This window comes from Zootermopsis nevadensis, unplaced genomic scaffold (assembly GCF_977971745.1).
Source record: "Zootermopsis nevadensis isolate Lab colony 2312 unplaced genomic scaffold, Znev_1.0 Znev_ptg000020l, whole genome shotgun sequence".
Taxonomy (NCBI): Eukaryota; Metazoa; Arthropoda; class Insecta; order Blattodea; family Termopsidae; genus Zootermopsis; species Zootermopsis nevadensis.
In genome coordinates this window covers 4,432,831-4,493,778 of record NW_028259152.1, presented here as the reverse complement: position 1 = coordinate 4,493,778, position 60,948 = coordinate 4,432,831, and the positions used below count along the sequence as shown (strand labels likewise).

The 60,948-nt window shown below is 38.5% G+C and overlaps 1 protein-coding gene across 1 annotated transcript; it reads left to right on the top strand.

Annotated features, from left to right (window-relative positions):
• The first annotated feature begins 1,612 nt into the window (after positions 1–1,612).
• Positions 1,613–26,426, top strand: bap (NK3 homeobox bagpipe). The gene is made up of 3 exons (XM_022084587.2): positions 1,613–1,810; positions 3,619–4,074; positions 20,879–26,426. Exons 2-3 carry the CDS (start codon positions 3,912–3,914, stop codon positions 21,568–21,570), a joined length of 855 nt encoding a protein of 284 aa, XP_021940279.1. The 5' UTR covers positions 1,613–1,810; positions 3,619–3,911; the 3' UTR covers positions 21,571–26,426.
• The last annotated feature ends 34,522 nt before the right edge of the window (positions 26,427–60,948 follow it).

Below are 60,948 nucleotides of genomic sequence, written 5' to 3'. Positions count from 1 at the left end.
AAAGATGACAGCGCGAGATATGTAGGCCTGGCTTGGACTGAGACGTGAGAAACAGAGAATGACATGGACATTTTAGTTGGGAAACCAGAAAGGAAGAGACACCTTCAAAGACACACTCGTAGATGGAAGGATATTATTAAAGTGGATCTTAAAGTAATGAAGCTTTGGATTGCATTAAAGCCGCCCAGAATTGGGTCCAGCTAAAGTGTCTTGTAAATAAGGTAATTAACAATTTTGTTCAATGAAAGACAGGTTTTTATAAATTTACTGAAAAACCTTTAGCTTCTGAAGAATAACTGCTGTATTGAGTTAGTTAGACTAATTTCATTCTACTGATTCTTATGATTTAGAACAGAAGTTTTCATAAATGTAAAAACCTTGTTAAATGTTAACTATTAATTCTTGATAAATCTAGTAAGTATCCTACTATGACGTTCGTAATTCTAGAATGTTCTGCAGTACGTGCTCTCCTTCAGGTATTCATTCTTTGCGTTGCGCCAAATCTTTATAATTCGAGCAGAGTTTATAATGCCGTTAGGTATTTTTATTCGCCATTTTGTGAACGATATAAGTTAATCATTTTTGAGAAAAGAATTAAGCCTGCTACTCTTGTTTTTGAAACGCTTTTTTTTCCAGCTGTACGAAACAGTATTAATCTATAAAGTAAACAATTGCCAGGACAGCGACCCTGTGGATCTGCTAGTCGGTCAGCTACTCAGCAGTTGACAATTTTGTCCACAAGATCTTGCCTTTGGAGCCAGTCCTGAACCAACTGAATCAATTATACTACTCAAAACTATTTATCCAAGATTAATTTTAATATTATCCTATTTACGCCTTGGTACTCCAAGTAGTCTCTTTTCTTCAGGTTTTCCTAGTAAAATTGTACAAATATTTTTGTCTCCTATATATTTCATTATATCCAATCTCCAGCTACTTTTCTCTTTTAGGTCCAAATTTTAAAAAAGTATCTTTCTTTCATATCTGTTTCCCATTACCACTAATCTATTGCCTATCAGTTTTTTTTTCCATTTTCCTTTATCAAATACTCAAATTACAATTTACGTTTGGCGTGTCGTACTTTACGGTTAAAGCTTATATTTCAACTGGTGATGTATATTTAAATGTATACACTAAGAAATTAATATAAAAATAAAGGAATAAGATATTTAGGTATTTTCCAGATATTCTTCCATTATTCTGTTAGAAGCCTGATTAGTTTTATACAGGTTCTAATATGGAGTAAATGTGGGACAATTTTCATTCGCATAAATCTCTAATTTCAAATCCGATCTTTTATTTTCAAAGATGACTCAGCAGACATCCGATCTGTGGAAAAGAAATTTGGAGAGAGCAATATGTGCCAGTGACTACTTGGGGTTCCACTGGCTGACCTTTATTTGTGAGGGGGGTGGGGGGGGGGGGGTGAGGACTCACTCCCACGGTTTGAGCTCCATCTGTTCTTATGTCATTCTTGCACTTGCCGGAGGAAGCGAAGTAGCGTGCTGGGACGAGCGAGTGGGAGTGAATGAAAGAACATCGGCTCCTCCCACTTAACTAATTCTTGAGCCGCTAACTTGCCTGAAAAGATCATTTTAGTTTCACCAGAAGACAGGGTTAGTTTATCCGACTTCGTGAGAGTGCAGTGAACTGTCTACATTCAGGTGTTGCGATTTATTTAACGGCGCAGCAATGTTAAAGTGTTTAACCGAATGAAAGACACATCGAACGAAAATTATTTTGTTACCATCAACAAACCTACAATTCATCCGTGATTAAATGTCAGCATCTTCAAATGTGAAGTGAATAGGTAGGATATTACATGAATTTTTTAATGATACGCTATCGTACAAACATGTGGATTTTAATTGTGAATGAAATAAAAATTCTATTGGTGCATCTTTAACTTATATATATATATATCGTGTGTCCGATCTAAGAATGTTTTATTTCTGTATATTTACTATTTTATCGACGATTTCTCACCCGCGAACATAATAATTATAATGTCGAACGAGAGAGGTAAACAATAATTTATGGTGAATAGTTAAGGATCTGTGAGAAGACGATCGTGATTTACTTCAAGATGCCCGTACTTAGAAAGCACTCATCTTAATAAGCAGATGAAAACCATAATGAACTGTCATTGTAATCGGTAAGCCGATCGAGATTTGAACGTGGCTATTCTGTGAAAGCTTTCTGCACTAACTGCTCTGTTGTCGTCTTCCCCCACTTATTTGATCTACTACGAATATTTGAAAATGGGTTTCCACCGAGCCAGCCATTCGATTATCAGCTACAATTTCTGCTTAGTCATTTATTTGTTGTCTTGTACGAAACTCAGTTTCGTAGTGAGAAACACCAATCAAAAATTTCCTTTCAGGCCTCTTCTTAAAATGAAGCAAATTAGCCTAAATTAGAACAAAAACAGACTAAGACTAACACGGTGGTGCATTATTTGAAGTTTCTAATTCGTATTCGGGAGTTGCCAGTTCAAATCTCGGCTTGTAGATCAACTATCGGAACTGAGGTTATTCGTCATTTTCCTAAGTTTCCTAAGATAAATAATCAGACTATACATTACAATAGGCCACGACCGCTGTATTTCAACTCCTTTTCAAATCATCACTCGATTATTCTGCCATACGCCGAGTCATTTATCAGGTGCAATGGATCGCAAAGTTTAGGACTATACATGCAACTAGCAGTGTCCAGGTCTCAGGGGTATACATAACAGCTGTTAAGTAAGAGGAGTGCGAAGCTCGTGGAAAGTAATGCCATGCATTAGATATCATGATTAATTTTAACTCAAGAAGACAACATTTTAAATTACATGTTAATGCATTAATAATATTATGTTTAAAGACTTGATAAAAGTGTATTCTCTTATGGAGAAATTGCTACACGTGTTTTTCGAATGTGTCTTTGAAATTTTGTAAACGTCACTCACCTTGATTATCAAACATCAATTACAAAAAAACAAAACAAGTCAAGTGTGGAACTACACGTAACTGCACACGTGGTGTTTTAATGCAGACAGGAATCAAATCCGCAGTTAAGAGGATATACGGTTTAGCTGAGATGTCTAACACTGAAATATTCTTAGCTTAATATTATGATTGCTTTCAACACTTCAGTCGGAAAATCTGAAAGATCGATATCACTTGGTATACCTAGGCTAAGATATGAGGACGCAGGCTGGATTAAACTGGCTCAGGACAGAATATAGTGACAAGCTCTTGGGAATACAGTATTCCAAAATTGCAGGAAACAGCTGAGATACTAACAGATTAAGAAGATGGACTTTGGTTCCATGAAGTAAGTTATAGGCTGCAACATATAAAGCGTCTTTTTCACTGAATATGGGTGTTTTTTTGGGTTGTTGAGCCGTGTAGACTGGTAGAAGTTCACAGATGTTTGATAATATAACCAGCAATCACCTCTGAAACGTCGGTAAACTTCTATCGGACTATGGAACAACCCAGCAGACAGTCGCCTTCACGATCGCCTCCGAGAGAACCTAAAATGTTACGTCCATTTAATTATTCGCAACTGTAGCGTCATATAATTCAAGAGTGTTTGTATCCTATTATAGTTTATGTTTAATTTTTGTTTCAGATTTCTACGCGAAGCGGTGATTGAAAAAATCGACTGGGTTTTCAGATATAATATGGAGCACAAAGATTCAAGTGCAAGACTGATATGAAATGACTGCATTGTTGCGAGTAGTGAATGAAATATTGCAATAAAACAATGAACTGTAGGAAACGGTAAGGGTGTCTGATGGAAGACAGAGAACAGATATACACGACGAGGACTGGAATTGTCCTAAGCTCCGAAACATAAATTCAATATTTTGTGGTGAAATTCTGTGTGAAAACATAAATTAATCAGCAATTTATACATCGGAAATGGAACAGTTGGTAAGAATACCGTGCAGCAGTTCTTTGGCCTCTGTGACGCCATTTTCAATAGCGGACATTTTGATGACCCGGGGGCAGGATGTCCTTGACAGGGCGCAAACGCAGGATCAAGCTCTGGACATGACTCGCAAACCGGCCGGCAAGTTACATGGTAAGTAATATGTTTGTGTTATGTACGGTAATGTCTGACAATGAATGGTAACTAACTCCCTGATAGTAGAACCCGCAGGTTCAACACCGACAACACCAGCGCCCGTCACCGGCCACGAATTGGATGGTGTACAGCGGCGTTTTATTTAAAGAGTTTGAACATGCTAATATCTAGAATGGGGGTTAGACTAAATTTGAGATTCTCACAGCGGTGGGTTGTGGCGCCGTGAAGACCTGATAATGGAGGCAGAAGATACCTCTGAATTGTTGGTAAATTTCTATCTGACTACACGGCGCTACAACCCGAAATAAAACCATCTTCTGGCTATTAGATGTCTAGGTTGAGTCTGTCCTAGAACAAAGCACAAGGAGAATATTTAGAAGTAAGAGAGAATAACAAAATAGGCAAAGCTGCGTAATTAATTTATTACCTCTGAAATGCCAATCCATTTCTATCAGTAACCAAGAGTCAGTTATCTTCATCGCTAGTACAGTCTGCAAATGCGTAACTGAGCAATCTCGTAGTAGTTGTAGAATAGGACATAATAATTATAATTCACAGTGAGTCCATTTATAAACTCTACTAAAGGACTGGGACGAATTTTCCATTCATAGTTCATCAAAAGTCTACATTGCTATCAAAGGCCAACGCCAATCGATATCCTTGCGACCTCCGACCTGTTCTCTGTATACAAATGTTTTTTGTACCGTAACTAACTCCACAGATCAGAATTCTTAAGATGCTAATCATTAGTCCCGATGAAGACACATAATGACCGTCGTGTAGCTATCTGCATGGTCTAGCCTAATTTTTATACAAATGTCGTCTGCAATTTCTACAACATTTTAGAACAGACTGTAGTGATTTCAAGATCTGAATACCATACATAATAACAAGAAATGGAGCTACTGTAAAAACATACAATGCAATAATGTATATAAGCATTCTTATATATTAAAATCGAAACGTGTTTTTGGCGTGTATGTTGTAGTAAAATAAATATATTCGCTTACGAATAAAGTTGTTTTGTCGAAAGAAAATACTTCAAAAGGATATCCCAGTATTGGAAAATTTTTCGACAAGATGAGCGACTACCAGTTTATTTGACTTAGTTCTTATATTTTCATTTACAACATTAATGTTTACTTCGGTACCTTTAGTACGGAAATTTTAGTAACCATGTATTTTCATTGACTCTTCATACACAAGGACAACGCATGCGCATAGAATCTTGTTTGATGTGAACCTGAAGGTTCCTGCAACAGATGTTTAGTTGATTCAAAATTTCGTTTTAAGCCAATGTAAATAATCTTCTTGCTTACAGGGGAAGAGAGAGTAGTAGATAGATACAAGATTTTTCTCAAATGTTCTTGCCGAATGAAAGCACCAGATATTTACATTAAATGTTCAGCTCAATACCGTAAGGTGGGTTCGTATTTTCAGAGCAGGCTATCTTCGTTATAATTGTTATGCATTGGACATTCCTCGCATACAAATTATGTTGAATGCTACAGATAATTAACAGACTATTCAGTGACGCTCTACCAACACTACAGGTTGTGTAATATGTATTATTTTAATATAGAAATGGGCAAATATTTTCTAGGTAAGATTTCAGGTTCTAGGGGCTACTTGTGTGGAGATGGCTGTCTTATAGAATGTTGCGCCCTGATGATAGAGGCAGTAATCTGCACTGACTAGGCTACACGATAGACCATACCAGAAGACAGCCATCTTAAGTTACCTTCTAGTTCGGACGAGGAGAGTACCGTGTGAAAAGCTTTGTGGTTATCCATTTTTAACAGCTATAAACTTTTAGCAGTTGTTTTATACCGAAATACATAGGAACAGTTTTATTATGAACAAATTTGGCAAGATATTGGAACATGTGATTGGTGTTCTCAAGCCGTTGATATAAATATTAAATCATTATGGAGTAGGCTGTATTTGTAGGCAAAGTGAATGAATATAGTAAGTACGTTCAGAGAGACCAAACCCCAAAACCTGAATTTCTATCAAAATCTGTTTGTTTCATGGCAACTGGGCTTAAAATACATAATAAAATAAAAGCTAATAAAGGATAGTATCACAATATTAATATCTGTTTGTCTCAGTGGACCGAAATGAATTTTTAGCAGGCCACAGCTTTATACCCATACTGTAGTAATCTGTATTATAGGTTTCCTTTTCCTCGGTGCTACAGCCCGGGGTGGGCTTTGGCCTCCCTCGTATTTTAGCTTTATTCTACATTAAGTAAGCGTCGTGCTACAATGACATGGTAAGTCTTATGGCTCTATGAAAACGGCCTGCAGACACGCAGGATAGTTGCAAATGAACAGAGTATATTCGCGAGCAGGTAGAATGGGATTGTCACCAATTTTTGGGTTAGGGATGGATATAAAAACTCTTACCCTAAAAGAGATCTACAACACGGAAATTAAAAAAGGCTTAGAGTGATATGAAATTCGGGATTTTTAAAGACAAGTGAATTAGAAATTGGATGAAGATTTCTGTCTTCTGGATTGTTGCGCTGTGTAGTCTGATAAATCGCCCTGATGACCTCTGAAACGTTGGTAAACATCTACCAGAATACACAGCGCAACAACCCAGATGACAGAAATCTTCATACTCACCACTGTGAAAACCTCAAATCTTACATAGAACCTGGATCGTTGAAGCTTTCAAAGTCAGAGATGCTTTGGGGTCACTAGGCACAGACATAGTGTGAAACGTACAGTAGGTTTAATATTGCGCGGGAAGAACATTGTAAGAACTAAGATCTGAGGAAATCGATTGGATCTAAGAGAAATACTAAAGACTTTTATATTATATTGCATAACGAGAAAGTTCCTGATTTATACAGTCGCCTAAAAATGTTTGTGTTTATAGCAAAATCAGTGTTACTGTGGGACATGTAAACGCGACACGGGGAAACCACTTCGAAAGCGGGCGCTCTGAAAATGGAACTAAGATCAGAGGTGGATAAAGCTAGTTCAGTATTGTACACGCATCGGGCTTTGACATTAGCGGCAATAAACCAGAATAACAAGGCTATTATCTGGCTAAGATAGCTATATGTCTGTGAAATTTTAGGTTCACACGGCGGTAAAGATGTTGATATTTTTCTTGGCAGCGTCACAACGCAGAAGTACATCGACGGCTGCATTTTAATATACCTAATAACCAACGACCTTTCTAAGCAGCACACTAACACCGGTACGATGTGCACATTGAAAAGATGACAGTAATTTGTCTGATTAAGAAATCTGTTACATTCATGCAATCTAGATTGCCAATTCTCTTGCCCCAATCTACCCAGAAGAACTAAGCCTCTTCCTGGAAGATAATTTCTAGTACACTGCTTGTCAAGTGCTTTTTTTCCTTGAGTCTTTAAGCATAAATTCTATATACTTATCACCCTACATTTTGTTCAAACGTCAAACTTTCGCCAGATTTATAAAATTTTTATTCTGTACTTCACGTACTTTATAGGCAGCATATAACTGTGTCTGTCCCTTCTACTGCCTTCTGATTCAACTGATTAACGAAAGGTCAAATGAACATCATGCATCGACCTACCATTAATAACACCAGCACAGTGGTCTTGCGAGCACTGCCTCTAGTGCAAATGCAAGCACAGGGTCCTGAAATTTTTTGCGGTAATAGATTATCAAAGAAAAAGCATAATTAAGGTACCATATAATCTTCCAGAAACATGCATTTGACATTTTGTAAGCAGATAGATCATAAATTATAAATGGCTTTTTAAATATGTTTGTATTATTAACAAATTTAAGTATGACGACGGTGAATGTAATTTGAATAGCAGACAAATTTAGCTTAGTCGGAAATTGTATCCTACAAGTGGATATTACAGGTATCAATAGATCACTACATTTCAAAGCTGCTATTCCTATCACAAAGACTGAAGAATCTGAAGAAGAAATTGAGTCGCAAGTTTCCGAATTCCTTAAGTTTCTTAAGACTACAGTGTCAAAGATTTATTATAGGGGCGTGCATTTCGACAGAAGTCCAACACTCTCTTGAGTTTAGGCCCATCAGTGTGTAAGCGTAGTATTAGCAGGGATCTCAATTTTGGCGATCTAAATGTAAACGAAATGTCGTTGTTGAAGTCTGCACTTAAAGAATATTTACAGAGTAATTAGTCGTTAGAACATGGCTGTGAAGTGGTATGTTGTTTCTCGCAGGGTTTTAACCATGGACCAACTTCAACGTTATTTTCACTCGCGAGCGATCGTGTTCATAGGTAACAGACAACGCGCCAGGCCGGTTATAAGTCAGGTCCGGAGACAAGAGGCCTCGGCTAGATGTTCCAACTAGAGCCCGGCCCAGAAAGAAAGTCACCAATTCGCCAGTTCCAGTTGCATTCACGTCACTGGCGCAAAGAGATAATGCAATTAGGAAGATGGTTGTCTTTTTAGATTTTCCAATGTTTAGTCTGGTAGATATTGACTGACGTTTCTAAAGAGCTTACTGCCTTCATCACTCTGATAGTGGAGAGATTGTGTTCGTCTGAAACGACGGTATGGACCAAACTACACGGTATAACACGTCAAAAGACAATCATTTTAACACGAATATCCCCGAGGCTGTTCTCGTTTTCGTCTTCTTTTCAGGAATAATAAAACTGTAATTTTTAACATTGATGGTTCATTGATCGATTGAGTAACTGAATTGATAAAAAGGTGATCATAATTTTATGGCCAGGGGAAATCTAGTGAAATATAGAAGAGTTGGTAGTTAAGTATGTCGATAACTATATAATCAAGAGAAAAATTTAGATATGTGTGGAGGATATCAACGAAAGGCGGACGAGTGATATTTAGGACGTTCGCTCTGTTCGGCCATCGACTATAATGAGTTAATATTAAGGGGCTAATCGATCAACGTTCCCAGGAAAACCGAAGGATCAGCAATCGAGTTTAAGTAGGTATTGGACAGTCAAAGACCTTACGCAACAATAACTTCATGCCCCAGGCCCAATAGAAAATATTTTATTCTGGTGAAATCTTGAACCAAGTGTTTTGAAAAGCAGACAAATGAGACTTTGTTCTCAAATGTAAGATTTGAGGTTTTCACAGCGGTGAGTATGAAGATTTCTGTCTTCTGGGTTGTTGCGCTGTGTAGTCTGGTCGATGTTAACCAACGTTTCAGAGGGCATACTGCAATGAATCGCCCTGATGACTGAGGCAGTATGACCTTTAAAACGTTGGTAAACATCAACCAGACTACACAGCGCAACAACCCAGAAGACAGGAATCTTTGTTCTCGTACTTTGTAATTAATAAAATTGACTTCAAAATTTTATTGAAATATCTTCGTGTAATTATGAAATTCAGAAGTAAGCTAATTTAGGAAACAAACTAAACATTATAAACAATTTATTCATATTAGACCCAGGTACTGAAAGGTGTAGGGGACGGTTAGGCTACTTTCAGGGAAGGGGTGCTATTTGTGGAGGAAATTTTTGAGTTGGGCGGTGAAATAAATTGGGAAAGAAAAGCTGTATTTAGGATATGCAATGACACAAAATAAAAAAACATATTGAACGAATCTGGCTTCTTAGTGTGGCTACACATCTGGACGACTAGCCGAGTACTGTAGACTGCTTCAATCTGTCACGAATTAAAATACACAAATTCACTCTGTTATATACCGTTCTGAGAAATGACCAGACCCTTGTGCTATTGCTGTATGCCCTATGCAATAATATGCTTATTTTTCTTGTCTCAGTTCGTTCCTGTCAAAATTGTTTTCCTATGAAATAGGCTGAATGTGCAGTTGGCTATTTGATCGACCATTTGGTCCCTATCCAGGATTGTCACAACCGAATGAGTGACTTAAGTCAGATCTGTAAGCACTTACTTCCAATGTCCAGGGTTTTCTTCAGTCAGCGTCAGAAATGGATAATGTTTTCTTTCATATCCAAATGCTTGTAGACATTCAGTAGAGGACATCTTACGCTGTCCACCACGGTGGCACTGTCGGAGCTAGACCGGCTGGCACCACTTGCAGTTGGCAAATCACTTCGTACGTGAATTTGGTAGTAGGCAGAGTAATGGCTGTCCATTGGCTCCAACAGAGTTTCTTCGCATTATTTATTCTCTTCAATTTCCGAACAGAATTCTTGTGTCAAAAGTAATATCGCAGGAAGGAAAATATGTTGCATGATTTTACTGCATAGTTCAGCCTTCATTTTTCAAACCAATTTCAAAACGGGAGGGACCAATAAAGAATGCTGAATGATATTTACGTTTCTCACTGAGGCAAGTCATGAGATAGCTGTCTTCTGGGTTGTAGCGCCGTGTATGAATTTTCCGAAGTTTTAGATTTGCTTGCCGCCTGTATCATCAGGACGATGAGTCCTGTTCACAAACATTTGTTCTTTCTGTAAAGCAGACAACCACATTTCATGCCGAAACAAATAACCAGCCTTCAGGATTAACGTTCTATAGGCCTATATCGTGATCTTAGCGTCTAGCAAAGCAGACGGTGCGACAGTCTTTTCCGAACTGAATAAGAGCCTAACAGTATTTTCAGAATTTATTCTTTTCCTTATTTTATCATGAAACTATTCCTGTTTTTTACTACTAATTTAAGATTATTATATTTGAAATAATTATCAGGTGTTTTATTATTACTTTGATGCTAATTTCGGTGTCATATCACGTTTATAGATCTAATTATGTCCATACTTACTTTCTAACTAATTTTTTTTACCGACCTATTGGAGTATTTCTGCATTCCTCCTTAAGATACTCCTGCATTACTCCCAAAAAATGGATAAGTTATTAAGTGTGAAGATGTGGTTGGAATCTTGAATTAAATTAATAAGAGGAATTACTTCAGACAACTCTGTTCCCGTTTTGCAAACAGAAATAATAAAGTTGTTCCAATTGCTCTAAAAATTCTTTATTCCGAGTGAAAATTATGTGTTCGTATCTTTGAGTGCAGTGTCCTTCCGCAGACTGAGTGGATTATTCCACCTTCTATTAAACCAGTATCTAGATGTTCATAAAGTTTCGGTATCTTAAAGACAATTTCAATTGCGTTAGAACTGTTCCAGGAAAAAAAGTGAAACTGTACGCATTTCAAGCTGTCTAAATTAATCAGCTGCACGAACGTTCTATACGTATAGAGTAACATTTTCATTAATCTGTAATACCATCTATTGACATCCTCGTTCTTCAGTAAAAGTATTTCAAGCTGGTACCCCTTACATTATTAGAATAATTTATACATTTATTCAAAGAGTGAAATGTTTATGTTGCTTTTAATTTCAACTTTGTAGAAAGATCAGCCAAATTTGACGGAAATGAACCTTTTATGCGTTGGACAGTAACGCAATGTATTCGTGCACTGCCCTCGAAAATTGCATTGAAAGTACGAAATTTATAATATTTCTCTTTAAACTTAATTATTTATAAATCAGAAGGCAGCGCGGACAGAATGAGAGATTGCGAGTTCATGTCCAGGATGAACCAACAGAAAATGAACCTGAAGCATATTTTATAATTAATATTATTATTAATAATAATTTCATATGATAAAATTCATAAGCGTGGTCAAATAAGGGAGGACGAAACAGACGGGATAATTGCATTTACAAGAAAGATGAACGTGAGTATCGGCGCACAATACACAATTTTAGTATAAAAGAAATACGGATGAGTGTACATGGGAGATCTAGGCGAAGTATGCTAATATTAAAATGAATTCTAAAGAGATAGGACACGAAGTTGTGGACTGGATTCAATAGGTTCAGGACTGCGTCCAATGACGGTCGTTTTGGCAACAGCTGAGCTGGTAAATTCCTTGCAAGAAGCCGTTTTAAGGTTTAATATATAACGGAACTCCACCATCATTTCTGAGGAAGGACGACAACCTGAGAATGGCAGGTCAAGAGGAGAAAAGCCAACTGCAACGTAGTTCTTGCTTGTATCATGCGTTACCGAGTATCGGGCACATATCGCCTTCTTGCACTGAGAAGGCAAGACAGCCCCACACTTCATCCGAACACTTTAAACATCAAGCAAGTGCACACCTTGTAAAGCGGAGTTCATCAGAGGCAAATGCTCTTAAAACACATACATGGCTTGACTGACATGTTGATCACACATCCAGACACGAGTACGCGATCATCCAAAAGTACACCAGTCCGTGTGAGCATAGAAAAACACACACAGGAACTGTGAAGCTGAATTTCCGGTGTGCCTGTCCGAGAAAAGTCTTGTGAAGTGAGGATCGCCACGGCCTGACGATAAAAATAAGACTATTGGCTTTTCAGACAACAGAGTTACAATGTGCAAAGGAATATTTTCGTGCGACACCAATCATCGCGATCCACAAGTAACACTACATCTCAACAACCTTCACAAAGTACTTGACTCTGGTCCCAAGGATTTTGGCAACAAAGTTACGCCGTTTCTTTCAACAGCATAACAATACAGGCCTAACCAAAAGAAAAAGTAGGCATAATATATTATTATTAAAGAAGAATTACACTACAACACTTGTCCTAGCCAGTAAATTATTGTAGATTACTTTATTCTGGAACGTTCTGCTATACAGTTTGCTTTAATTTAACCGAAATGTGAGATTAAGTTAGGTTACGTAATGTGTTGAAAATATTTGTTACGTTTCGACACTCATGGCGACATCTCGTCACGCCTAGTCACGCTATGTCACGTTTGGTCACGATTTGTAAATCCTCACGATTCGACACTTACGGTGATCCCTTGTCACAATCTCAAATCAGATCAAAAATAATCACTCTTTGTCACGCTTGGGGACGCGTGGTCACTAAGTCAAGCTTCTGCACGCTTACGTTAGGTTACGTAAGGCTCGGTTAATTTTGCCACTTTGCAGTACGTTAGATTAAGTTACGACAGGTTGGGTTAGATTAGGAAAAGTTGAGTTAGGTTAGGTTAGGTTAGGTTAGGCTGGGTTTGGTTGGGTTATGTTAGGTTAAGTTATTTAGTGGATTTTGTTAGGTTAGGTAACGTTTTGAAAATTTTTGTGACGTTTTGACACTTATGGCCAAAATTCGTCACGCCCTTACAATACGTCACGCCTAGTCACGCTTTGTCACGCTTGGTCACGTTTGGTCACGCTTTGTAAATAATCGTCAAGTTTCAACAATTATGGCAACATCTCGTCATGCCGTTACAGTAAGTCACGCCTAGTCACGCCTAGTCACGCTTTGTCCCGCATTGTCACGCTTAGACACACTTTTCAAATCTTCGTCGCATTTTAACACTTATGGTGACTTCTCGTCACGTCTTTATAGCAGGTCACGCCTAGTCACGCGTTGTCACGCTTGGTCACGTTTGGTCACGCTTTGGAAATATTCTTCACGTTTCGACACATTTTGTGATCACTTGTCAGGACGTGAACGCAGGTCACGCTTAGTCACGCTATGTCACGCTTGGGCACGCGTCGTCACTAAGTCATGTATCGGCACGCTTACGTAATGTTACATACGATTCGGTTAATTTTTTCTACTTTGCAATACGTTAGATGACGTTACCACAGGTTAGGTTAGGTTATAATAGGTTGGGTTAGAATAGGATGGGTTAGTTTAGGTTTAGTTTTTCAGTTGATTTTGTTAGGTTGGGTGAGGTTTTGAAAATTTTTGTGACGTTTTGACACTTATGGTCACAATTTGTCACGCCCTTACAGTACGTCACGCCTAGTCACGCTTGTCACGTTTGGTCACGCTTTGTAAATATTCGTCACGTTTTGACACTTCTGGCCACATCTTGTTATGCCCTTACAGTAAGTCACGTCTAGTCATCCTTTGTCACGCTTGGTCACGCTTAGACACTTCAAATCTTCGTCGTATTTTAATTCTTATAGTGACCTCTTGTTACAACTTTACAATAGGTCACTCCTAGTCACGCTCGGTCACGTTCGGTCACGCTATGTATATCTTCGTCACGTTTTGGCACATGGTGGTCCCTTTTCACGAGGTCAAAGCAGGTCACGCCTGGTCATGCTTTGTCGCGCTTTTTCATTCGTGGTCACTAAGTCGGGCTTCGGCTCGCATACGTTATGTTACGTAAGGCTCGGTTAATTTTGACTACTTTGGAATACATTAGATTAAGTTCCGACATGTTGGGCTAGGTTAGAAATGTTCGCTTACATCATGTTAAGTTATGATAGGTTGAGTTAGATTAGGTTGGGTTAGGTTAGGTTATGTTACGTTACGTTAGGTTGATTTAGATTAGTTAACGTTTTGAATATCTTCGTCACGTTTCGATACTTATGGCAGCATCTCGTCACGCCGTTATATTACGTCACGCCTAGTCACGCTTTGTCACGATTGTTCACGCTTTTTAAATATTCCTCACGTTTCGATACTTATGGTGATCCCTTTTCAGGACGTTATAGCACGTCACGCCTATACACGCTTTGTCACGCTTGGACAATCGTGGTCACTAAGTCACGTTTCGGTACCTTTACGTTATGTTACGTAAAGCTCGGTTAATTTTTACTAATTTGCAGTTCGTTAGATGAAGTTATGACAGGGTAGGTTTGGTTAGGTTATGTTAAGTTAGTTTAGTTTAGGTTAGGTTAATTTAGTTTGTTACATTAGGTAACGTTTTGAAAATATTCGTCACGTTTCGGCACTTATGGCCATATGTCGTCACGCCGTTAGAGTACGTCGCGCGTAGTCACGCTTTGTCAGGCTTGGTCACGCTTTTTAAATCTTGGTAATATTTTAACACTTATGGCTTCCTCTCGTCACGCTTTCAAAAGGTCACGCCTAGTCACTAACATACATATGTAATTGGAGATAATGGAGTGGACAGCGGAGGTTGAAGGATTGAAAGAGGGCCGAAGAGATGTGAAGAAGATAAAATTATCTAATACTCTCTGCAGTGTTAATTTTCTAGTGATGTGTAGTGTAGTGAAATCGACTTTCCTGTTTTACATACAGTGGTGATATTTTATTTGGAGTGTACTGTACGCTGTCTGCTGCTATCCCTTCCAGCAAACTTCTGGTAAGTGACTCGCTCCGAGATTCCAATTCACAAAGTTCAGCGTCCAAAATCGCTGAAACGCAGTATACCCAAAAGACTACATAGCATCACAACCCAGACCACAATCGAAACACGTTGAGCTCAGTTACAGAAATACAGACGAACTGAAGGAGTCCAAATTTGACTGGCAGTATTAAGTGTGTAAATACAGGCAGGAAAACAAATATGCCCTGAAATGTTTATTAGCATACCATAAGTTTGAGGACAACCATATTCATAAAGATGAGTTATTTGTAGCGATAAGCAAACGGCTCAGTTAACAGGGAACCCAGATGCAAGTAGTAGGCGCTCAGAGCAACTTCCTTTAAATTTCTGTTGTACGATTACAATCAGATTTGCTCTTCACATGACATTCTTAGTGGGTACATATAGACTTACAAGTCATTCCAACACACAGACAAGACCTGATGCGAACTTGATCACTGCCCTTAAGCACAACCTGCAGAGAAACGAACACAACTGTCTTCCGAGATGTTGCGCACCTACGAATAGTCGGTAAACTTCTACAAGACTACGATGAAGCAATAACACAGAAGACAGTCAACTTCATACTTGCAGCCGTGAGAATCTCAAACCTCACCAATTGAACGAACAGAACTTGTATTTTTCAACAATTAAATAGAACGCATCACTGGATGACACAACCGAATATGGAGGATGAGAATTTGTTTTGTAAGCAATGTTTCATATTGACAAGCCCCTGCTGCAATGCAGTACCCATAATGTCGTCCGAGTCACTCAAGACATTCCTGGGTCTCCCTAGACAAATGCTGTGATAAAATGCGTTGAAATGTATCACAACCATTTCCTTCTACGTCATTTTTAACGTATCATGTGTCATTATTGTGAACTTATGTAGCTGAGATAGTGTTGTTAATTAAAGTAAGAAACAAACACGACTCCCATGAGTGTTACCAATATTTACATTCGACCGGTTAACACAGAGGTCGTATGTCTGTCTCGCAACTGAGAAGTACTCATCTCGACTTCATTTCAAGCATATGCGACTATCTTCCATGTGCCAATCACCCCCCTCCCCCAAGGCTGGTGTTGATAAAGTTAGCGTTAAAGCATTAGACACTGTGTAAGCTTTGCTGTTCACATAGCATCGTAAAATGACCACATAAACGGATCCCTTAACATTTTCGATATAGCGTACAGGCTGAAGTTCTATTCTGTTTCTTTGATTTCTGCTAACCAATTACGGAGCATTGGCCTTCAACTTACCACGAACGCTGACACCTTCCAAGTCCTTTATCTGCTCAGTATTTATGTAGCTGAGTGATTGTCTTTGGGCTGGACGACCAGAGTTAAGTTCCCAACAGAGAAACCTATCTGTAGACCGGATCTTGGGAACGCAGTAAGCTATCCATTGGGATTCTTCCGCGTGGTGTACAGGACGGAGCGGTAAGCTGTAGAAAACAGTATCGTAACTAAGAAACAAATGTTAATTCGATGATGCCGGCTGGCACACTGATTCACTATGAATGTAGGCCGCACCCCCTAGCGGCAGTAGCTCGTACTACATCCGGTTCGCCCTCTATTGACACAGTCTTGAAACTTTCCGATCGCACCTCGCAGCGCTAATTTTAACCAAAATCACGCTTTACCTTCTGTACTACCGCACTTTTTTATGGTTTGGTGTTCCGGAGCAAGTAATACATCTTAATATTAAGAAACGTTAGTTGAAAATCGAATTTTGAAGCTGCCCTGCAAAATGATTAAAAGTATTTGAAATTACATATCTGATTTAAACAGTCGATAAAAAGTGAAAAAAGAATTATCCCGACATTCTTCGTCCTGAACAGACACCGATCGGGTTGATACGTCTATTCGACGGATGTGTGTAGGAGGACCCTCGAAATAGTCAAATCTCCTCTACTTCTACTTCTCCCTCTCCTTCCATTCAAATTCCATCCCTGTCATCCTGTCACAAATAGTTTGTCTCTTCATCAATTTAACAGTTACTCGTCGCAAAATATGACTAATCTTGTTAAATTTACTAATTTTGCAGAGGGAAAAAGCGATATCGTGAAATAAGATAGTATTGTTTAATCTTTGGCTTGGCAAATTGCAATAAGACACCCAACTCAAATACATAAAACGGAAGCCATCAGGATGAAACAACCATTTATGAACCATCACGAGGGTGCCGGGTGAAAGAAAGAGGGAGACAGTGACTGACGATAATGGCCATATCAAGTGACTTTCAAGTGAAAAGAGCGATGAATATAGACAGACCTATCCTCGCTATACAAATATACACACACACAGAACTCGTTATACACATATGCTCTGATCTGTAGATACAGTCACTTCCAACAGTCTGAAAGACAATGGAATTATCAACAGAAGCGCCTGACGATCCACTGTTTTTATATAAAGACACGTATGCAGTGAAAGAGAGCGTGTTGTGGGTTGGGACGATGGAATTTGCCCCCTAGCTGCTGTCCTAAATACAAACTCTTCATTCCAGCAGGAATAAAGATATAGCGAAACAGTATACAACACTAAGACATTTCAATATGTAAGACAATTCACGATTCAAGAATTTGGCTCGTCATTTGAATGAATGTGACGCTATCCGAATGCTTAAAGCAACTGGCCTGCTAACTAGTCTACATTTCTTTCTGGCTAAACCAACTAATAATTTGTACAACTATCCGTTTAATTAACAAATTATAGAAGTGGTCACCTAACATGTTAACTAGATGATTAACGACCAACAACAAAATGAATAACCAGTCATATAACTTCATACGTATCTGTCTTGTAGATATTTAACTCGCTAATAATATAATTCCACGGTCAATACAAACATAAAAGCACGTTTCGTCACTGAATACAATCCAGTATCAATAAAATCTAGTTCATATGCTCATTATTTAAGAGAGATTTCATATTCTCGGGAGGGTGAGTATGAAGATGACCATCTTCTGGGATGTTGCGCTGTATAGTCTGATAGGAGTTTACCGACGTTTCAGAGTATCTTTCTGTTTCCATTGTCGTCCTGATGATGACGGCAGTAAGTAAACTAGAAGAGACTTGTCTCTCGCTTTCAAAACATTCACCTATAATTCACCTGTATTACCGCCCAATCGCCCCCAACTATACGCCATATAAAATGTTTGAACACCGAAATTTATTACGATTTTTTTGTTTCATTTATTGTTCTACAGTCTACAATATAGGAATCTCCTTAATATACTTCCATGCCAATGTTAAACGCGTTAAATACGACAGTGACTAAATGGAGAGTATTTAATTGTGGTCATTTTAAGAAACCAAGACATCTTAATCACAGGCCTAACATAATTTTTAAAACTTTCTGTAATGTAAATTCCTTGGCAAACTTTCACATTGGCTACAATTTTGAATCTCGAAGTTTCTTTCGATGTCTGATAAATTTCTTTCTGTGCGTCTTCACTTTGTTGTTCACGTTTACTAATTCTAGACTAATATGAGGCTCTACACCAACTGCCGATTATATTTCAATCAAACTTCGCTTTATAGAAAAGGAAACAAATATGAATCAACTTTCAAAAGAAGGAAACAGGTTAACGCGATTCTTTCACTAGGACGTTAGAATAAAAAAACAGTCCTAAACTCATTAATGTCATAAATGGACGGGGAACAAAAAGGTGACACGTGACTGCAGGTAGTATTGTTGCCTTAAAATATCAGGGAACAGTGTCAATGGCAAAGGAGGCTTTAGAGGATATTACTTAAAACGAAAGCTTTTAGCCCAGTACCACGCAGTACTAGGGGACCGATTATTGGAACACGCATGAATTTGTTTAATGTATCCTTCAATTTCTTAATGGCTACTCGTTGAATTTGTGTATAATAGAAATAAGAGGTTGCCAGAGTAGCATTATCCTAGTACAGGGGTGAGCAAACTAAGGACTAGATTTCATATAAGACCCACGATAAAAATAAATTCATATCACGGACATGTTGGATTTACTAATAGCACAAAAATAGGCCTAATGGAATCAGTAATGGGAGATTATAAACGTAGTTAATTATTAAAATCAGTTTACGTTTCATTAGTGACGAAATATACATGTAAATTGTTCATTTTATACAGAAGCATAGATTATTTATTTAAAGATTTTGTATATTATATTCACTGGTCCTACCAAGTGTATGATTTCAAGTATAAATAGATTGTTCCAAACACAGGCAACTCTTCCTTCACTACTGTTAGCTACAGGATAACGTAATAAAAAGTAGGAAGTCTATAAAGGATATTTTCGATAAAAATTAATTTGTGTTTTGACAGTGACGAATATCATTGCAAATATGCACAGAGTCAAATTAGGCGACTTTTCGCTATATTTTGTTTGATATTCACCATACAACAAAGTTCATTTTGATTTTCATATAGAGTGAGGGTTACATTTGATAAATTCCAATTAAAATGTTATGTCTGTTCTCACGTCAAATTTTAGTGTAAATTCTCGATATTAAATTTAACTGAAATTCGTTCAGTATAATATAAGGACAGACAGACTGATGTAAAACATCATATAAGTAATTAACACGCTTCTTGTAACTATAAAATACACACTTCGGTAAAGCGTAGTATTATTATTAACATCAATGGTTACATCACTATGAGTCGGACTGATTTCGTTTAACGGATCACATGTTGCCAACCACAGTATTACGTAAAAATCTTGGATTATTGTCTATATATTGTTATTTAAATTTCTGTGGCCTTCTGTGTTCTTTCTCTTGAACCTTGATATCTCAATTAGTGAAACAAATGCCACTAAAGAGAGATAATGATATAGAACGGCAGAATTTGTTTGAAAATGTAAGACAAAAGAGGTAATTAATATTTTATTGTGATATGAAACTTGAGTGGAGTGAGGAAGGATACAGTCTGCTGTAAAATAAATGGCAGAAAGGTGTTAGCATGGCCCAAGGATTGACGCAGATTTAATAAACACAGGGAAAAAATAAACAAATTTAAATGTGACTGGGGACTATAATTAGTAGCACGTACCTGAAAGTTAGGAAGGCTGTTATGATTAGAGTTATAAGAAAAAGTTTTGTGCAACTTTAGTGGAATGCAAACTTCGATGTTAAGCAGACGCAGTATTTCGTTAACATAATTAATAATAATTGCTTTCATTTGATATTGAACAAAGTGGTGTTGTTACGTACTGCAGGAATTTAAACACCATCTGAGGGCTTGCAATCATTCTCATTATCAACTTAGGGATGTCTGAGAACACAACCTGAGGGGAACATTTGAACGAAAGAGAGAGGGAGTGGTAGGTGGATAGAGACAATTGCACTACCAACATCTTCATAATTGCACTCTTCACAAAACAAGCCTAATATTATGGCGATAAAATTAAGAGGACGATACACTGGGAGGTTACAAATAGATAACAATTTTAGTAGGAACACCTGAAAGGGAGAAGCTGCTTGGAATATCTGAACACGAGCTACGTGGGAGGAGATAAAATATGTGTTCTTAAATAAAGAGGATATGAGGCTGTGGGCTGGATTCAAGTGGCTTGGCATGAGACAGAATTGCAGACTCTAGTGAACAGGGCAATGAAATTTCAGGTTTTATAAAGACTGGAAAATTTATTGACCAGCTGAGAGACTCAGCTTTTGAAACATTTCCATGGAGTCAGTCGGTAAAATATTTCTCTATAAATCTATATCTATAAAGCGATAATGGTAAATAATGTTTCTCCGCATCTTGTTGCCAACAGATGACGCCATGTCCGATAATGGGATTCTGTCCGGAGACTCTTCCTCGCCACCAAGCGTCTTATTCACCAGATCACCGCCACCCAGCGTTGGATCACACCATCTCCATTTGAGCCATCATCCGCAGATCGGCAAGCCGAGCTTCTTATCATCAAATCACCACCACCAACCACAACAGCAGCAGCAGCAGCAACGCAAGAAGCGATCAAGAGCCGCGTTCTCTCACGCTCAGGTGTACGAGCTGGAGAGGAGATTCAACCAACAGCGGTACTTGTCCGGGCCAGAACGCGCGGATCTGGCTCACGCGTTAAAACTAACAGAGACACAGGTGAAAATCTGGTTCCAAAACCGGAGGTACAAAACCAAGCGAAAACAGTTGCAGCTTCAGGAACAGAACACGACGGCATCAGTACTGACATCTGGCGGATCGAATTCGTCTTCGGCCAAAAGAGTAGCTGTCAAGGTTTTGGTGCGTGACGACCAGCCGGTGCTAGCTGGAGGATTTAGTGCTGCCAACACCAAGTCTAGTGCACCCTCGTCTATATTGTACCCCCATTCAGGCTCCCTACCCCTCCCCTTCCCTTACTATTACTACCCTTTACTTTGCCCACCGACTCCGACTGCAGCGCCGCCGCCACTCACTTCATCCCCAACGTCACAACACAGTAATGGCAGCACTAGTGCCCCGCAGTGACGGAAACTAGAACTGTTGTATTGAAAGAAACTTAGAAGTCGAATCACTCTATTTTGGTAGGATTTGAGGCTTCGCGGCTGTGAGTACGAGTCTGGAAGAGGTTTACCAACGTTTCAGAGGTCCCTGATGCCTCTATCATCAGAGTGATGAGGCATCGCCCTGATGATCCAGACAACCCAGAAGACAGCCATCTTCGTACTTTGATATTTTGTTTGTTTGGACTTGGAATAGTTGTCATCCACTTTACGCTAGTGTGGTGAGGAGTACGAAAGTGTTAAAACATTTTAATGTAGTTGGCAAATAACCCATCATATTAAACATGGAACAAATCATTTAATCAAATTAATACACGTTTTTGGAAGAAAATACAATTTACCTTATGCCATTAAACTTTGGGTGGTTAAGTTGTCGAAAACTTGTAGGTACCATACAGTTGCTTGCGGAAATAGATCCAGTTTCCGAAACGTCGTGTTCTTATGAATACCAGACGATGGACAAAGTGCAAGAATTTAGTAATCAAGAATGTACGAGGCTCGTCCACAAAGTACGTTTCCCTGGGGCCGTTTACAGAAACAAAACACAATTTCATGGAAATATTTATTGCAACAAATACAGCAAGTGTCCAGCTATTTTTCAACATATTCGCCACCGGAATTGAGACATTTGTCATACCGTGGGACCAACTTTTGAATACCTGTGTCGTAGAAGTCTGCCGCCTGGGATTGGAACCACTGTGTGACAACCATCTCCGCCTCTCTTTCATTCTCAAAACGCTGACGCTGACCGGACAGGAATTTCTTGAGGTGTAGGCAAAGATGGAAATCACTGGGAGCGAGGTCCGGGCTGTAGGGTGAATGATTAAACACCTCCCAGCTGAACTCCTGCAGGAGACTTGCTGTCCGTCGAGCCGTGTGCGGCCTAGCGTTATCACTGACCGCACTTCACAGTCGGCGGGAGCTGGAATAAGAACCTCCATCTTCAACAGCTGCAACGATGCTACTGTGAGAACGCGGGAAGTACCGTTAGTGCATGCGCCATGCTACGTCATTGCTCTATCACGTACGCACAGTCGCTTCACGCACTATAAGGTTTGCTAGCTGTGGGACGAGTGGGAAACTTACTTTGTGGACGCGCCTCGTAACTTACCATTGTCTGGATACTTTAAAATTAAAATGAAGTGTATTCGCGCGACAGTGATGACCTTAAAATTCTTAATGGTACACATTTCGAAAGTGCTCTTTGCACAATGTTATTATAATAAATTAAGCCGAAATGACTTCTCTGAAATCGGTACAATTTATGCGTTAAAATATGCAAAGAAATGGTTTTATTTTTGATGTAAATTTCCTTGAACGTAACACATCCGCAGAACCTCATTACAGACATTGCAAGTACCGACATACAATCCCGTTAAAAAATGTGTAATTTATTAAAGACTCAATGCTGTTAATGATTCCAGTTCTTGCTGTTAGATCTACTGAATTATACTGTTGTTAGAAGTCTTGTGTCTTTTCAATTGGCACTACTGATATATAAAGCACTCATTATTCTACACCTCACCTTTAGTCACTCAGACTATAGTCTGTCCCTGAGAATGCACAACTGGAAAGTTCGTCTTGTTTCTACCCGCGATTTTCCACAGTGCTGCCAAGAGCCTTTGGAAGTAAAATAAAATCTCACTTATAGACTATTCTGAATGCCGTGATTTCGGAAATGTTGAGTCCTATGAAACGTTTACATTTATGTTGATTTTTGAGCTTTCATCAGAATTATAATCCCACCACAAACACATTGCTGACACTGAAATTAAAACAATTGTCAAATCCACACTTTTAATTCGGTATTACAGTAACAGTTCCAACATTCTAGTTCCTCTAATGTAACATGCCGTATGGTTTGTATCCAGTTTCAGAAAGTAACACAAATACTGATGTGTGATTTATTTTTAGTGGATTCAATATAGAGTCATTTTAATGCACTGTTCATAAATTTACGGACATTCTGACATCAAAACATAGATACATGAAACTGATTCCGTTAGGACGATGTTTTAACGTCTGTACCAGTTCAGTTCAGTTCAGTTACATTTTGTAAAGACAGTTTTTATGTTCTGGAGTCCGCGTCGTGCACGGTCTATTAGATTTAATAATAAATAAAATTTAAGTCAGAACGTGAAACGTCCAAAATAATTACTTCTTGTACAAACATATATATAAAGATTTTTAAGTCCAGATTAAAATGTCATTTGTACAAATAATGCATTGAACTTGAATGGGAAATAAATTGCAAAATTGATACTTCTAAAATGACAAATTGCTTTTCAGTCAGTTCGTCTCAATCTGTGTGTTAAATACAACGCTGTGATTCACAGGCCTCAAAGAACGTTTCCGAAATTACGTTATTGAGAATAATCTATTAGTGTGTTCTGTCACAGCTGGTAACAATTTGTTGTTAACTGCAATGCCAATATCGTGGCACGCACATAGCACCAATAAAGTGTCAAATGCACAGGAAAATAAACACTTTCAGTCCAATGTGTGAGTTATAACTAGCATTTTTGTACACTATTCCTCGAAATTTCTTAACCTTATCCAATTTGAGACACTCAAGACAGCGCTTTTTTTAATTTTTTTTATTTAGATTTACAGTTTGCTGACAACTTATGAAGTCACTTTGTGAAACATTGAAAATGGTTAGAGTAAAGGGGCAAAATACCGCTTTAGGTCTTCTGGAGACGATACGTTCCTTCTATTCGCTGGTAACCATATCCAAGACTACATTGTCTCACAACGTAGAACTCCACAATCGACATCTCTACCGCTGCAGATACATCCAGTCTCAGAAGCAATGTAAAGATATAGTAAGAAAAGTAATTTTACACTGATGTGTCCATAGAATGAAAACATATATCGAAGAAGGATTGGTTCTAAAGCGATATATTTCATTATAACACGGAAATACGAGATCTGAGCTTCTCACCGCAGAGAACGTGTAGATTGTATTCTTCCGCATTGTAATGCCGTATTGCGTTGCTTATGGTTAAATACATGGCGTCTCGCCCACCCCCCACACATTTCGATGTTTTTAAAAGAACAAAATCTGCCAAAACTTTGCTTTGGTTAAAAACAAAATGAGAAGAAGGAATCGATCCTTAAAATGTTTAAAGGATATGGGCCCTAATAACATTTGGGCCCATAGAAGATAAAATAACAGGGAAACAGAGAAACTTACATCAAGTGGAGTTTACAAATTTTATTTCACACACAAGTGAGATTAAATCTACTTACAGAGATGGGACGGGGCAAGGAAGGTACTACGAATCGGAAGACGGTGGAATATCAATTGATAAAATAACTTATAGGGCATAACTCTTAATGAAAAGACAGTGTTAACACATGTTTCAGAGACAGAGGCTGTGGAATTATAATCTCTTTCACTGGTTTAAGACAGGCCATTCATTACTCTTCGAAATTAAGATTGTGGATTTTCAAGTTCCATATCAGTACGGAATTTTTTTATGAGATCGGTAACTATAAAGTAGTCACTGTACATGGATTTAGAATGCATTATTCTCTGAACTAGAAAACAACGACAATAAATGCGGCTGTTGTCGGACAAACTATGTAGAAATAACATACGATGCTATTGCCTGCCAGTTCTTGGTATCATGTGGAGACATGAGCGTATGAAATTAACCAAAATTGTGTATGTAATTCAGAACATTTAAAATCATCCACCAGAATCACGGAAACGAGCTTGAGAAACCGTCTGCCTGTATTAAGACACAGAAAAAAGTATTTATGTTAATGGATCTCTATTATATTTTCATACGCTTAATATTAAGGTTGGTTACACTTGTATCGATGGTTTGTCCTCAGTATTGTACAATAGTGTGAGTTGACTCACTTTGTGTGGGACCATCGTGTTGGGCGCCAGATGTTTGTACTCAGTGGGAAGTGCACACTACAGCTCGAGTTTTTAGTTCATTGCTGTAAAGACGTAAACATAAACAGTTTCCTGACACTCGCTACTTGTTATCCTCCGCGTCCTATTACATGAAGACCACCCACGCATCTCAAACTCATTTTTGGTCCAAACAAGAATGGAAAGGTGTACACCATGTTCCCTTGAGTAATATCCTAAAATGCAACAACATTTAAATAAAAGTATGATATGTTTCTGTTGTACTCGATTTAGACATAACTGCTCATAGACTACCTTCTGTGTTTCAGAAGTTATCTCTCACACACACACACCTTGCATGTATTTCGTAGTGTCGCAGTCATTAAGATAGTCAGGCCTTTTCAAGAGTTAACATTCCAGTACAAAGTGCTATAAATACAGTATCAAGAGACTCAGAAATTGTAGCCTATAACTAACAAGTCTAAAATACAGCACAGAACCTGCACTGTACTTAAAAACTCATTTCTTAAAATTTTCTGCAAATTGCTAATTTAGGCCTAAATGCTTGCTAGATTATTGACATCAGTAATTAATTAGTATTAATCCAGAATTTTTATCGGAAGTCTCGTTAGATTCTAAGTGTAAAAACTTATCCTGCATTAGCATCAGTTTAACTGAAGAGCGCTGGTGAATAAAGTGATGGGCGAATTTGTTTTTGTGGCTGTACGTCACAAACCGAAAACCGTCTCTAGTTTAGAACAGTGTTCTCTGCCCCGTTTCATGAATTTTGTTGGAATGACAGTTTAGTGTAAATGTTTCTTTGAATAGACCTCTCTCCACGGAGCATGTTAGATCTACAGCTGAAGTTGTGTTTATAAGATGTTTTTCGTGCTGTTATGTTTATCACAATTTTAAGCACTATAAATGAACAATAAAATGATCAATGAACTGTAGCACGGTTTTCATTCTTAGATCAAGTCGTAACGTCCATTATAAGACCAGCATGAAACCAGTCTATAACTAAATTCAGAACTTAAAATATCAAAGTAGGGTCTATACCAGAGATAGTCTATTTTTCATAGTCAGCGGTTGGACGATGGTTTGCTAACTGCTATATTTGGAAGAGGTCACCAGTTAGTAAGCGCAGCGAAAGAAATCTGAACTTACAAATGTTTAAATACGCCTATACCTCACATAAATTATTATTATTATTACTTATTAAACATTTATTATAAAGATAAAGAAACACAAATTCTTTTATGAAGTGTTACCAACCTTGAACAAACTTGGAAAAGGATAAGAATGGTAATCAGCTTGCAGATTCCTACAATAATTTGTATTGGTAAAAGTATTTCCTTCGTCAGCTATAGAATGTGCTTGGTTTTATCGATATTAGACAGATTGAAATACATACAGCTAAGCCATTTGTACCTGAGCACAGTCATTTTGCATCCCCCTGATGATGGAGACAGCAAGTACCTCTGAAACGTCGGCAAACTTCTATTACATTACGCGGAACAACAACCAGAAGAAAGGATCTTCATTAGGAGATGCTTTATCGCCATTCTTTTCCAAGTTTAATTTAGAAAGACTCCATTAGGATGGTCCAAGAAACGAAAGAGAATTGTAAAATTGAATGGGGCACATCAACATCTGGTCTATGTGAATGGTGATCACTTATTAGCTGATAATATAAGTATAAAGAGGACAGGAACTCTATTACATTCTAGGAAAGTTAGTCGAGGAGCATAAGCGGAGACAACATTCATATCATGTCACCATTCTGCAGGACGAAATTATATGCACGGCTTATTTAACTGTAAGTAGCTCTGATTATACAGAGCCGAGTGATGAGATGATCAATAAATAATAAATTGGAAGGGGGTGGAAGGAAGCGATCGTGGTTTAATTGAAGGTACTGTCCTGGCATTTGCCTGGAGGAACTCATAAAATGGACTAATTAAACACAGCCTAGGTTTAATTAATTTGTTTTCCATCAATACTCTTTCTGAACCTATAATAACAAAAATAACTAAATAAGAAATTATGAGAGTACCTTTTCATAGTACAAACTATTCTCATGGCCTTGGTTTTTCTGTCATTCAGGTCTCCCAGCCGTCAGTAAAACAGAAATATCAGTAAGACGAATTTATATAGGTTTGCACAGTTTAACGTAATCCATCCTGTTTGTGGATAAAGAAACTTGATCTACATTTGCCAATCCTTGGCAGTGATAAAAGAAACGTTACTCTCACAGAGACCACATCGCTCGAGCGGCCTCAAAATAAGCGTCCAACACTTTACAGACCTCTCTGCCCGCGCAACAAACGGAGCAGGGGGTCCTGGCTTCTGCTTCTTACACTCTCAAGAGGTCTTCAGACAAGATAATGAATGTATTTCCTGCTCGAATGTACACTCAGGTTGAGGATCAAACTGACATTGTCAGAAACTGATTCACGTCGTTGGCATTTCTACTTCTTCCTGACACTTTAACTTGTCTGTCACGTACTTAAGACAGACATGAATCGAAACCTGTAACCGATGTTGTGTTAGTGTTCAATAAAAAGTCAATAAACCGAATCTAACTTTGCGACATAGGGATTAGATTTTCTTCATGCTATTTGGAAGGTCCTGCCTTCAACAGTCTGCCCAGATGACGGCTATACTGACAGAGGTTTCACGGTTTACCACAGTCTTTACTGTCAAATGCCGGAATGTTACTTTTAAATAAAAACAAATCAATAAAATTTTGCTCTGAATTTCTTGACGCCTAGACACGTACCTTGCATGATTAGCAACCTGTACAACGAAAATCACTTTACTTAAATATATTAGAAACATCTGTAAAAACTTTTTGGAAAACTATGTTTTTACTCCGGTTCAACTTGACAAACGCATTTTCAAATTTATTACTTTGGCTTTCTCCAGAGTTAAAAATCCACTGCATTCCCAGCGCACAGACTAGTTTTAACTTCCACGAAGCCGAAGTTCTTCAGCGAAAGTAATCAGACATTTCATACCGTAAAGACTAAGCCACTCAGCTTAAAGGATCCGAATACCCTATATTCTATACTTAGGCTACTAAAGAGGATGCCTTACATAATCTGTCTAAGAATTTGATGAACTCGCAAAACCAACTTCAAATTCATTTTTCCTAAAGAGCTTTTTAAGTGGTAGAAACGCTGTTTCTAAAAAAAGTACAAGGTACTTCAGACGTTTAAAGTTGTTTATTCTCAAGTACTTCGTCTTGGTTATCTCTGAGAGAGACAACAGAACAGGACCCATGGAGCCGGTCCATATGCAGTGGCCAAGTGCAGTTGCACGTCTGACACAGTCTGAAATCATCATCGTTCTTGGTGATACGAACGTTTTAATATGTATCATTGAACGGACTCCTGTAGTTGTGATTCTTTCAGTCTCTCAAGACAAATATCATCTCGCCTTACAAATCCTACCTGTCCATTACACAGAAGCTGTCTCCTAACAATCTCTTCCTAGTCGCTATTTATAACATTCTACTGCTCATCCTGTAATATTTAACTTCTGTAGTTAAAAGAAAGTTTTATAAGCTAAGAATAAAAAAGGTATACATTAAAGTAAGACGACACAGGCCTCTAGACCCATTATTATACCATTTATAATTGTCAGCAGAAAAAAAATATTAGGACATCTACGAATAAAATATAAGTATAGGATACAACATATAAACAATATATCTATACAAAATCAGTTTTGAATAGTTGGTTGGTCACTGCACGTGTATCCATTTAAATACAACGCAGTTTACTGGTCACTTTGCTGACAATTCGGGAATAGAAATATGGTCACTTCGATCTCCGGACCTCACACTGCTATAATTTTACACACGAGACTGGGTAAAAAAGTGGCACTGAGTGTGTAAATCGATAACATAATCAATTTTCAGGGCGGGACTGTTGAGTCTGTAACTAAGATGTTCTGAAATGGATGTGGCAGGAACTGAAATGTACACAAGACATCTGCAGAGCGACTCGGCTATAATTGAACGTCATTAACAACACAGCTCAATTTTCACACGTCCTATTTCTTTTTGTGTTTCAAACACAAACTTATAAATAGCTAATCTTGAAAACCGACCGCAACTTCACTGACACACCATAAGCTGCACGACCCATTCAAAACCTCACTTTTCTCTTTCTTTAAACGAGATGTTATGTACAGTACGTCTCACATTCCTCCCGGTTCACCACGTGTAATAATCGAAACGCCAATCAACCTTTCTTTTGACTCAAAGTAAAAATAAGGGACAAAAAGTGTAAGTGCAAACAAAATAATGCTCCACATGTGATGTCAAGTTTCTGCGACTTGACTATGGACACAGCAGGCGACCACAAGGCGCCATGTTGAGAGCTACTCTCCTAATGACGTCACTCTCCCACCAGGTGGCAAGCTACCTCTTCGCCTCTTTTACTTAACCTCTTGACAACGGAGAGATTAAATTACACATAAAAGTCAACAGTGGCTTATGTCAGAAGCCAACTGCAAGCTGCTGACAACCGAAGACCAGACAGCGTTTCCTTCAGATGGCTTCTCCATCAGCACACTGATTAGGGGAGTAAGTACCATCCTTCAGGCAGAACTTGGCGTGTCCCTAGAGCTCGTTACATTTGTATACTTCTCGTGTAATAATAACGCAAAACATATTGTTCTACGTCAGGAATGGAAACATAAGGCCCGTGGGCTGTAAGTGGTTCGAGAATAAAACAATGTTAAGGCATTAATAGTAGGGCCCTTTAACAAAGATTACCTTCTCCCCATACGGAAATTAAAGTAATAACAAAATACAGGAAACCTTTTGGTGGATTGGTTAGCACCCGTGCTTCGTATCCTGTAGGTTTCAGGTTCAAATCGACCCAGAGATGGGCTATCCTGACTGCGTGATTTCGTAACTTTTCTCAGTCTCTATAAGCAAATACCACCGGGAGAGTACCACAAATTCAAGCTACAATGACTTCCTTCTGTACCCCTTCAAATCAATTATTCATTAATCACCCTATCATTCCACACGATATGAGAAGAATTTAGGGTTTTGTTAATTAAACTATGAATATATTTGTAAACCCTAAAATTTATCATCGTGTTCAGAAAAGTCTAGCCTGGTTTGAGAAGTCCAGTTTACAGCTTTGGCCTATGATTCCAAATCATTCCCACTGTCACAGTGCAAACATACTTTGTATGTAGATTAGGCCTGCTTCTTTTATCCCAATTCAGGGAACTTCAAAATACTGACTAGTAAATTTCTAGTCAGTGCATGTCTGTGCAAGGCCAATCATTTCTGTTCTGAGCTTATTCTAGAAAAAAATAATCTTGTTTTGTTTGCATATTCATTTAAAGCATGGGTATACATACAGGTTTACCACCTAGTTCAACATTAAGCAACTCCATAATTTCGTCAACACAGTGACTACTCCCAAGAATGAAACAGAGACAACAAATACTCCAGTCTTATCATTTGTACACAGTAAAATCATTCTCAACAATTTTGACTGTATTACAGAGTCCTGCTCCGTCTATATTTTCATACGTTATTGGTATTTGAAGTAAAAGATATCAGAAGAATTTGTGAAAGAAATAAACTTAAGTCACTGCTACTCTCAGATGCTAATGTTCATCGCTCATTGACTTCTCTGTCCTCTACACATTTTTAAACAAAAAACAAGTAACACACGTTAGTACGCGCAGACTGAAGCCCTTCAAATAAGGAGCGGCAAAGTTTGCTTTATAATCGCAAATCTCTCAGCTCCACGTAAATATACAACTCTTTACAAGTCGAAAGAACCAAGAAGCACCGCGCTTTCTCTCTCTAATCGTCAGAATTAAACAAACTATGCTGATACTCATAGGACAGTCTGCTCACATGAAAATACATGATAAATCAGTGCCCACCCTTATACGATATTTTGCCTATATTATTAAAGCAGAAGTTGTGGATCTAATCACATTTCAAAGATACAGGCCTAAATGCGAAGAACGCTCCTTGTTTTAAGTCTCAGTATCTTGGCTTAAAAGAAGAATCCGTAAGAAAATTAGCAGCTTCACTACAAGTGCGTGGAACAGAGGGGTGCGTTTTCAATTTATTTACTGTAACCAATGAAAATAGATTTGTACTACAGCTAATGAAATTTCCTCTTTAGAGTATCAAACTGATCTGCATTTCTTATTTCATATTTACAAGAGATTTAATTTTATGGAGCATTAAAAGGATTTGACTTAAACCACTCTATCTTTGAGGAGTTCAAACAACCACGAATAACACTAAGTAAGTGTTGAGGTTCTCACGGCGATGAGTACGACGTTAACTGTCTTCTGGGCTGTAAGGACGTGTTGTATGGTAGACGTTTACACTCATCGTCCGATGATGGAGGCAGCAAGGACCTCTGATGTGTTGGTAAACGTCTACCAAATTACACGACATAACAACCAAGAAGACAGCCATCTGTAATATTCCCGTCTACTTTTCAAGACTATTAAGAGCAGGATATACAGCAAAACCCAAGAACGAGTAAATAACTGAACTTGTTCCAATGCTGGAAGGAATTTGTAACTTGCACAGCTCTGAAGTTTTGTTACGGTAGTGAAATCTACGAGGTTATGAGAGACTGGTAATGCAGCTGAGATGAGGGAACCAAAGAATGTATAGATTAAAGAATTTTGAGAATCGCCCAATTGGGAAAACGATTATAAGATAGTAAGATAATACAAAGATGGAACTTAGGGCGTAAGTTGTTGGGATAGGCGATATGACAATCCAGCTCAAGAACGTACCCAGCGGTGGGCTTTGGTATTAGCGACGCTGAACCTTCCTGCTGCACTAATGTCAATTAATAAATTAACAAATATAAGAAAAACAACGTGTTTTAATACAGTACACTACCCATACCACTTCATGCTTTTATTTCAGAAACAATGTATAAATCTTTAGTATAGCATTTCTGCTGTTGATTATCTGCATTAAAATTGACTGGCATAAGTATGAGCCCACATAAATCTACGTATAGAGCAGTAAAACGTCAAAGAATGTATTTGGAAACTCTGACCAAAATTGTGTAGGGCTCCCAGTCTTAGTCGCATCAAATTTAGAGACGTCGAGGAACTCCTGTCATGCAAGTGGCCAGCCAGAAGGGTGCACGTAAGATGGGCATCGGGTTGTGCGCGGTGGTGCCAGTTACGGCGGATTTAATAAACTTAATGACCGCTCGTTCTAATGGATTTGGCAGCCACTACACACACACTGAAGGGCAAAGGCGACTGTATAGAGTCTGCCCAGATAGCAATTTATTATAAATGCTGGTTACAGTTAGCAGTACGACGTCTTCTATCCATTAAGCTTCAACGGGAAAACCTGTAGCTGCACTCCTAAGGTCTAATATGGTCTCTGAGTGCATTATGGAACATTACACACAGCATTACTCATCAAAAGAAATCAACCTGACATCCAACAGGAAAATTAATCCAGTAGTAAACGCATTTTCAGATAAAGACAACCTAATAGCTGAATAACAATGCGAATTACAATTATTTCATATGAATTAAAGTTCATTACAAATACGTATTGAACGCAAAACTTTTTCGCCAACAAAATTAATGGGGATGAGTTGTTTTTAATTCATAAAGCAGACACTTTCTTATTCAAATAAGGTGGTGGTGTGTACAGGATTCAAATGCATCAATCAATCAATCAATCCACCTTACTCATCCAGGCAACTTCAGGGCTGAAATGTGCTAATCGGTGGGTCGTGACTGCCAGGTGACAGCCGGTTAACTTACGGACATCAGACATCGGAGTCCCTCCAAGCGATTGAAAGAATGCAGCTACGGTGCATATCACGCCTACGTCATCGTGCATTTTCTCGTGGTTTAAGATTATGTCAGTCTCATCGTATACCATACAGATACTACGCGACTCCTTCCCTTTATATTCCTTTCATTTTATTTATTTCTATCTACAATAAAAAAAGAATGTAAATAACTATTCAAAATATCGAGAGAGCATCAATTTAACAAGCAGCCAGTGACAGAGGCCGAGAATTGACAAAATTATGCTGATTAAGTTTTAAGTGTAATAACTACACTTTGTGAAAGAATGTTAGAACTGCTGACACACATAAAATAGGAAAATTGCAGAACATCTGTTGAGAAACAATGGTTTAAAGGACAGCCTTAGCAAAAACTGAGGGTATAAAACACAAAAGAAAACAGCCAAAGAAGATGGAACGAACCTATTAGAAAACCCTGGGAAACAAAGTCTGAAAGACGTATTAAACGCTTCTCACCCTCTTTTTCATTTCCTCGGTCGTTATAAATCACTAGCCTCTATGAGATAAACTTTATGCTGGCTTATGTGTGTATATTTGTGTGTCGTCAATGCAAAGTGGTGAATGTTAGGCTCTTTGGAAAACAATGAAGGTCCTGTGTTCACAATGTTGCCAACTGCACGCTATTAAAACCTTTCTCCAGGTAGTCTCATACGTTCGGCCTATGTTTCTCACGTAGGTGCTTTTCATAATGAGGTCAGACTTTTCTTGTCGTCTGTCCCTCTACAAGCAAGAATAAGAATTACTCTTCGCACAAAGATATATTAATTATCTAGAGTAATTCTCTCGCTACAGACCTTAAAACTTTTAGTAATAAAATAAATAATTGTGTTCTCATTGTGATCAAATGTTCTTGTTAACCTGCATCCCACCTCATAAAACAATTTAGATAATTTTGTTACGATCAGCACACACGTCAGACAATTTCTTGTTCTCCATTCTTGAGTTACATGTTTTGTCCTACTGTGTAATTCCAAAGGTTTAAGTACATTTTGGTCACCCTATAGATATCTGTATTTTCACGCATCCACTGTTTAGCATCAAAGAAGAAAGCGGAACTTACGAGACACTTTTCAATCACTCATCTTCCCGTCCGCTTTGATCTGCACCCTTCACCCCTCACCAGTTCTCTCTTGTAGCGGTCTTCATTAACTTAATCACCCTCTTTTGTCGAAACTGCTGTGACTATTGCCAATTCTGAAGAGAACTTTGCAGGAAGGATTTATAACTGCATGAATGTTATGGTTACATGTGTCGTTCTTACGTTCCTGATAATTTTATCTAATCGTAACGACGGCATGAAGGAAAAACAGAAACGAAAATGGTCGATTCATTGATTACAGAATCGATTATTCAGTATATATTCGTACTCGGAGTCGTGTGGTTTTACTATTCTTTCGTTCGTGTTCACTTCACTTCCGGGCCAATTCGTCGCACTTGAACAAGTGCCTGACGCATGTACAATGCGGGGGGGGGGGGGAGATATGTCTGAGTGAACAGAAAGGGGTAAACTGTATTACCATAATGGAGGCTAGCGAATGCCCCAAAAGAAATGTCGTTTCGGCAGAAATGTCTGGCAAGTCATAAATTGAGCAAATTATTTTTTAACGTACTAAACGACGCAACAACCCAGAAGACAGAAATCTTCTTACACAAACAGGCTGGTGCATAGTAAGTCGCTACACTTACCTATAATTAGGAGGTCTAGGTTTGAATTACGTCCAGGTTAACGGCTGTCTTAACTGACGTACTTTGAGATTTACGTCAGCGTGTTCTCCAGCCAAATGTCGGAATGCTGAAGATGCCTGTCTCCCTAATTATTGCGCCGTGCAGTCTGGTATTGGTTTATCAATGCCTACATCGTCAGGGCGATCGTCCTGATGATGGACGTTGGAAACACCTCTGAAACCTTAGTAAACTTCTACCACACTACACGGCGCAACAACCCAGAAGACAGAAATCTTCATACTCCCGGCTGTAAAACCTGCAATCTCGAAATTCACGATGAACTTCCCATGCCATTTTGATTAATGCAGCACATATCAAAGGTAGTCAAATTTAGGATATTACGATGGGCTTGGGATCAAATCAGTTCTGCAAGATGTCATACTTAACCTTAGGTTATGTCCAGTTGGAAGATACAGAAGTAGGGTAATATTAAACTGGGTATTATGAAAATAGATTGTGAAGATATTAACTGTCAGAATGGTTACCATTCGCTTAATTTGTTACCAGTTATGTTGAATCTTTTACTGCAAGGTGTTATTTAGTACGTTATTTTGATAATTATATCGCGATGAATCTTAAACATGTCGTTGCAAACGGGTGATTGTGTTGTCACGATTATTACAACGGCTATATAGAACGGTATTGATCATTTATTGAAGATTGCACGGACACGAACACGCAGACGCAGCTGTTCGCTATTGGCTAACGCCTTTCTTTCAGGAATCACTGTTGAAAATGAATGCGTGGATTCACAGGCACGGTGTTCATGGCTTCTAACGCAGTGTTATTTTGATATACTATGAAGATTTTAGTGATTCTTTGGCTGAATGATTAGACAGAACGCCAGCTGGTTAGTTCAACTCCCAGCGTCTTAACATTTCCCAGATTTCTAAACCTATAAAATGCTTGTGCCACATCAATAAAAGCTTTCAAATGTCTACGTCTTAAGTTTAGCACGCATATCTTCCCTCCAGCAGTTCAGTCTACTTTCATAAGTTTACATGGAAATGTAGGCGTTTATCTCTGTGCGTGTTCGTGTGTGTGTGTCTTTCTGTCTCCGTAAAGACTTTTGAATAACTTGGTCGATATTTACGAAATTTATCATGAACACAGTAGGACAATGGAGCAGGTCACCCTAAAAACAAATCAGCTGGGAGTGAAAATGTACGCTGACAGATCTTCGACAAATGTAAACTAACAGCTTCCATTAGTGACATTTGATATTAACCAATAACGCGGAGATTTGCCGAAATTCATTTTTATATATCGTACAGTTTGATATCAATAATTAATTATACTGACGGATGTAGCATGATTTCAAAAATTGGTAAATCAATAGACTGAGAACATATGTAAGTTTTGTATAAAACAGTTTAGTGTGTGCACGTACTCCTACGAAAATCACACATATGTTGACATGATTCACTGAGGTGCACAGAAAACGTTGAGACAGTGGAAATGTAAAATACTGAGAAGTTTAAGTAGATCACGAAGTTCTATAGACTGTGTTATTAAAACCACAATAAAATTTCTTGTACGATGGAACCAAAATAGCCTAACATGATCTTTAGTTCTGTGTGTCAATTGTAATAATGTTTCTTCCATACATAATTTGAGGTTTCCACGGCGGTGAAGAAACCCATGGTGATCTCTGCGGACTGTGACGTCGTGTGGTCTTGCAATGGGCACCAGCCTTTCAGAAGTACCACTGTCTCCATTATTAGCTCGAAATTGGACGTAGTACGTTCGCCCGAAATGCTAGCAGTAATGAAGCTAATAACGATGTAGCATTTTTAAAGACACACTTTCAAAAATATGAACGAAACAACAATGAAAATTTAAGAACATCACTGCCTCTGATTAACGTAAAAGCCCAGTATATTTTACTGAGATAGATATCTGCAATGTGTACAGGTCTCTCTTTTTAAAGAAAATCTTTAATAACATTATGACAGTGGGGCTAAATAGAATCTACCTAGAAGTACTTAGGTAGCAAGTTTTTTGTGGATAATGGAAATGATGCATAATTTGAAGTGAGCCTATGAAACAGCAATCATTACATTTATGAAAGAAAAGTTTGATATAGTCAGTGATTATCTGAGTCTGCATTCTTGTAAGAAAACATTTATACATTGTGAATTTTATCACGACGATCGCTCTAAACGTAATTCTTTTCTTTTCATCCTTTCCTTTATCGCCTTGTCTCTATTGTTTGTTGGTCTCCTACAGTTTAGTTGCATCTCCCTTTCAATTTTGTACTCTACTTCATTCGTGTTATAAGTTTCCCTACTTTTATTTATTTATCACTAACAAAGCGTAAGGCCTTTATTGCATTATCGCTTCTAATTACGTTTTAGTTTTCAATAGCTCGTTTTAAAATATCATTTTTCCTTTCACAGGCTTTGAAATCTTACAAGAAACTTTTATGTTGTGTCTTGGAAACTGGTAAAATGCAATTGATCATAAAAGCTGTCCACTAAATTAGTTGTGGTCTGCCATTCAGAATATCAGACCAATAATATCTTAGTATTGCATATAAAATTCTATGATTAATAAGCTCTGTCTCCTGAAAGTGCTAATTCAATTCCTTCGTGTATAGAAAATACTGTCCCCAAGAGGTAATTCAGCCTTTTATTTTCCATGTAAATGCGTTTTATTTCCCGTTCCTTTTATGCCACTTAGATCCCTCTAGCATAATCTGTCACTAAATCTTTCTAATTATCTGACAACCAATCTTAATCAATCTGATTTCCTAACACTCTGTGCTCTAAATTTTGTCCTTTTTTATTGTTTCCGTCCTACGAAAAGTCCATACAAGTGCGAGGCTTTGTGGGTCGTTTTATAAAATGCTTCATTTTTTCAGAGAGGATTGTAAGCTCAACTATGAGAGATCGAAGACCCCTTGTCGGCAGTCTGCAACAGTTTATTCCATATATTCATATGTCCCTGTCTTAAGCCTGTCTTCATTCGCAACCTGAGGAAATTCTATGGTATGAGGTTGTTACTGTATGCATTAGAATACAAGATACAAATCTGTTCACTGGATTTTATGTTTGCAAAATCTGACTTCTTATTCTGAGGAAAGAACACACAAGTCATTGCTTACAAAACGGGGCAAAGAATGCAAATACAGAACAAGAGAATCACTATTGTGCAGAACAAATCACGACGTAACCATGGTAATAATAAAGAGAAAACCTATAAAGTAAGGTTGACCGAAGTTAAAATAACATAAGAAGGAAGACAATTAAAAGAAGGGGATTTGAATTTACAAGCAACTTCGAAAAATGAGAACGTGGAGCCTGTAAAATGTAAGAAAAAGAAACAATCATTCAAAAAGTTTACAACTTTCTTTCCGATGATTGTTCTGTTACAATTAACGGGCAATAAACAAATTAAACATTATATTGCATTCGAAATTAAACACGAGCTTCAGAAAACGAGGCTAACGATGTACTGGTGCTGAGTTCTGTCTAGTTGAATTGTAACTGTTATTTTATTGGGTCGTTAACAGAAATGGCTGGTGTCACGACTGCTCAGAAGTCTATAGTGAATATATAGTCTGGTTTGAGGTTGTCCAACTCTGTGTAACGTGCTGCCATCTAACAATAGAACATGCGACTTGTGGGGCCCCGAGTTCGATTCTACGTCAAAGCACGTATCTCCACTTCTGAGGCTTCTTATGATTTTTTTCTAAGGCTAAAAGTCACACACGGATTAAGAAGATGGCGTGGAAGACAAACGAAAATAAGATGAAAGCAGTGAGCTCTGAACAATTTTAACTGATATTGAGATAATTTTATTTTCTAAGAGAAAAAACAGATTGAGGGCGCATGAGAACAAAGGGATGAGAAGGATCTGAGAAAGAGAAAATCATAGGAGAATTGAAAACTTCTTAAGCATGTAATCATGTACAATAATCTTATGTCATCATACTCGTAAGACGCAGCGAACAGATGTTACCATAGTTTTCCCTAATGATAGTGAAAGTTAAGATAGCATATGTTCTAGCATTTCACTGCTTAACAGTAAGTACGATTCTTTGCAATTAAACAGATAACATGTATGGGGGAAACGACAAATGTATAAAAAATTCTGTAGGGAAAACCCAAATATATGACATTACTTTTGAGACCTAGGCATAGATGTACTAAAATGAGTTTTGGCCTATCTAGACTGTTTCCCATGCCGTGAGCCTCCACTGGAGGACACCCCTTGGAAGAGAAGCTCGTCAGAGTTTAAAATCATTCCACACACCCAGCAACACAGTCTTCTTCCAACATCCGGCCAGACTGAAGTCTTTAAACTTACACAAACCAACAACCAGTGAAATGGTATTGGAAGCGATAAAAAAGCAACGTTTTGAAAACTGGCTGTCTTCAAGATACTTTCACAGATGACGGAATTACTAACCCAATCCACAGATCAGCTCTTTTTTGTTTTGAATTTAAACTCGAAGATGGTATTGTTTATGTTTACTATTTGTTTCACGATTCTCTGCTCCGAGTAAACTGGAACTACAAGGAACAAACTTTTTCTTTATGGGAGGTTTCCTGAGTAATCTTCTCATTACCCAACAATAAGATTAAAAATAAAGTTTCTCGATCATTATCATCACCAGTTCTCTCGAAGTATTCATGTTCTGCTGCTCTACAGCTGTGTTGCCAGTAAGAAATTTGTATTGTGTCTAGTGCAAAAACTTTCATTCAAAAACTGGGCATAGAACAAGGAATTTATTAGGCTGGGGCTAATTTCATTTATGGGTATTAAAATATATTAAAATTGTCCGTCAATCACAATAAAGTAATATAAGATAATTAGATGGTTAAAATATTATCCTTTGTTCCGTATCGAGTACTCGATTTACATATGGAACATTCTCGACATGTTTCGGCTTTCATAGAGCCGTCATCAGGTGTATGTTATCAACTCTTAATTCAATTACTAATTTTTTAATTTTCTTATCATTTCTTCGTTTTTCATTGTATCAACATTTATTGATGTGTTATATAACATTGATGTAATCGTATTGTCGGAGTGATGTTAATGCTGCGTATATTGGTCTGTGAATTAAAGGATTCAAAACCATTAATGAAATTGAATATAGAAAACAAAATAAATAATGAAAGTAAACGTATAAACTTACCAGAGAAGTAATATCGAAGTTGTAAGAGGAGAGATCAGAAGTACATCGTATCGGAGCGAGGTTTGGTTATTGACTGCGGTGTTGGTGGGTGAAAGGCGGTTTGTCAGGGTTGGGGTCAAGGTACTGGAGTGCATTAAAAATGGGGTTGTTAAGCAAAATGTTATTATCATTAAGGCATATGTTTTGTTTATAGGTTTGATATATGTGATATTTTTTCATCTAATTATCTTATATTACTTTATTGTGATTGACGGACAATTTTAATATATTTTAATACTATTTAATAAAATCACAATATGATTCACCTACAATATCTTCATTTATGGGGTTCTATCTCTCTTGCCATTAACAAAATTACTAACACTAAATAACAAGCAGAGTGTATTAGACTCAGTGACGAAAATCTGAACATCGCACTCAGCTTTAAAGTGGGAGACCTTGGCTTCCAATCTCAGATAACTCTGGCAGCTTAGAGCCACGGTTTCTACTTTTCACGATCCATAATTTAGAAGCCGACGCAATACGAGCATACTCTGTCAGATAATCAGAGTTTGAAGGTTTCCGACCATGTTTGTTTGGACTCCTTCTATCGTGCAAATTATAAAGTCATAAAATTAGAAGGTTTCCAAAACTGGATTATGCGTCCGTCAACAACCGAAAAAGGAGGAGGCAAAGAACACGTACCTAACGGACTCGTGGATAAGCTCAGATAAAATTTAAACTCGCCAAAATGAATCGTCCAGATGACGGAGGCAGAATGACCTCTTAAACGTTGGTAAACATCGACCAGACTACACAGCGCAATAACCCAGAAGACAGAAATCTTCATACTCATCGCCTTGATGATGGAGGCAGTATGACCTCCGAAACGTTGGTAAACATCGACCAGACTACACAGCGCAACAACCCAGAAGACAGAAATTTTCATACTAAGAATCGCCCTGATGACGGAGGCAGTATGACCTCTGAAACGTTGGTTAACATCGACCAGACTACACAGCGCAACAACCCAGAAGACAGAAATCTTCATACTCATCGCCCTGATGATGGAGGCAGTATGACCTCTGACACGTTGGTTAACATAGACCAGACTACACAGCGCAACAACCCAGAAGACAGAAATCTTCATCTGTGAAAACCTCAAATTATATATCGTAGCCAGTAGTTTTGCTGGCTGTGGCATCTGTCAAATGTAGACTTTAAACTTTACCTAGTGTTGCTGATATTCGTCGAATAAGGACAGGACTCTCTTTCTGAGACAGGGTACAACACACTCCGCCATTTTTTTTCATTACAATAGAACATGATTGGTTCGGTTGATTTCACAACAATTATCAATTCTTTCACGCACTCATTCGGATGAACCTTCGATTATTTTGGAGTCTTTTAATCATTGAAGATGTATTCCCAAGTATTCGTGTTCCCTTTTTATTCTTCGTCCGCTTATAATAAATTGACGTAACGGAAATGTCACAAGCCACGCTTCAGTTCCGGCTTTTACACTCCTCAGTATTCAATTTGTTAATTGAAGAAAGCAGAACAGGAGAAGAGCGCAGTTAGTCCTGTGTATTTAATTAAAGAAATAAATAGGGCAGTTACTGTGATGTTGGAGTAGTCTACTGCCAGATTTTCTTCCATTCTTCATCGTATTTATGCATACAATCTACGTGTTATTGGGAACAACCAATTTTATTACATGGAACGAAGAATTAAAAATACGGAAAGTACAGAAAAGAAACCTAATTTGGGGAGGAGTTTTGTGAAAATATTACAGAAATGAAGAACAAACACACCGAATGTCGCATCGTCTTTGTTTTCAGGAGGTCCTTGGTTTAAATCTCCGACTGGAGACATGCTATCCTGCAGTATTTCGTATTTTTACTCTTTCTCTCCGGTATTTTCGGAAACGGAAAGTTCATATCCTGATGGTCCCGTCATTCCATGACACTCACGTAATCGTCTAAATAATATTTAATAATTCAGTCCGTACCAAAAAGTAACAGCACTTTACTGTTATAAAAATCAACTTGTTAATTATGTGTAAGCAAATAATCCGTTTCTGTTTACTGAGAAATTAAAAAAATAAAATAAACAACCCGCAGAGTTAAGTGCCTGAAGTTTCATTACAGGTTCACAAGAAGTAGACACTGATCTCTGTCCTGAACCAGCTTAATCCAATCTATATACACCTAACTTATTCCTTTACGACCTCTGAAGATGGATTCATTCTCTTAAAGCTCGTGTAGTTATATTTAATAATTATTTAAATTTTAAAGAGTGTAAATAACTAAACAATTAGAGGAAATATTAAGAGATATGTTCATTTCACGAACCGAGATTTAATTTAAAATGACTTCACTGGAAGAAATATAACATTTCTGATGACACATCTAATCTAGCACATGGAGTGTTCACAGTCCATCTTTAGCCTCTGGTGTCGTCCTTCGACTTCCTTCAATTAGGTCCAATATCAGCCACAGTAACTGAGTTATCAGTCAGGCCAACACTCGAAGTGACGACCAATGGAACAGTTTAAATAACCGCTATATATGCTATATCAAAAGAAATGGGGAAAAGTCAAAAAACTTTTCTAGAAGACGAAATGAAGAGGCTCTTGATTGGCCACTATTCTCCGCTTGGCAGTGTTCAGTTTGTGTAGCAGGGTGGTACTAAATTGCGGCAAATGCTGCGGATTGTGGCGAATTACGATGAAGCAGGAGGGGTTGGTTCCAGAGGGTGAAATAAGCGATTGATTGAGCAGTAAACGGGGCTGAAATCACCCCCATACACCCCCAACAGAAATAAGAGAGGTTTCACTAGAAGTAAGATGTCATTTGACTCAGTTCCAGTTGCTGTCAACTTGACAGCAATCCAGTAGACTCCAAATTGTAGTGCAGATTTTCCAAAAGCTATATATTTGCGAACTCATATTCTGCTGGGTTTGATGTAAATTTACCTCGGATATAAATCTATTGTTACACAACTTCTTAGAGTGTATTTAACACTTCGAAGTACCTAATGACATTTACGTCTTGATACATTTAAATATAAAATATGTAAAATCTTACGTTTCCAGAAGGGCTTAACTTTAGTTTTAAAATTTCTTTTGTTTGAAACCGACACATTTACAAACCGGTGTAAGAGGTTTAAAAATACTGTCTTGTTTTAAAATGCATGTTTTTGAAAATCTATTACATAATGTACTACAAAATATTACGAAATTACAAGTTAGCTGTACATATACGAGTATAACTTGTAAGGGAGCAGCCTGTGCTGTTTATTGGTACTAAAATCAAAATTTACAAACTATGGCCGATTTTAATAAAAATTACTTTAGATGCTACACAATCTTCGAAATTCTCAAACTTTCTATCGTTAAAAACCAAACATAACGTTAGAAGAAGCGAATGGAGACGCGACTAATACAGTAATACTGAAAACTAAAATTAATAGTCTGCTTTGATAATGAAGTGCTGAGAAAAGTATTTGGTCCTAAGAGAGACGATGTAACAGGAAGATGGAAAAACACTGCACGAAAAGTAGCTTCATAATCTGTATCTTCAACAAATATTACAGGGGTGATCAATCAATGAGAATTATGTGGGATGGGCAAAACGAGGATTGCATTCAAAACTTTCGCCTGAAATCTTGGGGTAAGAGACCAATTTTATAAATCTTGATGTATGCGGAAATTAATATTAAGACACATCTTAAATACATAACGTGTGGAATGGATTCAAGCAGCTAATTTAAACATGACCCAGTGATGGGATCTCGTGATGACGGCAATGAACTTTCGAGATTTATAAAAAGCAACGAATTTCTTGACCGTATCAGCTGCTATCAGTTTCTAACAAAAGACTCTCCTACATAGAATAAATTATGAAGTAAGATTTCGAAACCATAAAATGTACCAATCCAAAACGAGAGCTTCTAGTACTAGCTTAAATGGCTACTGACCTTCGTTCTAGACTTGTTCCATTCTTATCCGGCGCTTTCAAAATGAAGGTTTTTGTGAACTGAGGGCAACTTCTACTTACATTTCACAGAATAGGGAAGAAGAAGATGACTCTAAGCGGATGTTACCACGGACTTCTAGAAAAGTTAAAACTATAGGATGAGTCGAAATTCATTGTATGTCTACAATTCCGATATCGCAATCCTTCAGAAATATGTATTTAATAGCCTTGAAGTCTGCAAATTTGTTACGTACTTCATATAAAATATCTGCAAAAATTATGTTATAACGGTGCCGAATCTTAAAAAGTAACTCGTTAAAAATGTTACATACAAAGAAGTTTAAATTGTCTTAAAATTCCTCGCCTTTGACTGTAAACAGGTATATGCAGATTAAAATGTTCCACTTTATAACGCTGATATTGAAATAAGCTGCTCTTACAGGCAAAATACCTAAACGTTACGGATCGTATCGTTGTGGTTATCAATTTTGTTGGCTCCTTGTCCTAGCTGCTGAAAAATACAGATATTGATAGAGCTGTAGGAAATGTTAGCAGTTTATTTAATGTCACTGGTCCCATGGCAACCTGCAAATTTCGTTTCATTCACTCTATCCTGTTGTGAGAGCACATGTATAAGACTCACATCCGTAGCCAAACGGCAACAATTCAGGAAAGGTCATAGAAGTAAGTGGGCTCTTAGGTCGTTGTTGTCCTTATATCGACAGTCTTCGAAGAAGTGGAAAGGTTGTGAAGCGACAGCGAGGAATGAATATGGGCTGGAAGTTGGCACAAGTTGGCTTCCCCAGACACTCCTATTCAAAGTGCGCGCGAGTGGATAAGAAAATAAGATGTGATTTTACTATTCAAATCTCGAAGAAAAGCCTTTTTGTCAGACTAGTCACTACAGTAAGGTTAATATAAGTCTACTCGCAAAAGTCGCAAAGCGTAAAGGAAAAATCTATTGATCTTAGAATTTGTGTGTGGAAATTTAATCGTGCAGGTTTTCGACTTTATTTTCCCTAAGAACATCCTAATTAAAATTAAGGATCTACAGCACTCGACGCAAACGTACTCAATGTGAGAGTCATTGTTCTCTACACGTTTCTCAGAATGCTGGCTGATACATTACACTGCAGTTATGTCCAATACACATCAATATTTAAAAAAACCACGGTGGTACACTGGACAGTTTATGGGAAGTCTCAGCTGAGAGGTTAGGCCTCCTGCTTCTTTTTCGGGTACTGGCCCCGATGACCGAAATTTCACACTGAAGTTTTCGTAGTTTTTTTCAGTCCCTTCAAGAAAATTCCAAGATTGCACCTCTAATTAGCACACGATCGCTTTCCAATTCATTATCAAATCAAAATATAATTAAATGGTATATAGCGTAGCTAATGTCAGCGTTTTAAATCAACGATAAACAAATAAATATGAGCCGAGATAACTCAGTCAGTATAGTGACTAGAAACGGGCTGGACGGCCGGGGTTCGATCCCCGACGGGGGCAGAGGATTTTTCCTCTAGCCTCTGCGTCCAGACCGGCTCTGGGGCCCACCCAGCCTCCTCCACAATGTGTACCGGGGTCTTTTCCCGGGGGTAAAGCCGACCGGGTCGTGATGCCGACCACTGACCCCATCTAGTGCCGAGGTCAAGAAAGAGAGGAGCTATACCTTCACTCCCCACAAGCGCCTACATGGCGTGTAGCGGGAAGGCTTAAATGAATAAATGTCGACACAAGCTTCGGTTTGCTGTGTTAAAGATTCGCTTCACCTTTTACAATTCGTTATTCATTACCACCGTCAATTGCTCGCAACATCTGCAGCAGGTCCAGCGTCGCTAAAAAGGTGCAGATGCAAGGATCCGGTGAAAATATTGTTTACAGTGGAAACGCAGAAATGTGGGCTATAACTGGCACCTTGGACGATGTACTCAACACTCATCAATTGAACGAAAGAAAAACATGGAGTTGTCTATTTTATTTCAACTTCCTCAAGGATATGAAAATACAAACATTAATGGCTTCCTCCAATGACCAATGTTTATATATAAGAATATACGTGGTTTGTTGTGTAGTTGCGCTGTGGGATGAGCAGATCTGGCTGTGGCGGCCTTCTTGCGGTAGTCACGTGGCCTGCAGGAACATAAACACAATTCTGCGTCCAACGTTGTTGGAAACCCATCGTGACCTCTGGCGGCTGCTCTCAAAACTACTTGATTAAACGTCGCGTTTTCATAACGGCAGAATATTGACAATTTCCTTTTCCTTCTTCTTTTTTCTTGGGGGGTTGGGGGGGGGGGGAAGATCCGACAAATTACCGTCACTCAAAATAAACTTGATATCAAACGTCCATCGCAAAATGAGACTTTCAATTGTGAATGTTTTTTACGCGTTGACTTGCGTTCAAACAAGCCTTGGAAAGGTCTCATAATCCATCCGAGGGCCTACCGTTCGTCTTAACAAAAGACGTTAATTATTTTCAACCAGAGGAAACACTTAATAAAGAACGAGTCTTTAACGTCATGACTTTTATTTCCACGTATTTATTTATGACGTTAGGAGGTCCCACTATATAACGTGGAATGATAAATACATAATTAATTAAATGTATTTATTTGTTGCTTATTTTACGACGCTGTCAATAGGTCAGATCATTTAGGGTCAAATGATAGGATGAGTAATTAATAATTAACTGAGAAGTAGATGGACGGAAGAGGTTTTAGCCTAATTTAATAAAATATGCCCACATTTCTCTGGAGGAACTGAGGATAAACACGGAAATTATCAACCAGAAAAGCCGGTGTCTGGGTTGAAATTTGAACTCGCGACTTCTTGAAAACGAAGTAGAAACGCTATCGCGAAAATTATCTATGAAATAATTTTCTGTTAAACTGCGTGTTTGTGACTTAATGTAGCCTTTCCTTACGAATTCATCTTATATTGTAATTAGACCATTAGACAGACGACAGAATCTTCACGGCCCAATGGGGACTGCAGCCCACGCTATGTTACGTGAATCAAACCTCTGCGATTAAGCCACATCGTTAGGTAGCTGTGACGGTTACATATGCACCTATCGCGTGATTCAGAATTAATTTATCATTATATCTTATTTACTCCCAATTCGTATTATGGGAGTACCAAGTTCAAATTTGAGCCCACCTGACTAACATTATCGTGATTTTATAATTAATCTCTGAAGGCAGGTTTTATAACAGCAAATTAATGTGTTACAACACGGCTTCCTCCACCATTCTTCTCCCTTCACTCTTATCACCATCACTTCAGCTCCCGCAGAATATGCTACGACCTCTAAGGCCGAGCTCGGGCTACAGCCAGAAGCCAATTCGGAATCAAAACACAGGCTTTTGTTGCATTTGTCTGTCGTGCTTCAAGGTGGAGAAACACTGGGACATATTATCGATATTCACTGCCAACATTTTGTTGTGTTTCATCATTACTTGACATCGATCAACGTCACAAGACACAGATCTGACAGAATCTGACAATCGATCAGTTGGCAAAAAACAATTCCCCGCCTTTTATGGAACCAGAAGGTTTATTACAACGTTCAGAAGACCAGGCCATCGGACCTTATTTTAAGCCACTTGAATCTAGTCCACACCCTCACAACCTGTCCTCTTAATACCCAATTTAATATTATCTTCCATGTGATTTCGTCCATTTAAGTTTCCGATTAAATTTATGCCTCAGTATCCTGTCTCCTTACGTGTTTCATACATCCTCAGCATGGAGGAGATAGAAAATGCCTATAAAATTCAATCGAAAAATCTTACGTAAACATATAAAGATTATAATAATTCTTGAATGCAGTCTCCCGCAAACGAACAGTCTAGCAGTAAAAATAAATTAATTGGAAATAAGTATTTCGTGGGCATGAACATATCCTCAAAACACAACCGCTTCAACGAGAACAACTGACAAATCCGGCGAGTGGTGTCATCTGCTTCTGTTTCGTACGAATTACAAAAACCTTGTTTCAGGAGTCACCCACGATTCCATTTCCTGGAGAAGATTTAAATACGAACAGTGGAAGCTACACAGACATAGGCAATCAAATAAGACGACGGGTTGGCTGTGTTATCTGAACAATCGAACAGAGTCTCATTTATCTAGGCCTATGTCAAACGAAATGATAGAAACCTTAATAAAGATAGTGAAAACCACTGAGCACACCTATTTGTCTCACGTTGTAGGAATTTTCAAGGTGTTTCCACAATTTACTAAAATGCGTTCACTAGGAACTGTAATTATATTACGCATTAAATTTAACCCCTAATATATTTATCGGCGTTTTCAGAGCTGCATACGAGGTGCTGCCCAAACCGGTTGTGGAATGGCCTGCCGTCGCTAGATGGGGCAAGCAGTACCCTTTGTGAATTAGTGGGCCAACAGCCGTGAAGGCGAGAGGCCGCGTTCTTGAGTCTCGTGCGTTTTTGTAACGTTGTTTTGTAGTGGTTCGGCGATTTTTTAAACCTGCATAAATGGCAGATTTTAAGGAGCAAAGAATCTGCATCAAATTTTACTTTAAGCTTAAGAAACTGCTTTAGAAACCCACCGCATGCTTGCGGAAGCATTTGGTGAGAATGCTATGAGTCAAAGTAAAACTTTTTGTGGTACAAACGCTTTAAGGATGGACGAACGTCTGTCGACGACGATGAGCAATGTGAAGTCCATGTTGATCGTTGTTTTTCTTGACACCCAAGGCATTTTCCACAAGAAATTTGTCCCCCATGATCAAACTGTCAACGGGAAGTTTTATTGTGAAGTTTTAAAGCGACCACGGGAGAACATTAGGCGGAAACGTCTGGAAAAGTGGGAGAACAGCAGCTGGGTTCTCCACCACGACAACGCGCCCGCCCACACATCGCTCGTTGTTCGGCAGTTTTTGGCTTCCAAAAACACGACAGAGATTCCCCACCCACCCTATTCGCCTGACCTCCCCCCTGCGACTTTTCCTATTCCCCACAATGAAATTTAGATTGAAAGGCCGTCGTTTTGACACAATTGAGGAGATCCAGACAGAATCGCACGAGGTGCTTAAAACACTCACACTTGAAGACTTCCAGGGATGCATGGAGTCATGGAAAAAACGCTGGGATCGCTGGGATCCTAGGAGTTATGATAAGCAATTTTTTTATGGACAAATTCCCTGAACTTTTGTGTAGCACCTCATATGTTAAACCGGAGACTGTCTGTTGGAAAATGGCAGACCAGATCTGAGTGGAAAGGATGCGGAGGGAGCATTCTCTGGACAGACTGAAAGCGTATTTTAATGAAGGCAAGATTAAGAGCCAGAACCTTCCAAGAACGAACAAGTACAGACCCTTGCATCTTAGTGTTCGTCAATTACTTCTTCTTGTTCTTCCTCTTCCGGATATATTAAGCCCAGGAATCAGCCCGTTGCCTCGAGGTCAAAGCATGCGCCTCTTTGGACCAACCGGTAATAAAGTTAAAGTTGGACCAGTGTTTAAGCACCGCGCAGTGACGATGCTCCCAGAGGCAGTCTGGACGTAGAGGCGGACACTGTTCCCCGAATGATCACTTCACAACATCCGACAGTGTAAAACAACTGAGATGCTCATGGCGGTGAAGATGGCTACGATGTCCTTCTCGGTTTATGCCTCGTTTAGACTTGTCGGTAGATGCCAACGTTTCGGAGAAACTTATTGTCTCCATCTTCAGGGCTTCAGTGTACACAACGCAAAGATCCAGAAGAATATAGCCAGTAACACCTTCAGTATATCTCACACATTGTTTGTCAATTAACGTAAGGAACTAACTATGTCTCTTGTCATTAGCCTTCGTAATCAGGCTAATTTCATATTTGTCTGCATGAGATTCCCAACAAAACCTCCTCAGATGAATGCAGTAACAGAAGCAGCCAAAGCCTCGAAAGAGCGTCCATCAAACAAAGCAAAGAATATCAGCGTGACTTGCAGGGTGCGATGCAGCCAGTAACACTTCCAACACACGCCATGTATTTCAACGTAGTTAAGTCTTTTAAGTTTCTAAGACACATAAACAAAAGCTGCCATATGATGACGACGCCTTCTGGCATTTCCCTTCCAGTGACAGCAGAATGGAGTAATGGAAATTGAAAACTCATTTTCTAAAAGAAACTTGTGTTAAAACCAGTCTCAAATATTTACAGCGATAAAACTTAAGGAAAAAAGTTTCGGAAACAGACGTCGTTTGTCTGGCATTATAACTGCGTCAACACTGCCCAATCCTAGACGTCTGTGCTTCTCAACCTCGTAAATGAATGCGAACGTTTAATAATCCTTTAAATAAAGTCAATCTAAATTGCTTGTCTTCATCATCATTCCGATTCCGAAAACCAATGCAAGTTTAAGATCGATTTATATTCGTATCCACGAGGTTCATCTGTTTTATCAGTTTCTTTAGAGCTCCAAACGAAATAGTTAAATCTACAGAGCCTAGTATACGCGTGTCTGACCGCCTGTCTGTTTCCTTGTTCAATTATTATTCTTGTTTCCTTCATGGGTGTGTCTAAAAGCTCTTACGACCTCACAGTCATTAACATTCCTTATTCGTCACTTGAGATTTTTCGTGTAAAAGTTGTGCGGTAGTTGTGTAGACAGACAGGCAGACAAACAGGCATGTGAACAAATAGAAGGATTGGCAAATCGCATGGTTAAACAGATAGAGAGATAAACTGTATCTATAGAAGCGAAGGGTGCAATATAAAAAAAATACTCGTGGTATACTCGGTTTAATAAAATATTCTGTATGCATTGTTTGTGTCTCCCATGCTACACGCCCCGCTCATCAAGCCTTCGTTGATCTAATCACCCTAATAATAGGCCTATTTGGTGAAGAATAAAAAGGACGGAATTTCTGATTATGCATTTTTCTCCAGCCTCCCACCACTTCATCCCTTTTGGGTACAAACTCTCATAAACACAGTGTAAAATCATGGTTATTTTTACTTCAATCTCTACTTTTACAAAGCTGCTAAGTACACCCCACTTGTCCCAGAATCGTCTGCCCCGCATACGTGTAGTTTTGTGCTCCTGATTTATAAAAATACTTACGAAAAACACAAAACTGTTAGCACACTTCATCACAAAAGAAGGGTTAGAATGGCGAAGGGAAATGATTTCAGCGGCTAGCTCATCGGAGAGGAATATGGCGTTTACCGGAACACACGTAATGCGACTTGCAGTATTTATCAAGTCCTCTGACACCTTTATTTCCGCTTACATCTCCTCTCGGGGCAAAATAAAAATTCTAACATACCGCGTCTGGAATGGGAACCACAGTCTTGCTACCGCCAACGAACCATTGAAGGTTCATATTCCGGCCAGGACAACGCAAGTTCTAACTGAACATTCACACGTATTAGATAAGTCTTTCCAGACAATCGCGAGATGGCATTAAAACAGGAAACTGCCGATTCTTCAATTCCTTAAACCCACGTTACTCACGTGACGTAACCACCCTCCAACACAATCCAGTACTAAACAATGCTTGAAGTTCATGCAGCATCGTTAAATATCCTACAAACAAACCACCCAGTTTCCCCTGTCATTCCATACACGTTACATAATATCCTTTAACCCAAACAGGCAATAGATAACTTGTAAAGTTCATAAACGGTCGTTAAATAGCTAACCGACCGACCTTTTCCTACTCAGTACTTTCAACCTTCTGATCTAATTAGACTATAAGTAACCTACAATGTTCAGACACCGTCGTTAAATAAGGAACAAACACCCAACTTTCGTCAATACTGTTTGCACTCACGCTGTTAAAGAAAGTATATTTTATCGTATCAGGATCTAACTAATTTCTACAGCAGACACAGAAAAAGTATTCTGAAAATGCACCTTCTGTCTTCGTCTTCAGGGCTTCAGCCCACAATCTACAAATCTAGACGGCGTCAAATCCCAGAAGAACAACATCGAACTAAAGTCCTTCGTCTCCCCATCTCGGATCGAACATTTTCCTGGAGTAAGTGCATAAAAATGATACAGACACTCATTCAGCACAGCTGATGTTTATACCGGTTACCCCTGAATGTGATGCAAAATGCTTGTCACAAAACGTGATGATCTTTGATATCAAATACTGTAGAATCTCTCGGCAACTGTCAGATCACGGCATTTAAGTGTTGAGTTATAACCGCCTTTCAAACCACTTCGCACCATCTCTTTGTAAAACGCCGTTAAACGGGAGGTCTTTCTTCCACTTCTTCTTCTTCTTCTTCTTCTTATAGCGTTATAACCCTGTGTGGGTCTTAGCTTGTTCGATGAATTTTTTCCATTCTGTCCTATCATTCACAATTCTTCTCCATCCCCTTACTCCCATCGTCCTCACATCCTCCTCCACGTCGTCTATCCATCGTTTCCGTGGTCTCCCTCTCATTCTTCTTCCCATCGGTCTCCATTCCATCACTCTTCTAGTTACCCTGTTTCCTTCCATTCTTGCAACATGGCCAAGCCAGGCTAACCTTTTGCTTTTGATTAGCCTCACGATATCTGCTCCCTGTATGATACAATCTAGTTCATGATTCATCCTAATTCTCCAGGAGCCATCACTATTCTGTATTCGACCATACTTACCGATTTTAAAAATAATAAGAAACCGGTTAAAAAAATACTCACTGTAAAGTAAAGTAAAGTAAAGTTTGTCCCACTATACGCCATGTAGGCGTTTGGGGTGAGTGGAGGTATAGCTCCTCTCTTCCTTGACCTCGGCACTAGATGGGGGTGAGTGGTCAGCGTCACGCCCCGGCCGGCTTTACCCCCTGAAAAGGATCCCGGTACCCATTGTAGAGGAGGTTGGGTGGGCCCCAGAGCCGGTCTGGACGCAGAGGCTAGAGGAAAAATCCTCTGCCCCCGTCGGGGATCGAACCCCGGTCGTCCAGCCGGTAGCTAGTCACTATACTCACTGAGCTCACTGTAATTAAGTAATTTAAAAGGACATAGACGTTCAACAGATCTAAAAATGCAATGCCTTATGAAAACCTGAAATTCAATGCATAACAGCCCCACGACAGACCGCATTCAGAGCCACCTCAATCCATTCTTCGCCTTTGCTAGACATTCAGACGTGGTGTAGACCTAAATTCTTTCTATTTCCAACGCGTTAATATTGCAGAAGTAACTTAGTACTTAAGTAAACTATAATAAATGTTAAAACAGTAAAAATATCCTTAATTAATTCAATTATCAATACACAGGATGAAAGTAACATTTGACGCATTTAAGGCTTTGATGGTGATGTTTAATACCTTCTAAATATTTATTACGCAGTCCCAAACAGCCTATTTAAATATTTTGTGCAAGTTTCCTTTCAGGCGCTTAGCATAAAACGAAGGCTAAACTGTCATACCAAAAACAGAGCATTCCAGATATCGGCCAATGTACAACAATAATAAATGTGCATGATACGACTTTCCTCGCCCTAACGGAAGAACACAGACTGGGACTTAGGAGATCGTTGCTGCCTCCATCGCCAAAGCGATAGCAGTTCTAATATTTGATGACAATTCGCTGAGTAAATTCCTCCTGAAGACGGCTAAAATCTTACATACGTCATGTTTCACATTATGAACACAGTTAGGGCACAAACAGTTAATAGTATACAGGTTAAGTTTGCAGTTCGGAAGTTCAGAAACGGATTGGGCAGTGCAGTGTTCTCCCGATTCTAGTGTTCTGATGTTTGTTTGCATTTCCTGAATGGGCCCTGGGCCTTCCTCATTCCCAATGAAGATAGAAACACATCGGCGTGCATGGGACCCGGCGTGGGTCCAGCTCCGTCTCAGTTTAATAAAACTAACTCCCTAGTGCTGTGTTGACAACAATAGATAAGTCTATAGCGTCGATGGGTTGACTGATCAATTGATTTGATTTATTCTTTCAAATACTACGCTGTTGAGTTTAGAATCTTTTAACTTCCAATGCCATATCTAAGTCTAAAGATGAACGTCTGTGAAAGAATAAAGTTTTGCCGATGTTTTTAATGCTACTCGGTCTGACAAAAGAGCGCATGTGGAATTTCTTCGAGAGAAAATTCGTTAAAAATATTTTAATTTAATAAATATGTAGACAAACGGGAGAATGTACAACTTTGGCTTTCGGCTACGACCCGAGTCTAATAATATTGAGAATTATCCAACTTTTTCGCATGCATTGCAGTTGTCATCTTCAGAGTGAATAATGACTAGGCGTTTTTGAAGGCCTTACATACTACTTCAAGCAGTCGGTTGAATAGCAGCCCGCTCTTCCCCTCCACCAGTTAGCACCATAAAATCCAATTACCCTACAGATGGCAAGTGAAGTGGTTGCCGAAACGTTGGACAATTCTCAATATTCGACTCGGCTGATCTCTGACAGCCGGATTTGTACATTCCACTCAGCCGCAAAAACCTAACGGGAAGATGTTGGGAAGTGTAAGGCAAGAAATGCGAGATATGCAGGACGCATATGAGAGAGAAGAACTTACAACGTAAAAGCCGAGAGACGTCAAAGGAAGTGGCAGTTTGAGAGGTCGAGGAGTAGTCTGCAAGATAATATTGAAATATATCTAAAGATGTGTTATATGGAGTGCATTAAACTGGCCCAGTGGAAGGGTCTAATGGTGAGCTTTCATGAAAATGGCGACAAACTTTTAGACTTAATAAAAGTATGGAAGTTCTTGGACAGCTGAACAACTGCCTGGTTGTTTACTTTTCTGTTGCAGTACTTCTCACCGAGTACATACGTAAATTATTAAATTCGTCTCATTATTACGATAGGCATTAGTTTCAAAATTAAACAATAAACAATTTTACAGTATTTTAGATTATATTTTTCAATCATCTTCTTTAAACAACCCGTGCAAATGACAAAACTTTATTCACAAATTGCGTGAATTGCATTTTTGAGGTTAACTGAAACATAGCTACACAGCTCAGGATGTACAAACCTGCCATCTAGCGTCCGATTTAGAAACTTACTTAGTACCTAGTCTGTATAACATCTCATAGATGGAAGCGTAAAACAGCTTTTGCAACAGTCTATATAATACCTCACAGATGGCAGTCTACAGCAGTTTCCACTTCCCAATACTGCAATATTACTGAAAATTGCTCTAAAACGCAAATATTTACAAATCTGATAATGATTACAGTCCGCGACTAATTGTGAGACTTGTGGGGTGAAGGAGGAAGGAGGAAAGATAGCGTCTGCCTTTAACGCTTCGGATTTCCTACATTCCTTGCAAGTCTCAATATTACAGTCGCCAACTATAGAATTGTCTATGTCTATTCATACATCAGTGTTTAATAGAGACCGAGTATACAGGTTTACTTGCTACAGATTTGGGATTACTCAGAGGAAAGCAACAACCGAAGCTGAGCCGAGTAAGATCTTTCCCATTATCCTTACTATTCTTTCAGAAATTATGTACCAGCAGTCCCTGTTGGGTCATAACGCCTATTTAAGTAACCGTTCTTCAGTTTCAAAAGACGTCAAAACTTTGCAGTCAGCTTCACATATCTTCACGTCCTTTTGCAAGTCTTTATGATAACTATGGGGGGGGGGGGTGCATGGGGTGTGCTGCAGAGGCACCTTTTGTTCTGACGGTCGCATCAAGCGTCATAGACGGGAGATGGTCAACAGCAACTAGTCCTCGCGGGGCACAGAGCTCTCACTTATGCCTCCAAGTGCCACACCCTGGGCAACTGTATCGACCTACAGGCTAAACTAAGTGAGGGTAGCCAGATATGGCGAATTTATGGTGGGAGGCAGCAGTGTTATCAGAATGACTTCTATACGGCTTAATGCAGACACCCCAAGGCGTAGTCAGAACGAACATATCGGCTGGAACACTGCGGTGCAGAAAGACCATGTCACCACATGTCCGACAAGACGTTGGATTAGACAGAGAGAGATGATAACTGAGAATAAATTAATTTTTTAAGTAGTAAATTCTAATGTCTTTTATACATTATTTAGCTAATCAATGTTATGGAACCCGAGTGTTCCTAACTGTAACAAAAATATTCATAGATGATGTCTGTCTTCTGGGTTCTTGCGCCGTGTAGTCTGGTAGAAGTTTACAGACGTTTCAGAGGTCCTTGCTACCTCCATCCGCCCTGATGATGGAGGCAGCAAGGACCTCTGAAACGTCGGTAAACTTCTACCAAACTACATAGTGTAACAATCCAGAAAACAGCCATCTTCAGAGTAGTAACTTCTCGAAACGAAATCTGTTCAATGCAACTTGTAAAGATGAGGTAGAGAACGTCAGGTTGGAAGCAGTGAGACCGTCAGCTACGAACCGCTTAGTAAACCCGACCCGCAACAACAGACCAACAATCTACTGTCTTATATATTAAATCTTGTCCGTCTAATCACAATAATTCTTATTAAATATTAAAATATTACAATAATTAACATTTTAAAACACGGCAATACTTCCAGACAGATGTAACTCCTCTACAACATTTCTGGTTATTATTATTATTAAGTGTTCTGTCTTACGACAGGTCCATTGCTCTGCCCAAAAAGAGCTCTCCAGTTGTCCCTATTCTCGGCTTCTCGCTTTAATTCCTGGAACGTCATCTTCTTTCCTTGTTTAAGGTTGTCGGTTAGCTGTATCAATCTTCTTCCTAGTCCTCTCTTTCCTTCAACCTGGCCTTCGGTGATATCACTCATTAATCCATTCCTTCTCATAATATGTCCCAGCCAGTTAGCTTTCCTTCGTGTAATCGCCTGCAGAATGCTTCTTTGCTCGTTGACTCTCCTCAATACTTCTTCGTTGGTCACTCGATCCGTCCACCTGATCTTCTCTATTCTTCTCCAACACCACATTTCAAAACTCTCCAGGTATTTCTGTTCCTTCTTCCTGAGTGTCCAAGTCTCTGCTCCATACGTAACACTTCACTAGTTTCTTCTTCATCTCCAAGCCCAACTTGCTAGTGAGAAGTATCCTCTTCTTGACGAAAGCTGCCTTGGCCATGGCTATCCTTGCTTTTACCTCCTTGGTGCACAGAGCGTCCGTCGTGACTATGCTTCCCAAGTACTTGAAATGCTCCACATTCTCCATCTGTTGGTTTCCAATTACAACGTTCAATGGTTCTGCTCTCGGTGCTATCCTCATTACCTTTGATTTTTCAATGTTGATTTCCATTCCATACTCTCTACCTGTTTCCACTAACTTGTCCATCATGTTCTGTAATTCCTCCTCTTCCTTCGCCAATACTACTAAGTCGTCTGCATACTTTACAGTCTTTATTGGTATGTTTCAAAAATTATCTTCAATATATATTACTTTGTTTTCTATTTTACTAATATTCATTTAACCTTTATGTTATTTACATTACAGACTAATACAAAAACAACAAAACGTTCACCCACACTAAAGTCACATTGAGCATGATGTATATATACAGAACAACATCGAGTGTGTTATTAAAAATGGAATAAAAATCTGAAAAAGAACATCATTTGACATCTGGTAAAAATCTGATAAAAATTTACGCTAGCATAATGTATGAAAATTGTATTTGAATTATTTATCGTTTTGAAGCTTTATATAATTATATACACCTGAGGATGGTTCTTTTAGGAACTGAAACATGTCGTGAAACATGAAAAATGATGGTCTAATGTAAATCGAATATTTCGATAAAGAACATCATTTAATATTTTAAATATTTTAAAATGTTAATTATTGTAATATTTTAATATTTAATAATAATTATTGTGATTAGATGGACAAGATTTAATATATACTTATTATATCACAATATGACGCAACTTTACCATCTTAATCTACTGTTTTGTTTTGATCTATCTTTTGGATTAATAATCATACAGGCTTAAGCTAACTAGATCGAAACAAATTAGGTTTTACATAAATATGCAAGTTACTGTTCAGTAATTATAACATGATGGCGTTTCCATGCCAATTACAATATTAATCTTCTCTCTTCCTTTTTTGACACAGGGCAATTAGTGCGTCAAAATACACGACTCCTCCCACAACAAACAAACAAACGGAATCGCTTTGTGGCTCTCGTTACAAGGGCCCTTTCGTGTATATATAAAATTTGCTAGTCGCAGATTCTTGGTAACAAACCTCACTTTGCTGTAATTTGCAAGTGACAGATGGGAAACAGCTTTGTCTCTGCGAAGCTACCGCCTGGGACATGTCAGTCCATACGATCACAGTGTTCTTCGCCGTAAACGCAATCAACACGGAACAGCACGTGAGCAACGTGGTCTGACGACTATAAGACGTCACCGGACAAAACCCAAAATATTTTTCTTACTGTGTAAAGTACAAAAGAAATCTGTAATGTGGTATATATCATATATTCAATTTAAAATTATTTATTGAAGTTTGTATGGGTTTTAACTGAGGATAGTTTAACATGGCAGCGGGATGACGAATTTTATCTTAGGAATATTTATATTGGTTATATAGAGTCAAATGGCAGAACGATATGCCTCTGAATGGTGAGCAGGTAAAGATAAATGCATTTAATTTAAAAATAAGTTATGTGTCGGCATGTAATTACGAAATCTGACTAATATTAAAAAATAAATAATGCAATTACTTTTTACTAAACACACGGGGACAAGTAACCATAAGTCTAACTAGTAGCTTCTATTTTACGCTTTACGGTTTGGAAGGTGTCTCTATGGAGATATTACCCATAGAAAAGTCAGCAATTTCGTTACTTCAGTTTTATAAAACATGAGTTTAAAAGCAATAATTTTTGTTTTCTTACTCTCCAGTTACGTGCATTTAAATGTTTCATGTAAACGTTATTTTGTACATACTGGTACTATGTTAACGTTACAAACCTGATAATTTATTTATGTGACAGCAGCAATTTATTCCATAAAAATCTATAGCCTCCAGAACTGCTTACATGCGTCAGAATTCACTGCACTGATACTCATAAGATAAAAATTATTTCATTAAAAGTAGCTCAATATTCTTTACTCCCGAAGGATCAGCGGAAGTGATTGAGCTCCTACATCATTTCCAGGGAACAGGAACTGCACTTCCTCTTTACCAAGTGGTTCCTTGCTCTCTCGCATCCAGCTACTGGAAAATTTTCACAGCTTGTTTGACAACTATACGTCATTGAGGAGCTAAGTTAGATTGGCATTAACTTCTCATGAATCATTGCCATATTATTCACACCAGAACGATTCTACACTACAGGCACAACTAGCTGAAATCCCGTTGAATTCAAACGATATTATAAAATAAAAATATTGTACACTGCTTGTGTCTAAACATTTAACAATAATTTCTACGTGATAAAACCTTCTCGGGTCACAAGAAGCGTCAATTAAGAACAAGAATTCAACGTTTCAGATTCCCTCTGCTTCCATCATCAGGGAGAGATTTGATGGGTGATGGCTTCGTTATTGATAAGTATTACGGTTTTTTCGTGCGGCCATAGACCAAACGTTGTTTATTTTTCTTTAGTATGTTAAAGCCGATGTAGTTCCACTATTAAAATCTGACTACTAACAAGTAATATAAGCCTTTCAATAATACTGAAAAGAAGCCCCAATGGACATAACTTAAATGTTTTTTGTAATGGCATTTCGAGCACCTCACGTGAATTGGGACTAATCTGGGTTTTGGATGATTGGTACCATGTTATACAAATCGTCATTTCATTATCATTCATCTCACATAATCTCTCCAAGAGACAGAATGAGAGTCGATCACAGTTCTCAGAGAAACGTGTTGAGGACTCAAATGGAAACGGCAATTAAATCTGTCTGTAACTTGGCTAAAACAGATGAATAAACGAGGTGACTGCAGACAACTCCCAGCCAGACTGATAGCCTAATTAATTGTGGACCCGGAGCACACAGCGTCCTCATACCGGATCTTCCGGTCACGGGACGCTGCTCCGAGGGGTGGCAGTGTTTGTGTAGCTCAGACGTGGATGTCCTCATTTGTCTTGCTAAATCTGCCGTGAGACAAAGTGATGGCATCGCGACAGCTGCATTTGCCAGCAGAGGAATGCGTGCACAAGTGGATCAAGCTCTGGTTCCTCTTGGACATTACACGAAAAAACTCGCACGACTACATTTTCTAATATTTCACTCTCTTCATATATAATTGTTGGGATTAAGATGGGGGCATGTAGCACGGATAGAGGAACGAGAATTTCTTATATTTTTTTTGGAAAACCAAATGAAAGGAAACTACGTATATCCTGGCTGTCCTCTGGGTTGTTGCGCCGTGTAGTCTTGTAGTAGTAAACCGATGTTTCATAGGTGGATATCTGCTGCCTCCATCATCAGGGCGATTAACCTACTATTAGCTACAACCCCTAAATTAGTAAACGGATTTAAAAGAATCTGATACTTGGATTTGCGAATCCATACTCAAAATGTATCTGTGAATGTTATTTTTGTTCCGTATCGGTAAAAAATGCATAAAGTAATATTTTAGAACCAAATCATCCTGCATTTTCTAAGACAAAACACAAAACTTTTCACAATATACAACTTTTTTAATATTTGTAGATACAATATTTTAAGCAACAAATTATATGGTAGATGAACATTAGCAAGAGCGAAAAGTGTGATAAATAGGAATCTTGTCGAAGTTGGTCTTTGATGGAACGCAGCGTGGACGTTTAAGTACATTTCAACGTTTCGAAGGAACATACTGCCCTCATATTCAGGTCTGAAGAAAGTGAACGTAAATTTGACCGAAATGCTGCTATGTACCCACAAGTCTGTGCGACGAAAAAGAAACACGGAAGACCAATAAC

Coding starts and splice junctions, on each gene's coding strand:
- bap (XM_022084587.2), top strand. CDS start 3,912: ATGGAACAGTTGGTAAGAATACCGTGCAGCAGTTCTTTGGCCTCTGTG. Junction 4,075..20,878: donor ACCGGCCGGCAAGTTACATG/GTAAGTAATATG, acceptor TGTTGCCAACAG/ATGACGCCATGTCCGATAAT.